The following is a 55,576-nucleotide window of genomic DNA, read 5'->3' on the forward strand; positions in this document are numbered from 1 at the left end:
AACACAAAAAAGGTGATTGCTACAAATCAAGAGAATGATGGCATTTGAAAAGGAGGAATAGGCAAGATGAGGTGAGGAATGAGGAAACAAGTTCTGTAAGAAGAAGTGGTGACAGACTGAGAGGACTGGCATGTTAAGTAAAATCTTTCTGGAATAAATTAGGGATGTATCTTGGAGGGGGAAAGAAACTGAGTAGCTGGATAAAATAGGTAATACTGTACAGTATTGGACCATAGTTTTCTACATGCTGGATCATAACATGTCTATTCATACTATTTTAGTGTTCAAACACTGTTGAAAGATTTGGATTCAGAAGTGGGACTTGGTTAAAACTAAGCACACACCTATATCAGACCCTCTCACAGTTTTGCAATTGAGAAATGAGGGTAGTTATACATTTGCTGATAAAATTTTTCAGTATTTTCTTTTTAACTAAAAAACAAACTTCGGAAGTAGGGGTAAGAATCCCCAGTCTGCTTTGATTCTCATTTTGTCCCTGTTCTATCTTCTGGTACTTCCTCCTCATAGAACTAACTCTGGACAATCCTTGAGGATTGCTTTTAACTATTGATTTCCTGTTTTTAAATAAGTCCATTGGGAGCACTAAATGTCCATAGAGAGTCATATACTTTTTGGTTGCAATGTTTTTTGTTTTTATTTTTGTTTTTGTTTTTGTTTTGGAGATGGAGTCTGGCTCTGTCACCCAGGCTGGAGTACAGTGGTGATCTCAGCTCACTGCAACCTCTACCTCCCGGGTTCAAGTGATTCTCCTGCCTCAGCCTCCCGAGTAGCTGGGACTACAGGTGCATGCCACCATGCCCAGCTAATTTTTTGTATTTTAGTAGAGACAGGATTTCTCTGTGTTGCCCAGGATAGTCTCGAACTCCTGAGTTCAGGCAATCCACCCGCTTCAGCCTCCCAATAGGCGTAATGTTTTTAAGCATTAGAGTGAGGGTAGAAATAATTAAATGGAAAAATATTTAATTTGAATACAATTTTTTAAATCTCCAATATATCAAACACTATTAAGTAAATGAAAGAATAATAAAATTTTAAGGCCAGGTACAGTGGCTCATGCCTGTAATCTCAACACTTTGGGATGCCCAACAGGGTGAATCCTGTAAGCCCAGGAGTTCGAGACCAGCCTGGGCAACATAGGGAGATCCTGACCCTGTCTCTACAAAAGTAAAAATAAAAAATATTAGCTGGGCATGGTTGTGCATGCCTGTGGTCTCAGCTACTCAGAAGGCTGAGATAGGAAGATCACTTGGGCCCAGGAGGTCATGGCTGCAGTGAGCCATGATAACACCACCACACTCCAGCCTGGATGACAGAGCGAGACCCTATCTCAAAAAAAAAAAAATTCAATTAAATAATTAAAGCAGATATAACAATTAAAATTTCATGTCTTAAATATAAAAGCCTTCTTTACAAATCATTTAAAAATAAAATTGTCAAACACATGAGGAAAGAACACAAACAAGTAAATCAAAACAGAAGAAATATAAATGTGCATGCAGAGTGGTTTATTGAGGCATTCTTACAGGAACATTGTCTGTAAAGGAAGAATGAGAAGGAAGACAGAAAAGTAAAACTTTGAAACAGTTGCATCAGAGACTTCAGAGCATCCTTAAAGTTGGACTAGCCCTTCAAAGGTGTCCAGGATTAAGTAAAGCTGGGCTTTTGTACCACTGCACCAACCAATCAATAAATGTGGGTGTCCCAGAGAAAGACTGCCACCTTGAGTGAGGCAGCTCCCCCAAAATATCTGTGTTTGCTAAAATGCAGATTCCCAATCCCCTAATCAAATATATCTGATGAGGCTTCAATGCCTGAATTATTTTTAAAATGCCTGAAGTTATTCTCATGTTCAGCAAATGCAGGAATCACTAGTCTAACAGAGACGAAATCCATTCATTTTTCTATGTATTCCAGGGTCTATCTTTGATTCAAAACAAAGCTTTAGTAGCTGTACCTGGATATCAGTAGCTTGCTTAACTTCTTGTAAAAGCATCAGTCTTAATTTATGTTTTAATAGATCAACTCAGTTCTTATTAAAGGCTGGTATATTTGGCTATTTGAAAAACAACTTTGCTATTGTCCATGTTATTGGCATTGTCCTAATTATGTTATTCACTGTTTCTTATTAAATGGCCCATGGGATAAATTTTAATTTTCTATTTTAAGTTTTTCTATTTTAATTAGTGAAAATAAGCTCCTCTTTAAGAACTGTTTCTTTTTATCAACTAGTAGGAAATATATAATCATTTTTCCTTGACTGAAAATAAACTCAACAAAATTGCTTATAAGTCTAAATTTTAGTGAATTTGCTGCTACTCTTCCTGTACTTCCTCTTCCATAAGTCTCGCTGTAAGCAATCCTTGAGTAGTTTGACTTTGCATTTTTATTTTAGCATCATTAAGTTATACGTGCCGTGCCAGTTATCAGTGCATTTCCTCTCACATCAAAACTAACCGTTTATTACAGCTCTGTGATAATGGATGAAATTCCCTTAAGTATTAATCCTTTACAGTGAGAATGATGTTTAATATTCTCATTAGAGGATGCTTGAGGGACATTGCAGGAAGCAAGGATTCTCCTGCTGTTTCCTGCTGCTACATGATGGGTTAGTAAGATATATGGGGGTGGTCTGCCCCAGGCCCTCTTCCCAGAATGCACCATCCCCTGGCAATCTTGCAGTCATGGCCCAGGCTGGCTATCACCTCCCCGTGGTTCTTCTGACGGATACTTCTCCAAGACTCTTGCCACAACAGCACCCCTACTCCCTCTTCATGCCCTCACACCTGGCCACCTACTTGCCTATGTGCTTTCTCTGCCTTGAAGGCTTGCTACTGGGGTCACTTTTCTGCACACCTGCCCATCTGGCCACTATCTGTGGTTCCCCTCACAGATAGCTCATGTTCCAGTGACCCCCAACCCTATCTGCAGGCTTATGCATGTAGCCACCAGCTGGAGCTCACCTATATTCTGCCTCTATTCTAGATATTTGGTTTCTACTTGCCCAATGACCACAGACCAGCTCTTGTCCAGGCAACTAGTGAACTTCTCTGGCATCCAGTGGATTGCTACTATACCTTTTTTAATGAAGTCTAAACCCTAGCCTTGGGAAGGGGCACCTCATTGCAGTTTGTCTCCCTTGAGTACTTTGCCTCAGCCCTAGAATACCATACAGAGTTTTCTTAAATTTTATAATTACTTTTTTATCAGAGTTTAGTAATTCTGTATATTAAATTTCCTCTATTTAAATCATTGTATGGTTTCTGTCTCCTGATTGGACCCAGGCTGAGACTCAGACATTTTGGGATAATCTAAAACTTGTAATAAGCTTCTACTTGGTATTGAGATAGATGGCATATAAAATTTCTGAGGGAAAATAATTTTATGGAAATAATTTTTAATTACATAATCTATTCAATGTATTTACATTTTGAATAAAGAGTATTATTTTTTAAATAAAGGAGAATTCACTATATCCCTAAATATGCAAATAGACTTGGTATCAGAAGGTCACTTATTGGTTAAAATTGGCAGAAACAGCACTAGGAAGGGTAATTCCTAAATTCAGAGAAATATTAGAAAATAGCATCCCCCTTTTTTAGTGCCCATAAATATAAAATGGTAATGGAATCAAAATAGTCTCTCTTTAGTTATAACTTTTTTAGGGCAGAGCCGAGCCTCTAGCTTTCCAATTGCTTTCTCCCCACAATTATTAAACCTGGAATAGAAAGAATTCACTTCGTTTTAATTTATTTTCTTGTGGTCAAAGAAGAATATTTGGCAGCAGGGGTTTCGTAGTTGACTTTTCTCAGGCTCAACTAAACTTTAGCACCAGATTCACATTCCAAATAACCTATACATTTTTTACTCCTGGTGTAATTATTCAGCACCACTGTGGGTGAACTTCTGAAGGAAATATATGAACTAGTTAGTCATGGTGTAAAGAAAAACATTTAACTTAAAGCAAGCAGACAAACGCAACTGCTGTGTCTTTTAGGGATAGGAGCAATCATTTCAGGAAAGAAAGTTCTCTCGATGTTGATAGTGCAAAAGTAATGTGGTGATGGAAATAGCCTGAGGAATAGAGGGAGAAACAGAATTTTAAAAAGTACAGAAGCAGTAATTGCCTCATCTTGCACAGGAGAAATTTAAGTTGTAAACTCAAGTTGTAAACAGGCAAAAAAAAAAAAAAAACACAGAAGTTCCTTCTCTGGAACAACTGGACAGCAACAAAGAAGACACCTATAAACATCAGTATTTGGATATTCATTGTCCTATACTTGTCATGAGATAGGACAACCAAAAACTCAATGGCTCAGAACAGGTAGAACTTTATTTTTCTTTCAAAAACAGTTCAGAGGCAAAAACCCAGTCAGGATGGAAGGCAGTACTGCTCAACATGGTCAACTAGGGACTAGGGCCTTTTCTCCTTGTTGCTTTAATATCCCCTAGGATGCTGTCCTTCTCAAAAAGGCAGAAGCTGGCTCTCAGGCACCCTATCAGCATTTCAGCCCTCAAGAGTATGGAAGAGGAAGAGGAGAGCAAGAAGCTTCCTTTTTAAGAAGGTGACAAGCATGTTGCATTTTTTGGGAGGTTGCTCCAAGGGAGGGACTAGTTGAGCAACCCTGTGCCCTGCTGAAATGGTAGAAGTGGTTCTATTACTTAAAGTGAAAATAGAGGTTAATACAGGGAAACAATTAACACTCTCTATTATAGCCACAAGTTAATTTAAAATGCCTCACTGTCCCATCATGCTGCAAGTAAGCCTGCTGCCAGCAAAATTTGTTCACATACACAGAACTTTAAATGAGATTATTTAGGCCTTACTCTGAAAGAACAACTGCTGACCAATGATCATTAACAGAGGTTTGCAGGGAGCAAAATCATACTTCTCTATTGCAAAATAGCTCCATAGAGACAATAAAGAATCTAGGTGGAAAGAACAGGATTACTATTTTTTTAAAAACAGAAAACAATTTTTAAAAATTCTTTGGAAAATGTTAGAAAGTGTTCTTAAAACAAATTGAAAAATTCAGAAAAAAAAATGAAGTCAAGGAAATCTCCAAAAAAGTGTTTGGAGAATTGAAGGTAAGAATGAGGGCAGAAAACATAACTAAATCCAATAATTAACAAGGAGGTCCAATATCAAATGATTTTGGTTTCCATGAAAAGAGAAAACAGTGAAGAAATGTTACTGAAAACATTTTCTAAGAAAATTTCTCAGAATAAAAGAACATGAGTTTATAGAGTGAAAGAGCCCATCAAGAATTAGCATAATAAATAAAAATAAATCATACAGTAAAGTATACCAACATGATATTTTAGAACACCATGAGTAAAGATTGTATCCTAAAAGCTTCCAGCGTTGAGGAAAAATCAGGTCAGAAATCAGGATGTCTTTTGACTTCTCAATAGCTGTATGGAATATATTAAAACAGTAGACAAATTCCTTTAAAATGAGAGGAAAAATTACATTTTACCCACCCTACTACGCCCAGCCAAACTATCAATCAAGTGTGAAAATAATGACAGTTTCAAGAATATAGGAGTTCACTCAATAGCTTACTTCCTACACATCATTTCTTAGGTAGTTCCTGGAGGATGTGCTCCAATAAAATGAGGAAATAAGAAAGAGAACATGAGTCAACAAAGTAAAGACAGGGCAGGAAGGCGAGTCTACAGATTTGAGAACATCCATTGCTTGTTGTAGTGTGTAGCAGCCCCTGTCAATGTCCTGTCAGTATCACCAGCGCCCTGCCACTTTAGCACACTCTAAACAACTTCCAACTGCCTATATCTGTTTCCTTTTACCCAGGCTTTTTCCACAACCATCAAAGGCTACTCTGATTTGCAATTAGCAGGATAAACTGAAGATAACACCTTGCAGAAGCAGATCTCAATTAACAACTGATGGAAGTATTTATAAATATCCCAGCTCCCTACCCTTAGCTATGATTACTCTGAGGTGCGAGTTCACCATCTTTACCAGTGTCCCTTGGGATGAGGCTGTGGTCATCCTAACTAGCTTGCTAACGTATCCTTTTTGGTTGACTTTCCTTCCATATCTCACTGCCTTTCTCTCCTGGTGTTTCCTGCACCTCCTAAACAAATTACCTACACTTTAATTCTTGTTTCAAGGTCTGTTTCTAGGACTTTGGCAGAAAGACACAGAAGAATAAGAAAGGAATTGATAAAGCATATGATATCTCAACATTTGGAACAGATTTGGTAGACTGAAAAATCTCTTGGCGCATATAGGAGGAAATGTAAATAGAAATATAGAAAACAAAACAAGCAAGCAAACAAACGTTACTGGAAAAGGACATTATAGACAATGTATTAAAACAAAAGCAATGAAACATACTCACAAAACGCTATTTGGTATACTGCATAGTCATAACATGTAAAAGTTATTATTGATGTAACCAAAATTATGCAATAATTATATTGAAACAAAAAGGAAAAGCAGGTGGTATATTAGAAGATGATTAAATATATATCTGTAATCAATAGATAACAGCTAAAATGAATAATTTAAGAAAAATAGAAAAAACATTGCCTTAAAATATGAACATAAATATCAGGAAAAAAATGTTGCAAGATATGACAGTGGTTCTCTGGGAGTAGGGAAAGGGAACTGTGTGCACCAGATAATATGCTAATTTGTTAAACGTGAATGTATCTTAATTTTAAAGATAAATAAAGTTGATAGGTCAAGAAATAGATGCGTTTCTAACATGGTTTATAATTTATAGAATTATGTACAAAGTGAAAATCTTAAATGTGAAATTTAAATTTAAAATGGAAAGAGAAAAATGGGTAATATAATGGAGGTAAACTCTCTATACCTACCTTTACTGTTTTAATATTTGTTAGAATATATATGTATTTATTTTAAATAATTTTTAAAAGGGATTTAAATAAAAGGATAAATTAAAGAATGGAAGGATAATTTAAATCTATGTGAAAATAAGTCAACACTACTCCTTTATATTAGTAAAGAATGGTAAGAAAGGAAAAATAAAGGGCTAATATTTAAAAACCTCAACTGTTTTTTCTGTACTCTTAAAGACTGAGACTTGGGGTGGATCTTTGTTTAAGCATGTTAATAACATGAAAATATACACATACCTAATTACCCATTCTTATCCACTCATAAAATGGTGTGGAAAGTGACTTTCTGGATAGTGGAAATTTTAATTTTATTTATGAAATTAGTTCATTTATGGTTGGTGGAATAGAAGATCCTCAGCACCACTCCTCCCCACAAAAGTACAGCTAGTAACTATTCAAAGACAAGAACACCACCTTGAATTCACCAGAACCTGAGAGAGAAGAGGAGAAAGCCCCTACAACAAAACCACAACTGGTAACAGAAATGGCCATTTTAGACTGTGCCACCCTCTCCCCTAAGCTGGCATAACCGCCACTCACAGAGAACTTCCCTGGACCCACAGTTTCCAAGATGGAAGGAGGGAACTGGAAGTGGACATTCTATCTCCCCACTGGTCTGGGAATTTTCATGGGAAGCCCATGGCAGTCCTGTCCCACAGGAAGCACTGGGAATGCCAGGAGGACTGAACCGCCTGGGGTGAATTGAAGACAAGTGGGGGGAAAAGGTGCTTATCACGGGGAATGGCATGTGGATCTTCGTGGCTACTCCGCATTTAAATCAGCTGGGCATCACACAGAGGAGACTGGATAGTGCCATAGTGCTTCATGGGACACAACCCATGGGAAGGCCTGAGTCCCTGGTCAGATTTTCCACATGGCCCGGATGCTTACATGGAACTTTCCCCTGACCTGGAAGCAACTGAAAGGTCAGTGATGAAGTTCTGGTGCTCTCTTAAGTCTTCCCCAGACCTGGAAACCACTGCAGGTCTGTGTTTAAGTTCCTGTGCAAGCTATAAGTTCTGGTACTCACAATAAGTCTTCCCCAGATTGGGAAAAAATGAAAGGGTGGTGATTTAGTTCCAGGGAAGTGTTTAAGTTCTGGTGCTCAATATAAATCCTTTCCAGAATGGGAAGCAACTACAGGCCAGCAAATAAAGTTCTAATGTTAAGTAATAAAAGTCTAACATCACCAAAGAACACCTGCAAAAGTTGGAAGAGGTGGCCATCTCTTCGAATGAACAGGCCTCAATGTAAAGACACAAGACTGAAAAAAAATCAGGGAAAAAAACGAACAAAGCTCTGGTAATAGACCCTGAAGAATTAAAGATCTGTGAGCTGCCTGAGAAATAATTAATAATAACCCTCTTTTAAAAATTCAGGAAATCACAAAAAATATCGATAGAAAATTAAATAAAATTTATAAAACAATCCAGAAACAAAATAAGAAATTTGACAAAGAAATAAGAACAATTTTTATTTTATGTTTGTTTTTTAGAGATGGAGGGCTCACTTTTTCACCCAGCTTGGAGTGCAGTGGTATGATCATAGGTCAATGCCATCTTGAATTTCTGGTCTCAAGTGATCCTTCAGCCTCAGCCTCCCAAGTGACTGCTACAGGCACACGTCAGAATGCCTGGCTAATTTTTAATTTTTTTGTGGAGACAGGGTCTCCCTATATTGCTCAGGCTGGTCTCAAACTCCTGGGCTCAAGCCATCCTCTCCCTTTGGCCTCTCAAAGCACTGGGATTACAGGCCTAAGCCACCATGCCCAGCCTAGGAACAACTTTTAAAAACCAAATCAAAATTCTAGAAATAAAGAATGCAATAACTGAACTGAAAAACCCAACAGAAAACTTCAGCAGCAGACCTGATCAAACAAAGGAAAGAATCAGCAAGCCTGGGCCCTAACACAGTGCCTTATGCCTATAATCCCAGCACTTTGGGAGGCCAAGGTAAGAGGATTGCTTGAGACCAGGAGTTTGAGACCAACCTGGGCAATATAATAAGACTCCTTGTCTCTTAAAAAAGGCAGGCATGGTAGTGCATGCCTGTAGTCCTAGCTCCTCAGGAGGCTGAGATGGGAGAGTGGTTTAAGCTCTGGGGTTCAAGGTGACAGTGACCTATGGTTGCACCACTGCACTCTAGCCTGAGTGACAGGAAAAAAAAAAAAAGATTCAGCAAGCTCAAAGACAAAACATATGAAATTAACCAATCAGAGGGCAAAAAGGAAAAAGAATAAAATGCAGTGAAAAAGGCCTATGAGAATTATGGGACTCAATCAAACAAACCTCTGCATAATAGGAGATTGCAAGGAGACAAGAGATAAAAAGGCCTAGAAAGAATATTTAAGAAAATAATGGTTGAAAATTCCCATATCTGGAGAAAGATTGTAGAATTCAGGTACATGGAGCTCAGAGCTCATCTATGAATGGAGCTCAGAGGTCACCAATCCACTTCAACCCAAAGAGGAATTCTTCCCCAAGGTACAGCATAATGAAATTATCAAATGTCAGACCTAGAAAGAATACTGAAAACAGCAAGAGAAAAGAAATATGTCACATTAAACAGAGCCCCAATACAACTTCAGATTTCTCAGCAGAAACTCTGCAGGCCAAGAGAGAGTGGAAGGATATATTCAAAGTACTAAAGAAAAAAAGTCCAACACAAATATTAGTACCCAGCAAAGCTAACTTCAAACATGAATAAGAGATAAAGACTTACCTGGATAAAGAAAATTTGAGGGAATTCATCAAGACCAGATTTGTTTTAAGAGAAATGTTAAAGAGAACTCTTCAGTCTGAAAGAAAAGAACACTAACGTATTAGAAGAAAACATCTGGAGGTATAAAACATATTGGTAAAAGTAAGTTTACAGACAAATTTAGAATAATGTAACTGTAGAAACTCAACCACTTATATCTTTAGCATGAGGACTATAAAACAAACTATTCAGATAATTGCAACAATAGAGACAGGCAATATAAAAAGATGCAAATAGAGACATCAAAATGTGGGGAGGAGTGATGTTAAAGAAGAGTTTGTTTTTGCTATCATTCTTTTCTTTGTGATCGAAGTTAAATTGTCAGTTTAAAATAACCTGTTATGACTATAAAATTTTTTATAAACCTTAGGGAAACCACAACACAAAAACTTGTAATAGATACATTAAAAAATAAATGTCAACCACTGTGGAAGATAGTGTGGTGGTTCCTCAAAGACCTAGAACCAGAAATACCATTTGTCACAACCATCTCATTACTGAGTATATACCCAAAGGAATATAAATCATTCTGTTATAAAAACACATGCATGTGTATGTTCATTGCAGCACTATTTACAATAGCAAAGACATGGAATCAACCCAAATGCCCATCAATGATAGACTGGATAAATAAAATGTGGTACATATACACCATGGAATACTATGCAACCATAATAAGGAATGAGATCATGTCCTTTGCAGGGACATGGATGGAGCTGGAAGCCATTATCCTCAGCAAACTAACACAGGAACAGAAAACCAGACACCACATGTTCTCACTTATAAGTGGGAGCTACACAATGAGAACACATACACATGGACACAGGGAGGGGAACAACACACGCTGGGGCCTGTTAGGGGGCAGGGGGAGGGAGAGCACCAGGATAAATAGCTAATGCATACAGGGCTTAATATCTAGGTGATGGGTCAGAAACCTGCAGGGGCTCCAGCATCAAAAAAGAAACAGCAACAGAAAAAGAAGAAAGGTGGAAAAGGTGGTTGGTGATGAGAATATTCTTGTTGCAGGCTGTTTTTAAACTAGTCTCAGTGACACTAGGAATATAATAAAGATAACACAGCAAGAAGCACAGAACTGCTCCCTCTTCATCTCCATATTTTCATAATTTCTTGTGTTTCAAATAGGGAAACATCTTCCTCAAAGGCTGCCTAGTGAGATATGGCCTACTGGTTGCCTCATAGCTTTGTACAGATTATGAGGACTGAAAATAATTGGGCATTTACCCATCTTGGTATCTGTTGTATCCTTTATCTGTGTGTGCTGATTCGATCTTTTTTCAGTTTCACATACCTTATCTAAGGTTTCCCAGGATTTAAACAGAAACTATTTCTACGATTTCAGCTAGAGTCAGAAGATACTTGTTTCTGTTCAAGTCTCACTTTAAATTATGTCTTAGGAGGCCTTAGGCAACTGAAAGTGGAATCTTCTGAGCATTCCTAAATATCTGCTTAGAAATATCATGTGATAAAGAGGGACCTTCTTAATACACTGATGTTCTTCACTTAATTAAATGGATGGCCACAAGAAAAATAAAGTAAATGTCTTAAATAATTTAACCATAAATTTTTTGTCACGTGATACTGGAATATGGGATACTTTTCATATATATATACATATATATATATGTATATATATAATTTCAGATATATATATAGCTCCTTTGTGCCCCATATCATTTTCAGATTATAGTAACATGCTGATACAGCACCATGAAAGAACTCAAGGAAAATATATCAATGTAAGAAGTTGACTCTTAGACCTAGTGTTCTGAGGTCAGATGGGTTTGGACTGCCTCAATCAGAAAGATTAAGGACTATTATCAAGAACATGAACATTGGCTTCCTACATAGAGAGGAAATCAGTATCTGAGTTCCATACCAGGCAATATTAAAATCTAACAGGTCTGTTTGGCCCATTGATAGATACTCAAATGGTATCTCCTTCTGGTTATGGATTTTGACCATTGATTACCTTTCTCAATGTAATGAAGTATTTTACAGTCAATTTGTGATGTAAATGTTGCTCTTGTCTTTCCTCACTTACAAATTACTTTGACATTGAACAGCTGTGAGACAGACACATTGAGATGCCTGCCCTTGTTATTATTCATTTTATGCTGTCCAAGATATCATTTAATTTAGACTTACAAGTATTTCCTTGTGATTATATTACTCTGTCCTTGTTAATAAAGTGCTGCTGTGTTTGACTCTGAACGTAACTACCAAAACTTCTTCAAAGAGTTTTTTATAAAAGACTTCCCTCCTTTACAAGAAAGAAATGGGGTGCTGCCTTTCTGTTTAGTAAAAGCAGAATCTGCAGTGGCATCTAAACAAGAGATCCTTTTTAAATACAAATGATGTATTGTGGCATAATACTTTTTTGAGCTCTGCAGAGAACAGCCTTTTGGTAATAGTGGCAGATATTTATTCCTTCTGAATATATACCCCATTATAGGAACAACTGTTACTTATTTAGGATTCCATCATTGAAGATTTTGACCCAAGGCGCAGCAGTGAAATTTACAGTTCTCAATTTAGTTGTCATTATTGACAGGCATTGGTATTATTAGTCATTGCTAAGCAACTGAAACTTCAGTTCAAATAAGTAAGTTTTAATTGTCAAATGAAGTATAAACACATGAACTTTCTAGAAATATTTCCTCTTTTGGATAGGTCTTTAGCCAGTACATATATATACTTTGTCGAATATATGGATGTGCGTGTGTACATTTATAAAAACCAGTATGGATACATCCATTCACTGTGGTACATTTTAAAATAAAATATTTTAGCAGTGAAAAAAAAATACCTAGGTGATGGGTTGATAGGTGCAGCAAACCACCATGGCACACATTTACATGTGTAACAAACTTGCATGTCCTGCACATGTAACCCAGAACTTAAAATAAAATAAAATTTAAAAATAAATTAAAAATAAATAAATAGCATGAAATCAAAAGATACTACTAGAGACAAAGACTTAACTATGAAGGAAAAGAGTAAGGGAGGAACAAAGAAAGACTCAAAAAAAAAAAAAGCAACAAAATGGTAATAGTACATCTTTAGCTATCAGTTATAATCTTGAGTGTAAATGGGTTAAATTATCCTATTAAAAGACATAGAGTGGCAGAATGGATTTTAAAAAACAAGACTCAGCTATATGCTGTCCTCAAGAAGCTCATTTCACCTATAAAGACATGCATACACTAAAGGTGAAAGGATGAAGAAAGTAACCAATGCGAAACAACCCAAAAAAAGCAGGAGTAGATATGCTTAGATAAAATAGACTTCAAATCAAAAACGATTTTTTAAAAGAAGATTATTTTGTAATAAATGTAATGATAAAGAAGTCAATATGGCAAGGGGATATGACAGTTGTGTTTGTGTATGTATGTGTGTATGTATATACCCTCCACACCAGAGCACCTAAATATATAAAGCAAATATTAATAGACTTAAAGAGAGAGATTGACTGCAATAGAATAACACTAGAAGATTTGAACACCCCACTTTCAGCAATAAACAGATAATCCATACAGTAAATTGACAAACAAACTTCGGAGTTACACTACGCACTATACCAAATGGAACAAATTGATATTTATGGAACATTTCATCTAACAGCTGCAGAAACACATTTTCTCATTACCACATGAAATATTCTCCAGGATTATGTTAGGCCATAAAACAAGTCACAGCAAATTTTTAGAAATCAAAATTATACCAAGTACCCAAAAACAAAAAAGGCCATTAAGTCACAAACCCATAGCTAATACCATAATAAATGGGGAAAAGTTGAAAGCCTTTCTTCTAAGATCTAGAACAAAACAAAGATGCCAAGTTTCACCACTTTTATTCAACATAGTACTGGAAATCCTAGTCTGAGCAATTAGACAAGCAAAAGGGGATAAAAGGGCATTCAGATTGGAAAGGAAGAAGTCAAAATGACCCTGTTGGTAGATGACACTATCTTATATTTAGAAAAACATAAAGACTCCATAAAAAACTGTTAGAATTGATAAATGAATTCAGTGAAGTTGCAAGATTCAACATTAATACAAAAAAGTTAGTGATATTTCTGTAAGCCAGTAGAGACTGGCTGATGCCATTGTGCTTAGTCAACAGATGGGACCATACAGAAAAGGCAGCTGTAGAAGAGTCCATCTGTATCCTGGCCATATGGCCTTGACCTACTCTAGAGGTTACTGCAAATGGGACCATACAGAAAAGGCAGCTGTAGAAGAGTGCATCTGTATCCTGGCCATATGGCCTTGACCTACTCTAGAGGTTACTGCAAATGGTCCCATAGGTGTCATTGGCTACCCGTGTCTCTCTGACTGATGGTGAGCCCCATCCTTGGAGCCTGCTCAGCCAGCCAACAGTGTAGATCCCTTGGGTCTGGGAGCCATTGCTACTGGAGCAAAACTTCACCAGTGAGAGAAGAGAATAGGCAGAAAAATACCCAGGTCTTTTTCCTGAGGAGGACAACTCAGAGTTGGGTTCTACATGCTCTCAGATGCTTCCAGCATGATTGAGTCCCAGTTGGCAATGAAATAACCCCCTCAACAATGTTCCCTCATGGGCTTTCTTCCCTTCTCCATCTTACTGCCCACTCACTCACAGTGTTTTCTGGGACCACCTTTCAGGGAAACTAGTTGCTCACAAATTCTTGTATCAGGGGAAATTCAAAAATAAACATTAAACCAAGAAATGCCTAGTAGCCTAGTAGGTAATGGCTTTTAAGATCATGGATAGATACGTTTGATGTTAAGTGGATGTCTTAGTCTATTTTCTGTTGCTTATAACAGAACACCTGAAACTGGGTAATTTATAAACAAAAAAAATTATTTTTTACAATTCTCAAGGCTGGCAAATCCAAGGCCACGGCTCGGCATCTGGTGAGGACCTTCTTGGTGGGGACTTTGCAGGGTCCCAAGGTGGCACAGGGCATTACATGGCAAGGGGGCTGAGCATACTAACTCAGGTCTCTCTTCCTCTTCTTATAAAGCCACCAGTCCCACTTCTGTGATAACAGCTGCGAAAACACATTCTTCTCATTAGCACACAAAATATTCATCTATGAATGGTTTAATCCATTCATCAGGACAGAACTCCCATGAACCAGTCACCTCTTAAAAACCCCACCTTTCAATAGTTCCACATTGGGGATTTACTTTCAACATGAGTTTGGAGGGGACAAACACTCAAACTATAGCAGTGGGTTTCTCCAACAGCGCCACCTCCTCTGTTACGTCTAAAGTTCAGTGAAAGCCTGCCCTAATGCCATTTCCTTCACATAATTTTGGGAAAATTAAGCCAAAAAGGCCAGTGTTCAAAAGGCCAGAGTTCTGTGTGCAGGGAGAGAAAAGACAGCTAGAGGAGCTGGGATAAGAGTGAGAAAGAGACTGCACAGGAAGCAAGAGTCAGAAAAAGTGATGACTTAAAGGAATAAAAGTTCCTAGAGTACCCAGAGATATAAGGAAGTTTGATATGGGATATCTCTTCCTGTGTGGGGCAGTTGCTCAACCTGTTTTAACTTAATATTAAGGAAAATGGTGACCAAATCAGACAGAAGAATTGAGCATATGCAGAGGACTGACATGTGGGCTTCATCTTCATCTGTCTTTAGAAGTTCCTTCTCTGGGGTTGGAATGAGGAAGTCAGACACAAAAGTAAACTTCCTTCATGGAAGGCAATAGTGGAGATGTGGCATAAGTCAAAGAGACAATGTGCACAGGGGCTCAGGGGAAGGCGTGACTCCCCCAGAGCGGGAGAATGGGGGAGGCTTTGAGGGTGTGTTGACATTTAACCTCACCAGGGAGGACATGAGTGCTGTGCACACATGAAACTGTGGAGTAAAGGCAGTCTGTCCACGATAAGAACCCAAGTATGGCCAGGCATGGTGGCTCACACCTGTAATCCCAGCACTTTGGGAGGCCAAGGTGGGCAGATCACTTGAGGTCAGGAGTTCGAGACCAACCTGGCCAAAGTGGGGAAACCCCGTCTCTACTAAAAATACAAAAATTAGCTCGGCATGATGGCACACACCTGTAATCCCAGCTACTCAGGAGGCTGAGGCAGGGGAATTGTGTGAACCTGGGAGGTGGAGGTTGCAGTGAGCCAAGATCGTGCCACTGCAGTCCAGCCTGGGCAACGGAGTGAGAGTCTGTCTCAAAAAAAAAAAAAAAAAAAAACAAAAACCCAAGTACCTATTATTTGTGGCCCAAACAGTAAAACAAATGTATTAATGTATTAACTTTATATTATGGGTTTTTTAAGGACGCTTATTTCACAGAGTCCTAAATGACCACAAAGACAAAATAGTTTTTTATACATACATTTTTAATCGAAAAAAAATTTGTGCTTTGTGTGTTGAAAAGCAAAAACATGAGCCACACAGAGGATGATTAATAATTTCACAATCTCAAAGCACTAAACTTTAGCAAATTATCATTTCTAGATATTTATTATGATGAATATCACTGCCAAATTGACAGTAGATTTGCTAAACTGATCTGTATTGAATTGCAATAGGCAAGCCAGCAAGACACCTTTTCCTCCTTCTTTTGAGAAAAATTATAGTTCTTTATCCAAAGTGGATTGTCTTGCACTGTCTCTCTGTAGTTCCAGTTGTTCAATTTCCAGAGACAGCTTATACACCTCCAGGGCCATTTTCACATCCTCTGGGTTTGGGAGACACTGCATGAGTCTTTTGCCTGTGAGCACTTGTTCACAGCCTTCGGGGGTCTCCTAAAAGATATAAGTGGTGGGTGTGATTGAGAAGCTCAGTGGAAGGACTACAGGATTGAACCAAGAACAACCTCAGACTGGTGGTTGAGGCTGGGAAAACAAGAAATCACTTGGGTCCCACCACAGTCTTCCCCAGGGGAACATGGATCTGTTCTGAGACAGCTGTCCAGAAGGCCCCCATGGTAACAGAGGCTGTTTTTGCTGACCATCCAGAAATGGAACAACAATATATTATATAGCTTAGCAAAAGTTAAGCTAGAAATCAGTACTACTGGGTCTATGAAACCCTGCTCTGTAAGGGCTCAGTTTTTCCTGTTCTCAAGTGAGAACAGGAGAACTTGCCACCCCTAACTTACCAGAATGCTTCAAGACAAAAAGAGTTTCTTTGAGTGGGAGTGGCTCAGAAATGAATCCTGACAAGTCAGATTTCACCATTGTTGAGTGGTACAGAGCTCTGGGGGATGCCACCATTTTTAGGGGTTGACAGCACAGACCTTCCTTGAATTGTGCCACTTACCCACTCACACTTGGGCACCTCTGGGTACCAGGTTCTGTTCTCAGAGCAAGTGATACTTTGGGGACCAACCACACCATAGCCAGAATCACATTGGATGGTGACATTTTCAGGCTCAACATACTGATCCTTATCCACAGACAACCTTCCATTCAGTAATTCTGGTTTCAGACACAGAGCTGTAATGGAAACATATTTTTAAGAAATCTGTAAATCTATGAAGAAAGACATGATAACAGTCTCGGATAATAAGAATGAACTGTATTTAGTTCTGCTAATTGTTCTATCTTTCTCTTCATTTGAAAACATTCATATTAGCATTTTATTGAGTATGACTACCTATCAGACTTCTGCTAGGCACTTTATGTTGCTATCATTTAAGTCTCCTGGCAGCCCTATGAAATGAGCACTGTTATTATTCCCATTTTATCTAAGAGACAGTTGAGATACATTAAGACACTTGCTCAAAGTAATAACATTTTCATGTAATATGACAGCATATTTCTTTTTTTTATTATACTTTAAGTTCTGGGATACATGTGCAGAATCTACAGGTTTGTTACATAGGTATGCATGTGCCATGGTGGTTTACTGCACCCATCAACCCATCATTTACATTAGGTATTTCTCCTAATGCTATCCCTCCCCTTGCCCCCCACCCCCTGACGGACCCCAGTGTGTGATGTTCCCCTCCCTGTGTCCATGTATTCTCATTGTTCAGCTCCCACCTATGAGTGAGAACATGTGGTGTTTGGTTTTCTGTTCCTGCGTTAGTTTGCTGAGAATAATGGTTTCCAGCTTCATCCATGTCCCTGAAAAGGACATGAACTCATCCTTTTTTATGGCTGCATAGTATTCCATGGTGTATATGTGCCACATTTTCTTTATCCAGTCTATCATTGATGGGCATTTGGGTTGGTCTCAAGTCTTTGCTACTGTGAATAGTGCTGCAATAAACATACGTGTGCATGTGTCTTTATAGTAGAATGATTTATAATCCTTTGCGTATATACCCAGTAATGGGATTGCTGGGTCAAATTGTATTTTAGTTCTAGATCCTTGAGGAATTGCCACACTGTCTTCCACAATGGTTAAACTAATTTACACTCCCACCAACAGCGTAAAAGTGTTCCTATTTCTCCACATCCTCTCCAGCATCTGTTGTTTCCATGACAGGATATTTCTAAAAGAAGGTATGTGACCCCAGAATCCCAACTAACGAGGTAACTGTCACTCACAGTTTTGATTGCTGCAAGATTCTAAGTATAAAAATTTCCTTCTTGCAGACATTTATGCAGCCAACAGACCTATGAAAAAATACTCATCATCACTGGTCATTAGAGAAATGCAAATCAAAACCACAATGAGATACCATCTCACACCAGTTAGGATGGTGATCATTAAAAAGTCAGGAAACAACAGATGCTGGAGAGGTTGTGGAAAAATAGGAATGCTTTTACACTGTTGGTGGAGTGTAAATTAGTTCAACCATTGTGGAAAACAGTGTGGCAATTTCTCAAGGATCTAGAACTAGAATTACCATTTGACCCAGCAATCCCATTACTGGGTATATACCCAAAGGATTATAAATCATTCTATGATAAAGACACATGCACACGTATGGTTATTGCAGCACTATTCACAATAGCAAAGACTTGGAACCAACCCAAATGCCCATCAATGATAGACTGGATAAAGAAAATGTGGCACATATACACCATGGAATACTACGCAGCCATAAAAAAGGATGAGTTCATGTCCTTTGCAGGGACATGGATGAAGCTGGAAACCATCATTCTCAGCAAGCTATCACAAGATCAGAAAACCAAACACTGTATGTTCTCACTCATAAGTGGGAGTTGAACAATGAGAACACATGGACACAGGGAGGGGAACATCACACACTGGGGCCTGTCAGGGGGTGGGGGGCAAGGGGAGAGATAACATTAGGAGAAATACCTAATGTAGGTGACAGGTTGATGGGTGCAGCAAACCACCAGGGCACATGTATACCTATGTAACAAAACTGCATGTTCTGTACATGTCATCCAGAACTTAAAGTATAATAAAAAAATTTCCTTCTTGACTATTATTCTCCTGTGTACAAAATAAACAATGATGGCAAATAAATACTGAAGTTTTTGACAGCAAAGTCATGCATGTTGACAGCAAACGTCTATGCATGTAAAAATCAGACCTAATTTCAACTCCTCCTGTCCCCACAACTGCTGCAAACTACGAGTCCCCCTTCACCCTCCCTGACCCCTCACACCAACACACACCATCTATATCATAGCAGGTGGTGCATGCCCTGGACGAGACTCTGGTGGAAATAACTGTCACTCATGATATTTAGAATTCACTCAGGGGAGCCTATATTCATACTAGAGCAAGTTTCTATGGAAACTTTGCCACAGGCCACAGGTACACTAAGATAAAATGTGATACTTTTAGAATATTTCTGGAAATATACAAGAAACCCGGTATGGGCTGCCCCAAGAAGGCTGAATTTTGTGATTGGGAGAAAGAAATGGAGGACATTAATGTTTGTGTGTGCCCTTTGTAGTTTTTGCATTGGGTGCCATTTGCATATATTGATTATTTAATATAAATCAAATCAAATGTTTTCATGCTGCCTCTGACAGGGAAGAAACTCAGCTCTCAGTGCTCTCAGGACACGTCCACCCACTTAATCTTGAGCTGAAAAGGAAGCTGGAGTTACCTTTACATTGAGGGGCTGGAGCTGACCAACGTGAATAACTGCAGGAGAGTTTTGCCTGTCCGACCAGAATGTAGCCTTTATCACATTCATATGTAATCTCTTCTTTGAAAAAGCTGTATGAACTAGATTGTTTATAATGCCCATGGGCAATTTTAGGAGGAAAATTGCAAACTTGAGGGAGAGACAGAAAAGTGAGAGATCATTAGCTTGTAAAGTGTATAAAGTAGCACATTGCAGAATATGTGTAGTTTGTAGGAGGCTTCATTCTGTCCTTCTATCCTCGCTGCCTGTAAGAGCACGTAGCCAAACCCAGACACTTCTGCTCTCCTCCTGTAAGCCTCAAGCTGGGCAACCATAGAAAGGCTAGAGATATAGCCCTTAGGTTTTCCTTCATCTTATTGACAAGTTCACTCAACTTTCCATTGTTTAGGAACCATTTTGGCATGAAGGCTGAATTCAGCCTTAGGTCATATCATACTCATAGTACACTTAGTCACTTTCAGGCTAAATGCAGAGATTTGCATCTGTGAGAAATTGTAAGGATGTTATATCATCCGCAATCTGAGTCATTGCTCCCCAATCGATACTGTCCATCCATGCCTAAGAAGAACATATTGCATTTTAAAAAACTATAGAAAAGAGCTCATTGGATAAATGAATATGGTGACTTGAACATTGAAATAGTCAAGAGGACATGGTGCAGAGCACTTCTCTGAAAGGGAACACTATCAGGTCCACAAACACTGCATGAGAAAGTTAAAAAAAAAAAAAAGCAGAGCAGCAGGAATGTCGGACAAAGTACTATACCAGTGGACTATGGCAGTTATAAGTACTATAATAAGATGCTCCTGGAAGCATGGAAAAGTTGATGGCCCACAATAAGTCAGACTGAAATGCTGGGATTGCCATGGCAGATGGTATAAGAAGGGATTAAATGACTCAGGGAAGTGAGCATGCTGGAGTGGACATTTGTGTACACTGAAAAACGCACCAGGTAGTTATGCCACATGGGAAGTCCTAGAGGGAACAATATTTACCAAAGCTATAAGGAATTCCCTGAAAAGAGGAGAACCAGAATCAAATGCTGGAGCTGATGACAAAAAAGGTCATTAATGAAAAAGGTTCACTGATAGCCATAGCAGTCAGAAAGCTGCTCATATGCCTCAGAAGCTAAATAAATGCAACCATTATAATGAATTGCAAGGTCAGAGAGGCAACCAGGGGTGCCTGAGAGTTATGAAGATTAAACCATAGCATTCTTAGGGGTGAAAACAGATGAGCAGCCAACAACAATATACACTTTATTTGTACCATCAAAAGAAATTAAGGATGGATGATCAAGGGACCAACAGCATTTGGCCCAATAAACAGTCACAATCCTTTGCCCAATATATAAACCTAGGACAGTTTTCCAGCCTGGTAATCATTAATTGAAGATGAAGCCAATTGCCAGGAGTGAAGATGCTACAAAATCTTGGAAGGTTTGCACAGTAATGAATCTGCCAGTCCTCCAAGAGGACCTATGTTTATTTACGTAGGTAACTGCACTGATAAAAGAGGTACAATAATTCAAAAATTATTGCACATAGGGCTTGAGTTGACATTGATACCTGGAACCATTATAGCTCTCCTATTAGACCAGTTTGTGGTCATTTACCTTACCCTCGAACGTATAGTCAGAATAGACAAAATTGGTAGTTGGCCCAGCCCCTATATTGGGTTCTTGACCTGCGGGGTAAGAGCCATCTTATGCAGGAAGACCAAGTGAAAGCAATTGATACTGTCCACCCATCTCACCCTCTCCCCAAGGCAAATAAAGTAAATTTAAAGAAAAAAACACCACCACAATATCTCCCAGGGGTGGGAGAGGAACATGAAAATTAGTGCCGTTCAAATAGCTAAAGACATGGGAGTGGTCATCCCTGTGATATTTCCATTAAATTCTTATCTGTCTACTACAAAAATTAGAAGGATTCTGAAGAACTACAGTATACCACTGAAAAAAAGACACCACATTTTAGTTCCTATTGCAGCCATTGTACCAGATGTGGTATCTTTGCTAGGGCAGATTAATGTGGCTTCAAGTAAACGAGGTCACTGATTCAGCAGAGGCCCTTCTTTCCTTTCCTAGCAGAAACAGTTTGCATATACATGGAAGGTGTCAGGAGTGTACATTTGCAGGTTTTGGGCTATGATAACCCTCTTGCCCATGTCATAATAGAGTCTGAATATATCTTGACCGTCTGGATATCCACAGAACATGACATTGATCCAATATATCAATGGCATCATGTTAATTCCCCCAGATAAGCAAGAGGTATTAGCATGATGATGCTCCAAAGTAAAAAATACAATAAAAAATAGAGTCAGGTGTTTGCCACATCAATAAAATTTTCAAAGGTCCAAGGTTCAGGGAACACTAAGATATCCCATCCAAACTAAAGTCAAATTATTGCAAATTGCACATCCCACTCTGAAGAATGCAGTACAGCACCTAAATAGGACTTTTCAGATTCTAGAGGCAGCATAATTCATACTGGGGTTACTGCTCCAACCCATAGGCTAGGGGGGACAAATGATTGCCAGGTTTGAGCGGGGCCCATGTTAGGAAAGTGCTCAACAGCAGGTCTAGTCTGCAGTGAAATTATCCTGTTGCTTGAGCCTTAGGACCCAGCAGAGCCTAGTGTATTTGAAGGTGGTTGTAGTAGGAAAAGATGTAAATGTCAACAGGACAGTTACACCATAGATCCTTGAGATCCCGAAGCAAGGCCATGCACTGCAGTAGAGGACTGTATGCTTTCTGAAATATAACTCTTGGCATGTTACCAGGTCCTGATAGAGAAAGCTCCCAACATTGGGTCATCAAGTGATCATGCAGCCAGAATCACCCATCATGAGCCAAGTCTGTCAGACCCATCAGGTTATAAGCAGGCAACCATTCATTATAAGATGGAAGTAGAGCATCTGGGATTGAGCATGGGCAGTAAAAGGTGGCACAGGCAAGCTGCACAAACAGAAAACCCAATTCCTACCTGTGCCCAGCCACTATGGCAGGAGTGCCTCTTCTTTAGCTCACAGTTGTGGCTATACCAGTTATCCAGTATAACCAAACTGTCCGGATGGGGAAAACTCTGAGCGTGGTTCACAGATAAATATTTTTGGTATTGTAAACCAAAAATACAATTCTAAGGTCCCCCAACCATCTGAATGGACCCTTCCTCTCGGCCAAGGCATTCCAGAGTTAACCTGAACATCTTGTTCAGGCCATGTTGGAAGAGAGGGTTGGACATTCCCCATTATACCCCTCCAACATTAACACCAACACAGATCTTAAATCTAATAAGAAACATTTATGGCTCAGTGCGGTGGTTCATGCCTGTAACCCCAGCATTTCGGGAGGCCGAGGTGGGCGGATCACTTCAGGTCAGGAGTTCAAGACCAGCCTGGCCAACATGGTGAAACGCTGTCTCTACTAAAAATACGAAAATTAGCCGGGCCCAGTGGCATGTGCCTGTAATCCCAGCTACTTGGGAGGCTGAGGCACAAGAATCTCTTGAACCCAGGAGGTGGAGGTTGCCGTGAGCTGAGATCGCACCACTGCACTCCAGCTTAGGCAACAGGGAGAAACTCTGTCTCAAAACAAAACATATCTCCACAACCCCTTATCATAAACCAGATATTCCTTTCTTATGATAATAATTCAACCAATTACCAATCAGAAAATCTACCTATGATCCGGAAGCCCAGCCCCACTCCTCCTTCCCCGACACCACTTTGAGTTCTCCCACCCTTCCAGATCAAACCAGTATAAATCTTACATGTATTATGTCTCCCTAAAATGTATAAAAGCAAGCTGTACCCCGACCACCTTGGCCACATGTCATCAGGACCTCCAGAGGCTGTCACAGGCACGTCCTTAACCTTAGCAACATAAATTTTCTAAATTGATTGAGACCTGTCTCAGACATTTTGGGTTCACAGTATGTGTTGTAGAGAAGTGAGAGATCACCTCCACCCCTAATCCCCTTAGCTCTTATGTGGGCTCTTCGGCTGGATCTAGAAATCAAATTGACACTAGGTAGATTAACAAGGGAAAAGCACACAAATTTTATACATACATGGGGATCTTCCCAAGAGGGTAAAGTCTGAAGAAGTGGCCAAAGCAAGATATTTTATACTTTGTAAACAAAGAACAATAAATTTAAGAAGAAATGACAGGACAAAGAGGATTTGGCTAGGAGCAATAAATTTCTAGGAGGGTCACTAAGAGATGTATAGGGAGGGGCTGTAAAACTAGTGGAAGATAAAAACTACTTTGGGAAGTTTAGTATTCAGGTCCACTGCAGCCCCTAATTCCCAGTCTCTGGTGATGAGGGCGATTTTCTTGCTCTAGTAGGGGGAGGGTACTGTTCCCAGAGCAATCTTTATGGCTCGTGCATGCAAAAAGAGACAGGACAGCTAGCCCTTTCTGAAACTCCAATTCCTCTAATGTTTTCCACTTGAAATATTCAACATACCAATTCAGCATATTTTGAAATGGCATGCCCTTCACTCCTTTGGTGTGTACAAGCTAAAATGAATGGAAGCTGCATTACAGCCCAATCAAGGTCAGTCCTGAAAGACAATTTGTAAGGGGTAATCTTCCTGAAAGGAAGTGCTATAGATGGTGCACCCAAAGAAAGTGGCCTAAGGATAGGCTAAATTAAGATTCAGGGCATGGAATGAATGGCTTGTCTGGTCAAGGTCCTAGTCCTGTAAGAAGAAAGATTGGAAGATTGGGCACAAAGAGATCTGGGGTAGGAGCAGGTAAGTGGACATATGAGAGTGGGCAGGAAGTGTGAAGATCTTTATTTTGTGTGTTAACACCAGAGCATCCCCAGTAGAAAAGGTATTAAACAACCAAGTAAAAAAAAGTCTCAGCCAGTTGGAGTAAGCCATTCTCTGTTATTGGCCTCATGAGTGCTGGCACAAGAGGAGGAGGAGCAGAGTGGTTGTGGTGGCATGCATGGAAGACAAGCATGGGCCCAACAGCATGAGCTCCCACTCACCAAGGCTCACTGTTGTCACTGAATCTCCAACCTGCCAACAACAATCCTAAGTCCCTAGTATGATACCATCACTTGAGGCAACCAAAAAGCCACTTCCTAGCAAGTTGACTACATTGGACCTCTTCTACCATGAAAGGAAGAGAAGTGTATTCTGATAGAACTAGACAAATATTGCAGGCATGGGTTTGCCTTTCTTCCTTGCAGAACCTCAGTCAGCACGGTCATCTTAAGGGTTATAGAGTGTCTGAACAATTGGCATTGGCATAGGATCCACTACATCCAACTAGAAAACCCACTCACAGCAAAGAAGGTGTGTTGTTGGGACCATGCTCACGGAATCCACTACTCAAATCACATACTGCATCATTCAGAACCTGCCAACCTGTGAAAACACTGAATGGCCTATTAAAGGCACAGTTGAAGTGCCAGCTGGGAGGCAATGCATGACAGTGATGGGATACTATCTTCCAAAATGCTGTATTTATTTTGAATCATATCGACTTTTATATGGCTCTGGGTCCCCAGTAAAATAAATGCATGGGTCCAGGAACCAGGGGATGGAAGCATGACTGGCCCCATTGGCTACCACTCTAAGTGACCTACTTGGGAAATTTGTGCTTCACATCTCTGAAGCTCTGGGACCTGCAGGTTTAAAAGACCTGGTTGGCAAAGTGGGAACATTTCTACAAGTGGGAGATAGGAATTTTCCTATTGATGGATAAGCTGCAACTAATGCCTGATCACTTTGGGCTCCTAATAGGGGTAATGAGCCCTCACCATTGCTAGATAGAGATATCAAACACAAAGGGAGGAGGGTGGAATGCATTAACACTTGAGCCTTTTTTTTTTTCTTTTTGGGACAAATTCTTGCTCTGTAGCCCAGGCTGGAATGCAGTGGCGTGATCTCGGCTCACTGCAACCTCCGCCTCCCGAGTTCAAGTGATTCTCCTGCCTCAGCCTCCTGAGTAGCTGGGACTACAGGCCCACGCCACCATGCCTGGCTAATTTTTTGTATTTTTAACAGAGACCAGGTTTCGCCATATTGGCCAGGCTAATCTTGAACTCCTGACCTCAGGTGATCTCCCCACCTCAGCCTCCCAAAGTGCTGGGATTACAGGTGTGAGCCACCATGCCTGGCCCACTTGAGCCTTTTGGAGAAGCAGAAGGAGGCATTCTACACTGGGTGATGGTCTGACTGGAGGGCTCAGAGGTAACAGAAGGCTGCTGTTTGAGGAAGAAGAAGGAAACAAGTTCAGAAAGGCAGATTCAATAGATTTCGACAGTTCTTCTTCTGCAGATTGAGACATATGGACCAGAAATAAGGGAAGAAAGAGAATAATACAAAGAAACAAAAACACATTACTTGAAAAGTCCAGCTTATTTATTACATGTTGTCTGTTTTCACTGATTCAGAAAAGAGGAAACTGAAGAGGCCAAAAGAAAGGGAACACACAATGAGGAAGAAGGAGAAAGTTGGACCCATTCCAAGAATCATGCAAGGTATATGAATTTTTTTACCTAATTTTAAACCTTCTCTTAATAATCTCCATCACACTGATATGAAGAAACTCCCAGAATAAGATAATTCTATGAACTCTTACTGTCTCCACATGATGGTGTTCGGGGACTCCACGTGCCATCTCCTTGGCATATAGCTGAAAACCTACTGGTCTCATGACATGAAAATGAAATCTCATCTCCATAGAAATAAACACAGTGATTGGCAGGACGACTTTTCCTGTGTTGAGTGATTTCACCATTATTTAGCTTTGGTTCAGGGCAACATAACGCTGAAAAATAAAATTTGAGGTGCATGGTTAGTAAAATCACCATGAGAAAGCTTCTATGGCTAACAACCTCATTTCCATCTTTGGACGATCTCACCACTGAAGAGAGATTGGGGAAACAGAAAGGGAGACCCAAGACACTCCAAGTCTGCTCTTTCCCCCCTTATTTGCTAAAGTCCTCTAATCCAGTTATTTCCTTCCAACTAAGCATTTCATTAGGAGCCTCCAAAATGAAAAGTTGGATTAAACTTATATGAAGAGCCAGGTGTGGTAGCTCATGCCTATAATCCCAGTGCTTTGGGAGTTCAAAATGGGAGGATTGCTTGAGCCCAGGAGTTTGAGACCAGCCTGGGCAACAGAGTGAGACCTTGTCTCTAAAAAATAAAAAATATTTAAAAAAATTTAACCAATATGAAAATGTAAATTTTCAAAATTATTCAAGGGCAATGACAAACAACATCCATTTACTTATGGCTTCATTATTAAACTCTCTATTAACTTATACTTCTCAAGTCACAAGGAAGAAGAAAGTTTTCAAAAGTTTATATCCACCTAAGAGCTAAAGCATACGAAAAAATTTAAATTACTGCTTATTTCAAGGATTTTTCTTTTTTGATGCAAAATTTGAGAGAAATAGCCATTTAAATGGCAAGATCTTGCTTTATCACTTAGGCTGGAGTACAGGGCACAATTATGGCTCACTACAGTCTCAAACTCCTGGGCTCAAGCAATTCTCCCACCTAAGCCTCCTGAGTAGCTGGGACTACAGGTGTGTGCCACCACACCCACTAAGTTTTTAATTTTTTGGTAGACAAGGGGTCTCACTATGTTACCCAGGCTGATCTCAAACTCCTGGCCTCAAGTGGTCCCCCCACCTCGGCCTCCCAAAGTGCTGGGGTCACACATGTGAGCCACCACATCTGGCCAAATTCTTTAATTTTTTAATACAGTAAGAGCTGCTATAGGGACATATTTTTTTATTCATTAGTAGAAATAGTTTAAGAAAAAACTTGCTATTGTCTGATGTAAGAGAAAACATCAAAACAGAATAAAATATTACATTCTCCATGTCAGTAACTCGACCAGTATTAAAATGGGGTCTTTTGGACATACTCAAACACTTCCAGTGCTCATTTGTTTAGGAATTATAATAAAAATATCCAGCAATCATATGGTTTGGATATTAAAACAACAATAATATTTATGAAATGCTTTGCAGTGCAGAAAATACTTTTAAATATGTAAGTCATGAGTCTAAATTCACATTTGATCAGGTTTCATAACTTGGATAAATACTACTTCACTTCTGCTTTTAAAATGGTTAAAAATATTCTTTATTAAATAATTAAATCAATAAGACCATAGGGGATCAAATAATTGTAACCAACTGGGTCCTGCTCTGTCATCCAGGCTGGAATGCAGTGGCATGATCTCGGCTCACTGCAGCTTTGGCCTCTTAGCCTCAAGTTATCCTCCTACCTCAGCGTCCTGAGTAGCTGGGATTACAGACGTGTGCCACCACATCCCGCTAATTTTTTAAATTATTTGTAGAGACAAGGGTCTCACTCTATTGCCCAGGCTGGTCTCAAACTCGTGGGCTCAAGCAATCCTCCCACCTCAGCCTCCCAAAGTACTGGGATTATAGGTAGGAGCCACCGCACCTAGCCTAAATACAACTATAAAGGAGGTTTTTAAACATTTATAAGCAATACTTTTTGTTATTTAAGTAATGGCGGTAAGTTTTATTAAGTATATTTTTAATTCAGTCCTTTTATTAAAATCTTTTATTCTATTTCCCCAAAATGAGTCTGAATAACTGCAATTAAACTTTGTTAAGTCTTAATATGAAATAAGTAATCTTCTGACAGGTTGATCTAAACTACCACTTTTCATTATTTATGCATTTCACAGATTGTTGAAATTCTGATATGCAGCATAAAATTCCCTGTATTCTTGGCCTCAGTGTCTTCACCTCTAAAGTGGTAAGGTTCTGATAGATGGATAGAAGAAAGCATTTTCTTCCTCTCTTGTCTGTTCCACTGAGGCTCATAAAATAGTATCCACTTGTCGTTCAGTCCCTCACTCATTTCCACAAATAAAAGAGGTGCGTCTCCTACCAGAGAAACTGGAGGAAGTCTCCTTTCTATCCTTACGAAGTGAGAATACTCAGTCACGAGTCAGGATTTGTCTTCTAGAGGCAGATCAGGAAGCCCTGCCATCTCATGGCTCAAGAGACATGAGACACAAGTCACCCTGCAGCTGGTTACGCTCATGACTGTTTCACAAACTTGTCTTCTGCCAAACACCCCAAAGCCCATACTGGGGAGGTAAGGGCTATGAAGGAAGCCTGACTCTGACAATAGTTGAGCTGTATTCTCCATTCTAGTTTTACCAGTAAGAAAACTAATACATAATCTGCATAATGTTTGACTTCTGTGTCTACTTCTCATTTGATTCTGAACTGGGATAAGGAAAGGTTACAATTTCTCAGTGCCTCAAACTGTAACATGTTTATGGTCCCCTTCTGGCACTAACAGTTTACTAATCTGTTGAATTAACTTAATTCTAAACTTGTTGTGAGGGATAAAATTATATTCATTTAAGGTAGAGAATCCTAGCACATACTGGACATTTAATATACAAAAATATTAAAAAACAAAACCTCACCCTCACATCCTTGGTATGGGGTCCATCTCAAATTTTTCTGACAAATCACAGTCATAGGCTCATCTGTAGTAGGTTTGTAGCCAGGATGACAGCGGTACCTTAACAGAGTCCCAACAACATACACATCCTCTTTTGTCGGCCTAGGATATGTTTCCCAGGAAGCATGTGGAATGTCTGGTAAATTAGTACAACTATCTACTCATGAAAGAAGAAGAAGAAGAACAAAAGGACACTATTACTAGGGCTGCCACAGCAGTCAATAAGCCTGTCCTATCAAAGGGGGTCATACGTTCATTCAGCCTGGAACCAGCCTGCAAGGCCTGATGTATCAACCACACCAGAAAACACACATGGACGTTAGCTCAAATGTGCACACCTCCAGAAAGGCTGTTCACTAAGGACACTCCCAAGTGGTTTCCATGTGCTGTGCCAAGTATAATAATATTAATTCTCATTCCTCTTCTTTACACTTCAGAGATTTTAGTTTCTGAACTGAAGCATGGCAGGAAAACTGTCACAAACAAATCTAACTATGTTTACTGATTGATTGGGGAAAATAAACAGGAGCCGTTCCCCTCATCCAGATGATACTAGGAATGACTTGGCAAGAAAAAAACCAAGCTCCAAACATTTTTTGAGCCTGGGCCTTGGATCTTGTCCTCTTCTCTCTTTCCCAATGCTACTGATTCATATGATATGGAAATATAATGCAAACATCTACCACGTTGGATGATTATTACATTTTATCTTCAGACATTTGAAATGGAATATAAAAGTTCTTTTTTAACAGCATTATTCAGATTAAAGTCACAACAAATAAATTCACCCATTTAGAATGTGTAATTCAATGGTTTTTAGTATATACAGAGTTGTGCAACCATCACCATTAACTAATTTCAGAATATTTTTATCAACCCAAGAAGAAACCTCATATTCATTATCAGTCACTCCCTATTTCCACCTCCCCCTAGGTCCTGACAACCACTAATCTATTTTTTTCTTTATGGATTTGCCTAATCTGAGCATTTTAAATAAATGGAATCATACAATACATGTACTTTTTGTGACTGGCTTATTTCAGTTAGCATAATATTTTCAAGGTTCATCCATGTTGTAGCATACATTAGTACTTTTTATTTTTCATTTTTATTGCCCAATGATATAATCTATTTTATGGATAAACCACTTTTTGTTTATTTATTATTCAGTTGATGGGCATTTGGGTTGTTTGGCTATTATGAATAATGCTGCTATGAATCTTCATGTAAAATTTTTGTGTGTGGACATATGTTTTCATTTATCTTGGGTAGATACCCAGGAGGGTAATTAGAGTCATATGGTAACTCCATGGTTAAACTTCAGCAGGACTGCAAAAACTCTTTTCCAAAATGGTCGCACCAATTTACATTCCTATTAGCAGTGTATGAGAGTTCTAATTTTTCCACATCCTCACCAACATTTGTTATTGTCTATCTTTTTTATTACAGCCATTCTGCTGGATGTGAAGTGGTATCTGATTGTTACTAGAAGGCTATCCTTACAAGAAATGCTAAAGGAAATTGTTCAGACTGAAAGCAATTGACACCAGATGGTAATTTGAATCCACACAGTAAAATAATGAGCATCAGCAGAGGTCATTATGTCAGTAATTTGAAACACAATATAATATATATTACTACTCCTTCCTTCTCTTAGCTGATTTAAACAGCAATTGCATAAAACAATATGTATATAATTGCATTATTAAGCCTATAACATACAGAAATGCAATATATTTGACAATAACATCACAAGAAAGGTAGGAGGGAACAAAACTGTATTATAGTACAGAAATGACACCAGATGGTAACTTGAATCTACAGGAAGAAATAAAGAGAGCCAGAAATGAAGAATAAGAAGATTAACATAATAAACTCTCTAAATATATACTTGCCCTCCTTTCTTCTCTCAGCTACTATAAAAGACATGAAACATGAAATTATATAAAACAATAATTATAAAAATATATTATGCAGTTTGTAATATATGTAAGTGCAAAATATATTGTTGGATTCTTGGTTGAGGTTTTTATCTTTCTGCACTTTGAATGTGTCATCTAGCTGCTTTCTAGCCTCCATTCTTTCTGATAAGGAATCAGCTGTTAATCTTACTGGCATTACATTGTACATGATGTGTTGCTCTTCTCTTGCTGCTTTCAAGATTTTCTCTTCATTCTTGGTTTTCAACATTTTGATTATAATGTCTCGAGGTCTAGATCTTTTTGCAATATCCTACTTGAGTTCAACAAGCTTCTTGGATATGTAGATTAATGTGTTGTTTTGTTCTTTTGTTTGGGTTTTTTTTTTGGTCAAATTTGTGATATTTTCAGCCATTTTTCCTTTGTATAGGTTTTTATCTCCTTTCTCTTTCTCTCATCTTTCTGGGACTGTCATTATACATATGTTGGCACACTTAATGGTGTCCTACATTTCTCTGATGCTGTTTATTTTTCCTCATTCTTTTCATCTCTGTGCTTCAAATTGCATAATCTCAATTTATCTTCAAATTCACTGATTCTTTTTCCAACTCAAATCTACTGTTGAGTTCCTCTTTTGAATTTTTCATTTTACTTACTGTGTTTTTCAACTCTAGAATTTCCATTTTCTTTTTAAAATAATTTCTATCTTTATCAATATTTTCTATTTGATAAAACTGTCATAATACATTTACTTAATTCTTTAAATATTGTTTCCTTTAGTTCTTGGGACATATTTATAATAGCTGCTTTGTGATTCTTTGAACTTTTCTGCTAAGTCCATTCTCTGGGCTCCCTCAAAAACAGTTTCTATTGTTGGCTTTTTCCCTTTACATGGGTCACTCTTTCCTGTTTCTTTGCACATCTGACAATTTTTTTTTTTTGAAAACAGGACAAGTTAGATAATACATTGCAGCAACTTTGGATATTGATTCTCCCTTACCACCTTTGGGATCTGTTGTTGTTTCCTCATTTTCTTGTTTGTTTAGTGACATAATTGGACTAGTTCAGTTAAGTCTGTTTCCTTCAAAGTGTGCAACATCTAACAGCATGCCACAGACAGCACAGACTTGGGCATGTACACAGTCTTTTTAACTGCCAGAGATAACTGTGGTTTTCTCTTTGACTGTCTCTTTCTCATTGAGACTTTGGGTGGTCTACCTCTGTTGGTATTACATACAACCATTGGCCGCCAGCAATTTTTATCTGATTGCTCTACTTTTTTCAGCAACTCCCTGGGGCATAATATGCTTCACAGTCTAATCCAATTAAAGTTCCTTGAAAGGGGCAGAGTGTTTACAGTCTTTGAAGCTTGCTCCAAATCTGCCCTGGAAGAATGTCTGTCCTATAGATCAGGAGCTGGGGGAAATTAGAAAACTCATTCTTTCCCAGGCACTGCACTAGAGTTCTTCTTATGGTGTAGGAGCTGTGAGAAGAGAAAAGGGGGAAGTAGGAACTGGCACTGCCACCCAGCTGCGCCCACCACCAAGTACACATATTCCACAGCACAGAGCTGGAGAGAATAATAACTGCCAATATTCATAGCTGTCAACCTACCCATAATAGTTCTTCCATTCTAGGAAGCTGGGGAAGATGGGAGATGCCACTTGGCTGCTGAGCCAACTGGAATAGTTCTCGTGCAACATAGAGCCATGAAAAAGGGGGGACTGACTTCTTACCAGCTGCCCCACTTAGATCCTCCCCATATAATCGGAGTTGGGGGTGAAGGAACAGACACTGATGCATGTTTGCTGCCACCGATTCAATATTCGACTTCCACAGCATGGATCTTTGAAAAATACTGTCATATAATTTTCACTGGCTGCCAAATCCACCCCAAATAACTTTTTTACCCCAGGGAACTGGAGAAGATGGGAATTGCCACTTGTGGGATGAGCCCACAGAAAACATCATCCCGCAAGGTAGAGCTGTTGCAGCCCCTAGTTCTAATGCAATGTCCTCCCACTGTTCCTATCAAGTCTCCATATTTTTGCTGAATAAATGCTTCTCGGTTTGTTGCAATCCCTTTGATCACTCTCCAGAGACCTTGAATGGTTTTCTTTGCTAATTTTGACCAGCTTGGTGGATACCTCTTCAGGAGAGAGGTTTCCCCAAACTCCTACACCACTGTTCCAGAAATCCCCAGAAGTTCTTTACATTTCGTGAGGGCAAAACTTAGAGCACAAGGCATCAGTGGCTTCCTTCTCTTACCTGTTGTATAACCTTGAGCAAGTCTTTTAACCTCTGTGAACAGTTTCTCATCTGTAACATAAGGATAATCATAGTGCCCACAATTGTTGGGAGGATTTGTCGAGTTAATCCTTGTTATGCACCTAGTCTAGTGCCAAGTTATCATTATTACTATTGTCATTATTTTTAATAATCCACATGAGTTTATAACTTCAGAGTGTTGGAATCATAACCAGTTCACACAATACTTTTGTACAAGTTATAAAAGGCATTTTTCCTCAGGACAATTTATTATTTGTCTTTCAAAGTAATTATAATAATATAATGATTTTGTCAGAATAAGACAATTTTCTATCAAATTCCATAAAATTATTGAAATAAGTATACAAATCCATAGTATCTACAATGTTAACACCTCCTTTTAAGGTTGGAATGTGCACAGTCTTGTGGTATGTGGCAGTTTTATGTGACAATATATGACCTTGCAGAGTGCATTAAAATCATTCTTCTTTCCAATAAGAAAAAAAAAAGGAAATTATTGATCTAGATGTAAATTTTTACTGTAATTCATAGTAGGCCTATGCATGCAAGTATACCCATATTAACAGTACTGGGTACCTTTAGATGCCAAACATTGAAATTCTGTCACAGTCCATACTTACTGGGCTCACAAGCAGGAGGAGAAGGATTCCATTTGCTATCAGCATCACAATGAATTACACTGCTGCCTCTGAGAACAAAACCTTTTTGGCACTTAAACACAATAGTGTCTTTGTAATTATAGATGGGTCCAAATCCAGAGACCATTTCCCCATGTGAAACATCTGGCTTGTCACAGGTGATTTCTAAAGAATCATGAGAAAAGACAAGTGGATTTTAAAAGATAGATGGTAATAAGGATATTACTGCCACTGCTAATCCAGTTACAAGTGCAACACAAATGCCTGATGAATGTGCATGTCAAGTAGATACAAGGGAAACATTTTAAAGTGAATACACATACACAAATGCATACATATATATCTGTATATATAATATATATATATATGTAATCCTTTCAGTACTAGTTTTTATTGGTGGAGAAGTTGAAGAAGTTATCCACAATTACCTCATAGAAAGACCAATGTAATGGAAACTCATTTTACTGAGGCTTTTAAAAGCTGAAATTATTTATATTTTGTTAATGATACTTATTATATATTTTATATATTCTATAATATAGTCTTATAGAATATATAACATTATACCAATAGTATTATATATTATATATTTTTATATTTGATATAATACATATTTATATATACATATATGTATGTGTGTGTGTATATATATAAAATATATAATTTCAGCTTTTAAAATGAGTTTTCATTACATTGGCCCTTCTTCGAGATGACTGTGGATAGCTCCTCCAACTTCCCTACCAATAAAAATCAGTTATACATAACCCAGCAGAAACATATTTCCAAAGCCCCCAAAACTTTCAGTATAATGGCCTAATTTCCCAGATGATTTTGGTTATGGGTCCGTGGCCCATGGTAATTACATAGTGCAGAGGCAGCCCAGGGGATCAGAGACCCATGCCCCGACAAGCAGAAAACAAGCCACCCCCTATCTCACACCCCTCACCCACATCCTGGCAGTCATCCAATCCTGTCAATTCTGCTACTTTAATTCCTCTACAATCCCTTAACTTCTGTCCAGCCCCACTGCCATGCTACAGCTGAAGCCACCTTCAGTTTTTGGCTGGAGGTGCTGTCTTAGTCTGTTCCTGCTGCTATAACAAAATACTTTCACTAGTTTATAAATTATGGAAATTTATTTCTCACAGTTCTGGAGGCTGGGAAGCTCAAGATCTAGCCACCATCAGATTCAATGTCTGCTTGCTCTCCCCTTTCAAGATGGTGCCTTCTTGCTGCGTCCTCACATGGGGGAAGGGATGAATGCTCTGTCCTCACAAGACAGAAGGGCAAAAGAGACTAGCGCTCTCCCTTCAACCTCTTTTATAAGGGCACTAATCCCATTCATGAGGGTGGATCCCTCATGACTTAATCACTTCCCCAAAAGTTCCACCTGTTAAAACGATCACATTGGGTCTTAGGTTTTATCATGAGTTTGGAGATGCACATTCAAGCCATAGCAGGTGACTGTCAGTTAAGTTTTGTCCCACTTCAGGTTGTTGTCCCACAGCCAGAGTTATCTTTCTAAAATGCAGCACATTTATTCCCCTTGTTAAAGCCTTTCAAAGTCTCCCCTCCATGATTGTTCTGAATGCCTGAGACTGAAACACAAGGCCCTTCATAACCTGGCCCCTGCCCACTTTTCTGCCCTCAGCTATTGCCGCTTTCACTTGTTGCAGATCTAACTCCAGGCATTTTGCACTGTTGGCAGTATCCTGCTCTTTTGTGCCCCTCGTCTGATTGTGTCCTGTGGTGGGTTAGTAAGCAATACTGTGTAAACTTAGTAATAAAGTAAGATTCCTTAGACTAGCACACTAACTAACATATCTTTTGACTCAATTATCACTTGCTTTGTCCTGTTGCCCTTCTGGCACTTAGGTTTTGCTTGCCCTACAGGCATATGTGTTTCATCTTATAGGTGCAAATTATATTTTCAGTTCCGCTTCTTGAACAGACCAAGGCTACATTCCCCAGTCCTCTGAGGCTACTCTCTAGTTTGAGACAAAAGGCTGTAATGGAAAGTGATATGTGGTTGCTTCCAGGCCAAAGCTCTTAGCCAGGACACAATTGGCCTTTCTCTCTTCATCTACTGAAGAGACTGTGAAGGCACATTTTGAAATGGAGGTGCCATAAGATCAAAGCAACCTGGCTTGCTGAGCTAGTTGCTAAGCTAACACAGACTACGGCTGCCCTGGAGAGTCTCCTGGACATGGAACAAACTCAGTATAAATGAGAATAAACTTTTACTTCACCAAACCAGTGAGATGTTGTTGCTGTTTGTTCCCATATACTGTTAGCTCCCAGTTCACCACTCCCATTTTTATGGCTTTTATATTCTAAACCAACATGCAATAAGTATCAGGTGGCCAAATAAATGATTGCATCAGAGCAATAGTTAGTTTATCTTTGAATTTTCCATTTGCCCCCCAATAAATTTACCTTTGTTTCTCTTTTAAACAAAAGAGAGCAAACATTTTGATGCAGAATTCATCATTATGACTTACTTTCACAGGTAGGAGGGCTTGGTCTCCAAACACCTATTGTTTCATTCTCCACAGTGCAGGAAATGGAGGCATGGCCCAAGAGTGAGAAGCGGTGGTCACAGCTGTAGGTGACAGAAAAGCCGTATGCGTAGAAATTTTCTTCACCGCTGTGCCTTCCATTCCTGATGTCTGGAGGAGGCTTACACTTGACAACTGAGGTAAGTGAGTGAAGAGAAAGAAATACTCAGGGAAGGCATCATGATAAATCTAAAATTCATGCAAATTCTAATGGAAGGTACACATACCTGTAAAGATGCACAGGGACTTTATTACCTAACAGAGTTTAAATTGATAGTCAAGTCAGAAGAGTCTTTACTTACTTTCACATTGTGGGAGAGGATGACTCCAGCCAACTCCTCTATCTTGGACTTCACAATGACTAGTGGTTGAGCCAATTAAGAAAAATCTGAATAAGATAGATCAAAGATTTTAATGGAATTCCTCCTACCCTAAATTAAATTAAAGAGGTCTGAGCAAATAGAATTGTTACTCAATATTCAAATAAGGAAATCATATGTTCTTGGATATCATTTCCCATTAAGCACTCCATTCAGTAAAATTTCATTACTGCAATGAGATGCGTGTGTTTTTTCCTTTGGACCCTCATTCCTTAATCTGTTACTGAGCATCTACTAGGGATCAGGAATGCAGTTCATCCAGAGCTCAAGCACAACAATAAAAGGCTGGCTTCAGCGTGTTCTGTGGTTGTCTCTGGGTGAGAGTACCAGCTACATTACTGAGTCCACAATCTCCCCATCTTTGGCTTGAAGCTTCCTCTGACTTCCAGGTGGGTGTCTTATTCCCATACATCATTAGCTTTCAGTTCACCACTTCCATTTTTACGGCTCTTGATATGTCCTACTCTTTCCTCAGTTCGTCTTCCTGCCCTCTATCTTATGCTAACAGAAAAAAACAAAAGATATGAATGATTACAAATTGTAGCATCATCAAGGATATTGATAATCATCAATGATATCAAATTGTAGCATCATCAAGGAATAAACCTACAATGTGATAGAACACTAAAGTAAATGTCACCTTCAGCAATCTAAGAGCCTGTGGAATTTATTGAATAATAACTTCAAGAAAATATATCTCAACTACAACTACAATTAAGTATTTCTTTACTTTAAAATTTCTTTAAAATGTAGTTTTTCCAACCTAGCCCAGAGACTAAGTGCAAAATATTGTTTCTGGTTGTTTCAATGGGAACACCTTAGTGTTCCAACAGCATCTTAGTTCTGATTCTTTTCACTTTCCCTTATGGAAGCCATACACAATAAGGAAAACAGAGGATAAAAATGAGAAAATCAACAAAAATGAAACAAATGGAAAAGATAAGAGAAAACTAATAGATATAGGTAACAAGCAAAAGAGAATCAACATAGGCTTAATTGGATAACCTAAAGAAGGAATCCAAGTAGAACAAAATAGCTTTTTAAAAATTTGTTTCAGGCCAGGTGTGGTGGCTTACACCTGTAATACCAGTACTTTGGGAGGCTGAGGCAGGTGAATTCTTTGAGACCAGGAGTTCAAGACCAGCCTGGCCAATATGACAAAACCCCATCTCTATTAAAAATACAAAAATCAGCCGGGCATGGTGGTGCTCACCTGTAGTCCCAGCTACTTGAGAGGCTGAGGTGGGAGGATTGCTTGAGCCCAGGAAGTTGAGGCTGCAGTGAGCCATGGTCGTGCCACTGCACTCCAGCCTGGGCAAAGGGAGTGAGACCTTGACTCAAAAAATATATATATTTCAAGTAAATGTTACTAAAATAAAACAATACGTCAATCTACATATTAAAATTGCACATCACATAGTAGCAAAAAATTAAACCAAGTGATTTCTACCAAAACAACTAAGAGTGAAAGTATTAGGTTTCAAAGATAAAGAAAAATAATTTAGATAGTCAAACAAAGATCAAGCCATATGAGAAGAAATTTCAGATCAGTAGTATTCACTAGCAAAAGATAGTGCAGCAGTACCTGTAAGACATCCAAGAAAAGAAAGGATGAGCCAAGGACTATATCAAGCCCCATTATCTTCTAGGTATCAATGCCTCAGATATATTATCTGAACCTGCAAGAACTCAAAGAATAATTTTCACTTGGGAATTTTTTTTTGGAAACCACCATAGGACAAACTACAGCCAACCAAGAGATGACAATGGCAACTTTAGCCAAAACAAACAAAAATGGTAGCAAATATTGTACATGCAGATCTAAGAAAAAACAAATGTGATTTTAAGTGTGACTGAAGGAAATATAAATGTTATATGCTCAGACAGCACTGAAATAGTATAACTAAGAAAAAATAGAGACAGGGAAGAGAAGGTAAAATAAATTCCCTTATTGCCTGATCATTTGCAAAGTTTAGAGTGAAAGCAACCATAGACACATATGAATATTTCACATTAATGTTAAATACAAAATAAACACTAAGATAATACAAATGATACAAATTTACTGGTAGGGAAGATAGAAGGGGTGAAGGAGGGGGAAGAATACAAGATAAGTTTATTGTTTATAACAAGGAACCAATTTAAACTGTCTAAAGATAAAGAGGAATAATGATATTATATAAATTTAAATGTATATAGGTCACCACTAGAAACAAATTTTGAACCTTCCGAAATACCACCATATATTTTTAATAGAAAATAAATATACACATACATATATAACAAAATATGAAATAATATGACAAAACCAAGTCTATAAGTATCACTCACATCAATAAATGTAAACTCCTAATGAAAGAAAAACAGCTTTTAATTGGAGAAAATTCAGCTCTGTTATATACAGGAGACAAACCTAAAAGTGTTTCAGACAGATTAAAAATAAAAGACAGCATAAAATTATACCAAGCAAATTCAAATCAAAAGAAAACCAAAGATAATAATTTTAATATCCCATAAGTTGGACATCAGAACCAAGATTATTAAATGACACACAATGGGTACTTTATATGTTAAAGATTTTGATTTTCAGTGAAGAGCTATGAATCTTTATGTAGCAAAATATGTATGTAGCAGCAATTTTAATAAAACAGAAGTATGTGAGACAAGAAAAATAATCAAAATATGCTAATTATCATTAAATTATTTTATAATGGTTAAAATAATTATAAAATTATTAATTTACTTTAACTCCTATCTTCATGCTTAAGGTATATAAAGACAAGCATAATAAAATATTCAAAACAACTTATCAAGAAAGTAGATCTGACTGAGAACAGTGGCTTATGCCTGTAATCTCAGCAGTTTGGAAGACCGGGGCAAGAGAATCCATTGAGCCCAGGTGTTCTAGACAAGCATGAGCAACATAACAAGACCTCATCTCTACAAAAGTTTGAACTTTAGCCAGGCATCATGGCACATGCCTGTAGGCCTAGCTACTCAGAAGGCTGAGGCAAGAGGATTGCTTGAGCCAGGGCAGTCCAGGCTACAGTAAGCCAAGACTGCACCACTGCACTCCAGCCTGTGTGATAGAGGGAGAACTTGTCTCAAAAAAAGAAAGTAAATCTGATGTGTATATAGCAAACTCTATATACTACTAATAAAGAAAATCCTTCATTCCAGTGCCTGTTGAAATATTAATGAAAGTTGATTGTATATCATGATGCGCCATAAAACAACTGTAAATTTTAAAACATAAAAATAAGTAACATTCTTGATTAATCTAGAAGTCTTTTTATTTCTTTTATTTTCTGTTTTTTAAATTTTTTTATTCTTTAGAGATGGGTTTCGCTATGTTGCTCAGGCTGGTCTTGAACTCCTGGGCTCAGGTGATCTTCCCACCTCAACCTCTCAAAGTGTTGGAATTACAGGCGTGAGCCACTGCACCTGGCCCAGTCAGTTTGGAAGTCTTCAGTGGAAGAATGCTTCTACTGGGGGACGCAGCAAGAGTTCCAAAAATTAGAGTTGCCAGATTTAGCAAATACAAATACAGGGTGCCTAGTTAAATGTGAATTTCATGTAAACAATGAACACTTTTTTTAGTTTAAGTGTGATCCAAATGTTGCATGGAACATACACTAAAATTATTTGTTGTTTACCCGAAAATCAAATTTAACTGGGCATCCTGTATTTTACCTGAAAACCCTAAATTAAGCTTGGAGGTTGAGACCTGTCAACTCTGGACCCTCATGCAAGTGAAGGTAAGGCAAAGAAGGAGTCCACTCTGATGGTTGGTGTGACTAATCCTGATAATGAAGGGAAAAATTAGATTGCTTCTGCACAGTGATGGTAAAGATGAGTATGTCTGGAATGCAGGGCACCCAGACATACTGGGTGCACCCCCTTACACTCCAATGCCCTATAATTAAAATCAACAAAAAACTATAATAACCCAAATCAGGCAGGACTGCTGATGGCCCAGACCATTCAAGAATAAAAGTTTAGGTGACCCCATTGGGCAAGGAACCAACGTCAGATGAAGTGCTTGCTGAGGGCAAAGAGAATATGGAATAAGTAACAGAAACGTCATTATAAATATCTGCTACAACCACATGACCAGTTGCATAAACAAGGACCATAAAAGTTGTGAATATTTCTTTCTTATTTTAATATAAATGGACATTACATTAATTGTGTTTCTTTTTACCCCTTTCCTTCCCCTACTGTATAAGATGTGTTTGTAGTGGCTTACCTTACATCTCAATATTTAAGTTATAGAATATCAAAGGGGAGATATGACTCAGCTCAAAGGGAATTCTCTTTTAGGAAAAGAATTTCCATGTTTTTGGGTGTATGAGGGATAGTTGCATTATGTAAAATGTGAGTATTACTTTGCTATTGACTTTATTTGGAAATTAAGCTAAGTATGGTTAAAACTAGTGTATACAAATATCACATTTGACAAGGAGTGAGCTGTGGTAGATTTATGTTGTGTCAACTTAGCTAAGCTGTAATTATATTTCCCAGAATTATCTTCCATACATAATGCCAAGTTAGTATGGCCCATAAAAGATGGTAGATGTGAATTAGTACAGCCATACTCCATATGCTAGAAAGGTCAGGGCAGAGCACAGGATGTGACTGCAGTTCACAAGCACTGTTGTTTCTCTGTTCTATCACTTTGTTAGCAGAGGGCTCAACCAGGCCACAGCAGAGCCAGCTCCTGCAGGATCTCCTCCTTCATGTACCCTGGCTTCTGATCCAAGTACATTAGCACTGTGACGGACAACTTCTACAGGACATATCCATTTTTGAAGTTGAAGGCTAAGGGGCAGTGAAAGAACAAGATGAATTCCAGTTTACAATGGTGGGCTTTACTCGCTCATCTTTGCAGGTTCCAGTTTGTCCTTGAAGCACTCAGTTCATGTCTATCTTCCCTTCCTGAGTCCCTGCCCTGCTTACTTCAGGCCACAGCAACAGACATTGAAGGAACAACCTCCTGTAAACACCATTTAACTATCTCCCACACCTATGTCAAGTCAGGTCCCTACAATAAATCCTGCGGTTCTATTTCTCCAGGTAAATCCTGACTGACATAATTAACGTAAGGAGGTAAGAAAAAGAAAATGGAAATCTAAAAATTGGGAAGTAGGAGGTAAAAGAATCATTGAAATGATGTGATTACAAACCAGATAATCCTAAGAGAATTCAACTGAAAGAATTTTTTTAAATTTTTACAAATAATATGACATGGTTTGGCTGTGTCCCCACCCAAAACTCATATTGAATTGTAGTTCCTATAATCCCCATGTGTCATGGGAGGAATGTAGTGGGAAGTAATTGAATCATGGGGGCAGTTACCCCAGTGCTATTCTCGCGATAGTGAGTGAGTTTCTCATGAGGTCTGTTGGTTTTATGAGGGACTTTTCCCCCTTTACTCAACACTTCTCCTCCCTGCCGCCATGTGAAGAAGGTGCCTTTCTTCCCCTTTGCCTTCTGCGATGATTGTAAGTTTTCTGAGGCCTTACCAGCCATGTGGAACTGTGAGTAAATTAAACCTCTTTTCTTTATAAATTACCCAGTCTTGGGTATTTCTTCATAGCAGCATGAGAATGAACTAATGCATAATAAATTTAGAAAGTTAGCTGAGATATCAAACTAACATGCAGAAATCAATAGTAGATAGATGATAGATAGATAGATAGATAGATAGATAGATAGATAGATAGATAGATAGACAGATGATAGATAGATGATAGATAGATAGATATAGATAGATAGATAGATAGATAGATAGATAGATGATAGATAGATGATAGATAAACTAGTTACAATACAAAATGGATAAATAATCCATTTAAAATACCAAAAACATTTTTTGTTTGGTTTTGCCAGAGGTTTAAACTCTTCAAGAAATGCAAAATCTATGTGAGGAAAGCTGAAACACACATGAAGAAACAAGGGAAAAAAGACTAAGACAAACTGAGGAAAGCATAGCAAAGGGTAGCAGAATATGCCAAAATAGACCAGTTTGGCATAAAGATTGTTTTTTGAGTTAAAAGCACTTGAAACACAGCAAGATGCAGGAAGGGCACTCTGACCTCCCCTTTTCTTCCTGAAGGCAGGACATGAAACTCTCACAGGAAAGATACCTTCCCTGTACCTGAAGGAAAAGAACACTCTTATCACCAGGGGCAGGGAGTCAAGGCCAAGAGAAATCTGTACAAAGAAACTTTGTACAAAGACCACTTTTTGGGTCTTCATTTTCCTGCGAAGTTTCCTATGTACTTGTTAAAATAAAACCTGTGTGTTTTTCTCCTGTTAATCTGTTTCATGTCAACTTAATTCTCAGGCCTGGTGGAGACCCTAAGAGGGTAGAGGAATAGTTTTGCCTTCTCTACGGTAACATATTCTTATCTAGAGAGAGTCAACATTATAAAATATCTATTCTCCTAAAGTTAATTTTACCAGTTTATTTTTCGAGATGAGGTCTTGCCCTGTCACCCAGGTTGTAGTGTGGTGGCACTATCATGGCTCACTGCAGCCTCGACCTCCCAGGCTCAAGTGATCCTCCCACCTCAGCCTGTTGCATAGCTGGGACTAGAAGTGCGTGCTACCACACTCGGCTAATTTTTTTAATTTCTTGTAGAGACAAGGTCTCCCTGTGTTGCCCGGGCTGGTCTCGAACTCCTGGACTCAAGAGATCTTCCCACCTTGGTCTTCCAAAGTGCTGGGATTACAGGTGTGAGCCACTGCACTTCACCTAAAATTAATTTTAAAACTAATCTAACACTGATTTTAAAATATGTCTAACTTTAAAGTTCTTATAGAAAAATAAATACATACTGTCAGGAAAACTTCAAAAAAGAAGAGCAATAAGATAGCACTACCCATATTGGCTATTAAAACATATTATAAAGCTTCAATTATTAAATGACTGTGAAACGCACACATAAATGTACAGAAAAAATACGGGCATTGAATAGAAAGTCCAGAAATAGACCTAGATAAGTATATGAATTTTATATAGTATCAAAGAGCATCTTAAATCAGTAAAGGCAAACTTTGAAATAAGTGGTATTGGCGTAACAGGAAAGCAATATGAAAAGATATAGTCTAAAATCTGTACCTCATACTGTATACTGTATATTAACTCCAAATAAATTAAAGCTTTGAATATTAAAAAATATGAAAATATAAAAGAAGTAGAGGAAATATAGGCAATTTTTTTAAAACCTTATATTGGGGAAGGCCTTAAGACATAAAATCCAAAAGCCATTTCTAAAAGGGAAATTGATGAATTTAACAACATAAATACAAATAATTTCTCCTTAAGGGGAAAAAATACCAATAGCCAAGTCAAAAACATTATACATATACATACACACACACACACACACACATATACACACACACACACACACAGTGGGAAAAGTTACAGTATATATCAGCATCGAGGCCTAAATCCTGCTATGCACAGACTCATGTGTATGTCTAAATGTATACATCCTGAAACTTAAGAATAAAAAGTTCAACAAGTTAAGGAAAAAAAAACAACAACCAGGCATCAGACATGCTAACTAGTGCACAAATAAATACAAAAATCCCCTGGACATATAAAAATATACTCAACCTCCCTGACAATAAGAGAAATGTACAGTGAAACTATAGTGAGATTTTATTTTCACCTCTTACATTGGGAAAAATTCAAAAATTTGACAAGTTTTCGAAAGTTTGACAACACAGTTGGAGAGTTTATGGAGAGACAGACATTTACATACTCTGCAAAACCATGAAACCCTTAGGGAAAGCAGTCTGACAATATCTTTTAAATTTTCAAATATACATACTCTTTGAGCCAGAGAGGCCTCCTCTAGGAAGCTACACTGCAGATGTAACTACGTATGTATAAAATGACACACATACAAGAGAATACTTCAGAGCATTGTTCAGAATAGCAAAAGATTAGAAACATCCACGGATCCATCACAAGGATGGCAAAGCCATGACACAACTACACAACAACATTCTATGCAGTTGTAAAAAGAAATTAATGAGGAAACTCTCTATGCGCAAACATGGAAATATCTCCAGTATACATTGATAAGTAAACAATAAAGCAAGATTCAATACTAGGTTCATTAGAGGAAAGGGGGGAAAATAAGAATATATGCTAACTTCTTAGCTTGTATTTATATAAGGAAACACTAGAAAGATACATACGAACCAATAAAAATAGATCTTTGCTTGAGGACGGGAAGGAATGGGGTGTATGGAGATAGGATGGAAATGAGAATTCTCAACGTCTATCTTTTTACACCATTTTAAATTTTGAAATATACGAACACTTCAGCTATTTTTTAAATAAATATAAAAGAATTGTTCATAGATTACCTCACACTCACCCTTCTGAACAGCTGAATTCTATTTGTGATCCAAAAGATAAATCTGTCTTAATCTCTACTTGCCCATTACGTAACTCTCCTGGGTGTCTGCATCGTTTGTCTGGGAGAAAAATTTAAATGCTGATTAGTACTTCCAAGTACTCACAGATATGGCATTAGAAAAGAAAAGAAATTAACCAAGGTTCACCTCTGCTTCCAGAAACACGGAGAGATTTAGATTCAAACTTATTTCTAACCCTGACTCACCTCAAAATTAATACAAAATTTGATCCCATTTTTTTCTGGTACATTTTACCAATAGAGAAAAATGACCAGTTAAATAATTGCAGTAGCAGAACACGTGGTCCAGGACTTAATAAGCTGACCAGGGACGGGAGAGCTTTGCTTCATTCTATGTCTATGGCATGTACTTAGAACCTAGGCCACTCAAAAATGCATGTCACAAAAGGAACGAAAAAGAGAAAGTATTGATTGTATACCCCTACTATTGGAAAACATCACAGAATGCATTCCCAACTGACAGTGAATCATAACTTTTCTTCAAAACACAGCAAATATTTTGAGTGAGGTTCTTTTGAAAACTGCATTGCCTCTTTCTAGCCACCTACCTTTTTTATAATTTTTTAAAAAGTGAATCTGATTTTCAGTAGATCATAATGAAATTTGTGGTTCTTTTCTTGAAAGAAGTGTTTGGTGGATTACTTTATAAAGGATAGACTTCTAACCAGGCCCAGTGGCTCATACCTGTAATATCAGCACTTTGGGAAGCCGAGGCAGGCAGATCACTTGAGGTCAGGAGTTTGAGACCAGTCTAGCCAATATGGTGAAACCCTGTATCTACTAAAAACAGAAAAATTAACCAGGTGTAGTGGTGCACGCCTGTAATTCCAGCTACTCAGGAGGCTGAGGCAGGAGAGTCACTTGAAACCAGGAGGCAGAGGTTGCAGGGAGCCAAGATTCCACCACTGCACTCCAGCCTGGGAGACAGAGCTAGAATCCGTCTCAAAAAAAAAAAAAAAAAAAAAAAAAAGAACAGAGTTATTTTTCAATGGAATTAACTACCCCTAATTTTTCTGTTTTGCTTTGTTTTTCAAAAAATGCCGCAAGTATGTACATTGAAATCAGTAATTGACAAACTGTCTTCTTAGTGACTAAAGATTCAGAAAATTTAGTTTCTGAGACAACTTTCCAAAGATAGGAAAAGCAAAGGAAAAAAATAAATGTTGATACTTACGGATACAGAAGGTGTTATACACCCATTCGCCATCAGAATTACAGGTAAGCGTCTGAGTTGAATGGGATCTGACGTAGCCAGGGCGGCAGGTGTATTTCAGAGTAGTTCCAGTTTTGAAGTGTGTCTCAGTCAACGTAATATCCACCGGGACAGCAAACGATAAAGTGGGTGGAGGACCACAATTGCCTGGACACCAAAATGAGAAGGAGCACCAAAACTTATACCTTGGGACACAGCATCTTATTGTTTCTGTAGTGTGATGTTTAGAGCAGGGATCATTCTTTTCACCTCTAGTCAAGAAAAATCATAACTCCTATTATACTCTCTGTTCAATACACCTAGTGAGTGATCAGTAATATATATTTGTTCACAAATGATAATGACAATGATAACAATAAACAATAATGATAAAAGGCAGAATTTTTTTCCCTTCTCTACTACACATGGGAGAATTTATCTGAAAAAGAAGAAAGACATGAACTTCACCAACCTGACTCCCCATATCTGCTGACTCAAATGCATCTGTGCAAAGTCAGAAGTCACTACAAGTTGCCTCAACAAAAACATATTATTGTATTCAAATAACATTATATAACATTGGTTGCCTCAGGGAAGGGAAACAGGGTGGCTGGGAAATGGGTAAAAATAACATTTTTAATTTATTTTTTTTTACATCTGTTTGATTTTGAATGATATGGAGGAAGAAGCATGGAGCCCTTGAAGCATAAAAATCTTAACTTTGCTTTTTTTGCAAGAATTAAATACCAGGCTGATTTACTTTTTAAGCACCCCCTGAATAAACCCACAAACACTGGAAATTGTTTAGTCATAGTAATAGATAATATAGATCTGTCCATATTATCATCCATATAGATGGTTGGGAGAGAAATTCTTTCCTGGAGAAATAAAAATCTAGGGGAAAGTGTCTAGAACACTATTTCCTTTATGTGTAAAGCAAATTTCCCTAAGTTCTAGCCTGTCAAATAAACCACTTGTTGATGAAGCTGGGTCTCTGCTAGAAGCTCAGTCATCATTTTTTTTAGCCTTAAAAGTGAATGCACAGATGATCTTCATTGTTTGTTGCTGATCTGAGCTTGTTTCCCACTACTCACCAAGAACAGCAGGCAACAGAGCAGCGATCAAGGTCATTTGGAAGAGAATTGGATCAGAGACTTTCCACAGCCTGGAGAAGGGCCAGGCTGCCATTTTCCTTTTTCTATGAAGAGCCCCAGATGGAGTTTTTGGGGGGTGCATGGCCTGCTGCTTCGCTGATGTTTTTCTGCTGAAAGAACTCAATTTAATAAATAGTCATTGAATTCCAACTTGTCATAAAGCACTAGAATAAATGTTATGGGATCCATGTCTTCAAGGAAATGACAGCCTGGAGTGGAAACAAAACAAAAAAACCCCTGAGCACAAATGTTACAGCACAAGACAATAAGGATTGGCCTCTGCAGAAGCTGTGAGCTCAGAAGAGAGATTGATTCCAAGTGGAGGGAGGGAGTGGGCTTTGCAGAGGAGACTGCATCTGCACTAGGTATACTGAAGACACTGCAGAATGGATGCAGGGCATGTTGAGGGAACAATAGATAATATTCCAATTTGGCTAAATGTCTGAGATGGAGAAGGGACAGTTTACAGATGTGTCTGAATGGGATGTAAATGTCAACTTTAGGAAATTCATAGACTTTACTCCTTGGGGAATAAAAGTGCTTGTTTTTGATGTGAATGTTTGTTTTTAAGCTGAGGAATGACACAATTATTATGCTTTAAGATCATTATGGCAGACATGCACAAGATAGATTAAAGGGATTAGAGGAAAGAAACAGGGAGGTTGAGTGAGAAGACTTGCAATTGGCCAGATGATCTAACAAAGAAATGACAGAGGACTTAGAGGAAAGGTACAAACATAAAAAAACAAAACAAAACAAAAAGGCAGGAAAATGATGGGATAGAGAGAAAGAGTTGAGTCGCCGTATAGAAGTATTGGGAGTTCCTTGTGAGAACTATTGACAAAGGCAATAAACCATGAAGCAATTTGCAGTTTTGAAAAATGATCATACACACACACACACACATATACATATATGAAAAATATACATGGCAAATGCACTTTTATTTTTAAATCAGACTATATAGACTTGTTTAAAGCAAAATTAGTAAGGACTTTTTTTTTAATCTTCATCACCACTTCCCATTCCCTTTGGAGAACACAACATATCCTAAGTTTGCATTAGGAAAAAGTCCCTTTCCTTTGGGTAGATACTCAATAGTGGGAATCAAAGGGGAGTTCTATTTTTAATTTTTTGAAAAATCTCTGTACTGTAAATCTATAAAAATAAAAAGAAATTAAGAAAAGAAATAGTCCTTGTCTTCAAAGGAATATATGAAGTTAACCAAATTCACTCCCATAAAATAGTGAATTTCATCCTTTACTTTGACATCTTTGTTAGATCCAGATGGTTGGACGCTCTCATGCATCCATAATTCATACAAAGCCCATATACATTTAGGTAAAGGGAGTCCCTTCAATCAATATTTCTCCCCAAGATGTTTCAGTCCCACATAATGTAGGACTGTAATGTAATGTAATGTAATGTATATCTAAGGTAATGTTCAGTCCCTCAACATAAAGCTGGTCTCAGTAATATGGGACAGTCTTACATAATGTGGGACTGAAACATCTTGGAGAGAAACTGTGTGGGAGAAGGGAAGTTTATAGTGCCCTTCATACTTTGTGGAGTCTAATTTCTTCATTGAGTAAAGACTCACATAAGCTTCTTCTCTTTCTAAAACTTAGTTCTGATGAAGCCATCCCTCCACCTGTTGTCAGCTGTGGGAACCCCATGTCACACACGTCCTGTCCCATGAGCTCTATACATCCCCACCGGGGCAATTCTGCCAATACGTAAATTCACCTAACGAGCAATTTACCAGTTGTAGTCACTTACTGGAAATGTGTTCACAGACTTTGTACTGAATGAATCCAGGTGGTCTAGAGAGGTTGGGAGGAGCCAGGACCAACATTCTGGGCCTTCATACTTCCCCTTTCTACTCAGTTTCCCCCTCTTTTTTCCCATTATCCTCCTTCCTAACTCTATGCTCCTCTCTGCCCTCACAATCTTGTGAAGCTGGAGACAGCTGAGAGCCAGGCAGGTTGCATATCATGAAAACCACCTCACTCATCATCTGTGAAATTCATAAAATGTGACAAATTTCTCCCACCCAATAAGATATGTTATGAACTATGAAAACTATGGGAAAAAGTTTCTTCAATTTTTGACAATGAGTAGATTTGTTGTGTTTATTGAATTTCAGTGAAATTGATGAAAGAGATTAAAAACACCAGTGGGGTGGCAAAATAGAATTGACTATGAAAAGTCAAAAGGATAAGAGTAGAAAGTGGAAATTTCCCCTAGGAATTGTTGCAGTTGTTATTACATTCACAAGAAAAATATATATGTTGAATATGTTCAGAAAAATATTCATGACTATATTTACAAAAATACAACCATAAGATTAAATCATTAGCTTCAAGAAGTTGAAGAAAAATATCTTAAATGCCGCTAAAATATGTATTCATTAGCTACATTCAAAAAGGATATATTTATACTCATTGAATATTCAAAATGATTTCTTTTTCTTTTTCTTTTCTAAAATTGTAATAGAGATGTGATCTTACTATGTTGCCCAGGCTGGTCTCAAACTCCTGGCCTCAAGCAATTCTCCCGCCTCGGCCTCCCAAAGTGCTGGGATTACAGGCATAAGCCACCATGCCTGGCCTCCAAAATGAATATTTCTTGAAACAATGTTAGATAAATTGATACTTTGATAAATTCAGCAAATTTATTTCTATGAACTGATCCTTCAAGTACTGGCATTCACTCAATTGGCTTTGATGACTAACTTTTCGGTATTGTGGTCTGACCCCTTAGGCTCCAGCTATCCTGGACAACCAGAATTCCTTACCATTCCCAGCACTTTCCTATCTCCCATTCCTGTCCACATCATCTACCCTCTCTCTTTTTCCTCTTTAATTCCTACTCATTCTGCCAGTCCCTTCTCCAGCATTCCCTCCTATCCAAGCAAGCCTCCACATACCAAGTACAATTTTGTATTTATAACTCTGATTCAGACTTGGTCTGTAACTCACATCTGAAGTCTGCCTTCACCACTAAACCACAAGATTCTTGAAATGACAGAGTATGCTCCCATTTATTTCTGCCCCACAATAGTACCTAGCCTGCGCCTCATGAAGTTAAAGTGCTCACAAAATGTGCATTGAATTTAAATCCAAAAGCTCCTAGTGATAACGTGTGTTCCAAAGAAAAGTAGTACTGTGCCATATCAGTGTCTCCCCTTACAGTGTATGCTTTGTTAAGGACTGATTTTACCTGATTTTAAAGCAAGGCAAACACCTGTATTTTAATGAGAACTGGCCCAAATAATTTTACTCTAGGCTCTTCCATTCTTAAACCGAAGTCATCATATCATCAACTAGTCAAGGGAGGACAGTGAAGGAGGGAAGCAGTAAGCAAAAACTGGTTCTCCTCCTTCCACAGGTTATGACAGGAGATACAGACAAATGCAGACCCTACACTGTGATGAGGAAGTTATTTCACTCCCTTTACTTCATCCTCACACCTAGGCCATGGCCACAGAGCTAGGGACAGAGGAGGACAGTGTGGCCAAGACCTTGGGCATGGGCTCTGGAGTCACACCCAGAACATGTGAGTTGGCGTCCTGGCTCTACCACATGGGAACCGAGTCCCATGGACAAAACACTCAGCTCCTCTAAGCCTCAGTTTCCTTTATTATAAAATAAGAAGGATAACTGTAATTATATCTCAGAATTTCTGAGAGGGGCTTGGCATGGTGTGTGGACAGCACGTAGTAAACATTCAAAAGAAATTATAGGGAAGAGTTTCATAGAATTGGCATTGGAATGTCACTCTGTCAGAAGCCAAACTCCTGGACGTCAAAACATTGTCATCATAATGATTTAAAATTGCAATAAATGGTTGCATCACCAGGGACTTTAATTACACCCCAGTGCAGAGGAACATCCACTGAACTTCCGGCTAGAAGCCCTGGATCTGGTCTCCACTGTGGCCTTTGGTACAATGAGATCTAATGTGTCATGCACAGCAGAGGAATGCTGGGGCCTCTGGGGCTGTCCTGGGGCTTTGTCTTCCCTTGCCCTCAACTATCTTCCTGAAAGGAAGTCATCCACATCCATAACTTTAATCATCATACCTGAATCACCCACAGGTCAGACGCGGTAGCTCATGCCTGTAATCCCAGCACTTTGGGAGGCTGAGGCGGGCAGATCACGAGGTCAGGAGTTCAAGACCGGCCTGACTAACACGGTGAAACCCCGTCTCTACTAAAAATACAAAGATTAGCTGGGTGTGGTGGTGCACCCCTGTAATCCCAGCTACTCAGGAGGCTGAGGCAGGTTAATCGCTTGAACCCGGGAGGCAAAGGTTACAGTGAGTGGAGATCACACCACTGCACTCCAGCCTGGGCAACAGAGAGACTCTGTCTCAAAAATAAATAAATAAATAAATAAAATGAATCACCCACAGACCTCTGGGCCTAATTGTCTCTGGTTCATGCAAAAACTTCCATGCTCCATAAATTCAATTGTTAATAATTATTTTATTCTGTCTTATTCCTTCCTCCGTGTAAGTTTTAAGCTATTCAGGCTTGTCTTCTTTACTCTGGTTGCTAACTAGTTAAATTCTGGTGCTCAAATTACGTCTTTCTAAAGGCAATGAAATAAATCTCTGTAAAATAAGGAGGAACTCTTTTCCTCTGCAGCTGCAAAAAAGCAGATGATAATCTACGTGACAAAACTGACCTTGCAAATGTTTTTTCTAACAAAGGAGTCGTTCCTGGATTTTAGAGATGATTGCTCTGCCACATGACAGTAACTTTTAACCTCAGAAAAGTGTAATTCTGACTGGTTATCTTAGTGAATTTTTTTTCTGGAATAATATTTAAATAAACATTTCTGTTTACTGAAAGTTATAAGTGCTTGTGAGTTTTCCTTGCCAAATCCAGAAATAATTATTACACTTTCCTCTTTATCTGCAACCTTGAAAGTAAACTAAAACTTTTTGACTCTGTTAGATTTCTCATTTAAGCAAAAAATAATAATAATAATAATTTAAGTTAAAATTCCCAAGGTTCAAATCAGTATTTCCGATCACTTCATTTGTATCTCCCAGGCACCTTGAATTTAACGTGTTTCAAACTAAATTCACTATGTTCCTCCAACACTACTTAATATCTGTGCTTTCTGTCTCAGTGAAGGTGACAATCTCCACCCAGCCTCCCAGACTAGAAATCCAAGTCATTATTGCCTCCTCTGTCTCACCTCCCTGCACTATTCAGAGTCGTCAAGTCCTATCAAGTTGGTCATAGCAGCAGCACCAGAATCTGCCACTCTGTCCTACATTCCACTTCCATAGTCCAGGTTTGGGTTCCTATAATTCCCTTCCCCTCACCCTAGACCACTGCAAAAGCCTTCAAACATTTATAAGCCAGCTTCCATGTTGATGCCATTATGTCCCTAAAAAGCAATTTACGTGTTGTTACTCTGCTTAAAAACATTCATGCTTCCCAGTTTCCATAGGTTCCCCTATCTGTCCCAATTTTCCCATCATTTCTCACTTAGAACACCATGCTTCAGTCTCAAGGAGGCACTTACCCTTCCCCAAAAACATTCTGGATTTCTTTTTTGAGACAGAGTCTCACTCTGTGTCACCCAAGCTGGAGTGAAGTGGTGCAATCACAGCTCACTGCAGCCTCAACCTCCTGGGCTCGAATGATGCTCCCACCTCAGTCTCCCCAGTAGCTGGGACCACAGGAGCGTGCCAACACACCCAGCTAATTTTTTAATTTTTTGTAAAGACAGGGGTCTCACTGTGTTGCCCAAGCTGGTCTTGAACTCCTGGCCTCAAGTGAACCTCCCACCTCGACCTCCCAAAGTGCTGGAATTATAGGCGTGAGCCACCATACACAGCCAGGATTTTTTTAAAAAACACCTGCAAGCATTTGCAGTTAATGTCTCTCATGCATTAATGCTCTTACCTCCAACTTCTCCTTTACTCACTATTCCTTTATTCACTATTCAGATCAAATGTCACCTCCTTGGTGAAGCATTGCCTGACTTCATCATGAAATGCCAGTGTTTTCTGTTCTTCTAGTACTTGGCTAATACCTTAATTGTAGCATTGTTTTGTATCCTAACTATCTATTTGCTTTTGCCTCCCGAAATACATTGTGAATTCCTTGAAGACAAGGAAGGTGTTTATTCAACTTTCCATCTCTAACGTGGTATTGTAATTGGTCTATATAACCCCGTGACTCCTTTGTTAAAAAAAAAATTTGCAAGGTCAGTTTTGTCACGCAGATTATCATCTGCTTTTTTGCAGATGCAGAGGAAAAGAAAAGAGTTCCTCCTTATTTCGCAGAGATTTCTTTCACTGCCTTTAGAAAGACCTAATTTGAGCACCAGAATTTAACTAGCTTAAAACTGACACGGAGGAGGCCGGGTGCGGTGGCTCACGCCTGTAATCCCAGCACTTTGGGAGGCCGAGGCAGGCGGATCACGAGGTCAGGAGATCGAGACCATCCTGGCTAACACGGTGAAACCCTGTCTCTACTAAAAAGACAAAAAATTAGCCGGGCGTGGTGGCGGGCGCCTGTAGTCCCAGCTACTCGGGAAGCTGAGGCAGGAGAATGGCCTGTGAACCCGGGAGACGGAGCTTGCAGTGAGCAGAGATTGCGCCACTGCACTCCAGTCTGGGCAACAAAGCGAGACTCCGTTTCAAAAAAAAAAAAAACTTACACGGAGGAAGGAATAAGACAGAATAAACAATAATAAATCTAAAAGGAATGAAAGTCAATTTAATTTTATCTTTAGAGTGAGAATGACTGTCTTACTGAGGACCAAATGAAATAATGTGTGTGAAATGCTTTGTCAGTTTTGAAGAGAGATAATACAGTGACTAGACTTCCCTAACAAACCATCAGGATGCAACCTAACTCTTCTCCAACTACGGCATTTGCAGTTCACCATAACTACTCCTGGTGGTCCCTCAGCAGAAACCAGCTGGCCACAGAGTATGGGAATGCAAGCTGAGAAGACCCAAGTTGGAGTTCCAGCAATACCACAGTCTAAGTCTGTGATCTTGAAGAAGCTATATCAGCTTCTTGGATATCAGTTCCCTCCATCTCTAAAATAATGACATTAAACCTAGATGAACAAATTCTGCAATTCTGTAACTGCTCACTGAAAAGCTGAGACTACTCTAGCCAACTTTCATATTTCAAGGACTTCATCTTTTAAATTCCTGCAGAAATGGAACCAACTCAAGAACTTTAGTCAGCATGGCGGGTCCCTTGTGAAAAATACTATCAGCACTTAGCAATGCAGTGCAATTTGAGAGTCACTGGAAAAATCTTTAGTCCTCAAATTTCTCCTTCCATGAGAAGTTACTTTTTAAGTTAATATTTATTTTGTCTAACTTCCCCCTTTTAAAATGCAGATACCTTGTGAAAGGATAGTATTTTTCTCCAGTCTTGGGCTGAGTGTCTTCTTCCTTATACCTGGGCTCTCAATTATATCACTTACAAACTCCAGAAAGAACTGGCTCCCACACTTTCCCCACCCTTCCTAGAATCTCTTTTTTTTTTCTTTCTTTCTTTCTTTTTTGAGACGGAGTTTCACTCTTGTTGCCCAGACTAGAGTGCAATGGCACGATCTCGGCTTAACCCAACCTCTGCCTCCCTGGTTCAAATGATCCTCCTGCCTCAGCCCCCCAAGTAGCTGGGATTACAGACATGTGCCACCATGCCTGGCTAATTTTGTAATTTTAGTAGAGACAGGGTTTCTCCATGTTGGTCAGGCTGGTCTCGAACTCCCGACCT

The 55,576-nt window shown here is 38.7% G+C and overlaps 1 protein-coding gene across 1 annotated transcript; it reads right to left on the reverse strand.

Annotated features, from left to right (window-relative positions):
- Positions 1-11,392: 11,392 nt before the first annotated feature.
- Positions 11,393-47,964, reverse strand: LOC100984709 (C4b-binding protein alpha chain). Its single transcript, XM_034945617.3, has 11 exons — positions 47,749-47,964; positions 46,637-46,822; positions 45,403-45,502; positions 36,923-37,008; positions 36,564-36,755; positions 34,045-34,227; positions 29,179-29,373; positions 26,326-26,514; positions 19,677-19,847; positions 16,958-17,133; positions 11,393-16,440 (listed from the first exon to the last, which is right to left on the reverse strand). Exons 1-11 carry the CDS (start codon positions 47,888-47,890, stop codon positions 16,267-16,269), a joined length of 1,794 nt encoding a protein of 597 aa, XP_034801508.1. The 5' UTR covers positions 47,891-47,964; the 3' UTR covers positions 11,393-16,266.
- Positions 47,965-55,576: the final 7,612 nt, after the last annotated feature.

Source organism: Pan paniscus, chromosome 1, assembly GCF_029289425.2.
Source record: "Pan paniscus chromosome 1, NHGRI_mPanPan1-v2.0_pri, whole genome shotgun sequence".
NCBI classification, from domain to species: Eukaryota; Metazoa; Chordata; class Mammalia; order Primates; family Hominidae; genus Pan; species Pan paniscus.

Bases quoted from the DNA above. Each gene is read 5' to 3' on its own strand.
- LOC100984709 (XM_034945617.3), bottom strand. From the start codon at position 47,890: ATGCACCCCCCAAAAACTCCATCTGGGGCTCTTCATAGAAAAAGGAAA. The intron at 45,503-46,636 runs GTAAGTATCAAC...TTTTTCTCCCAG, and splicing joins GTATAACACCTTCTGTATCC to ACAAACGATGCAGACACCCA. The intron at 19,848-26,325 runs GTAAGAGTTCAT...CTCTCCCTCAAG, and splicing joins AACACCATCATGTGGAGACA to TTTGCAATTTTCCTCCTAAA.